The sequence below is a fragment of the Bufo gargarizans genome, chromosome 8 (assembly GCF_014858855.1).
Source record: "Bufo gargarizans isolate SCDJY-AF-19 chromosome 8, ASM1485885v1, whole genome shotgun sequence".
NCBI classification, from domain to species: Eukaryota; Metazoa; Chordata; class Amphibia; order Anura; family Bufonidae; genus Bufo; species Bufo gargarizans.
In genome coordinates this window covers 17888087-17949693 of record NC_058087.1, presented here as the reverse complement: position 1 = coordinate 17949693, position 61607 = coordinate 17888087, and the positions used below count along the sequence as shown (strand labels likewise).

Here is a 61607-nt window from a genome sequence, read left to right as displayed (position 1 = left end):
TGCTTTCTGCTTCCATCTTTGGCCACGATCAAGGTCTGGAACAGATAGAAACACTAGTGTCGGCCTACACTATGGTCATATTGGGAGCTTTAATAAAGAAATTCCCTTTTGCATTACATCTATTTGAGTGCTGTGATTACTTACTACTATTATGAGCTAAATGCAGGGCCTGGAGCCGTGGGATCTCCCTGCAATGGCCGAGTCACCACTGTAAGTCCAACCATCATACATTTATTGCCCCTAGCTTCGCCTGAACTAGCAAGCTATGAACCTATTGCTCAGGCATTTTACCCTAGGAGAAGGTACCTTAAAGAGCTATTGTGCTTTCACACAATAAATTATTTAATTTTATCGAGAATGGTGTAAATAGCAAATTTCTAAATCACTTCATTTAAAAAAATGCCTGCATCCACCTGAAAAAAGCTGTAAAGTCATGGCCACTAGAGGACTCACATCCACCTTAACTTGCAGTCTAGTAACAGAGACACAGAAGACGGTTCATAGGAAATGGTGGCATGTTAGAGCTTAGCCTGATAGAAGCACTGCCTTTACAATGCTTCTGAAGAGCAGAGAAGCTCCTGTGTGTCTGTGGGATGTCTTCTCCCTATCAGCTTTCTGAGTTCCTTAAAAGAAAGCAAACTGTGTGGGAAGTAAGGTAAGGGAGGTCACTGCATAGAGTACTGGCAGATTCCATAGAAGGGAGACACCCACTGTTTGTGAGAGAAATGCATCTAGCTGTGCAGCTGAAAACAGGGAATAATATAGCTAAGGAAGACATTAGGCAAGCCCAAAAAGATCCTGCTCTTTCATAGTTATTATAGCAGTAAAGGAAGATCGGCACTCGCTGTAAGTAATAATATTACCCTGTTTATTGCCACATATAAGTTACTCGTTTCGGCACGCTATGTGCCTTTCTCTAACTGTCTGAGAAAGGCACATTTGAGACAGTTTGAGAAAGGCACATAAACACGTCACTAACATGTGGCAATAAACAGGGTAATATTATTACTAACAGCGAGTGTCAATACTCCTTTACTGCTATTTTCACTGGGACGCCAGCCCTGGGATACGCGCACCTCCACTCTAAACTTACAGTTGTGCCAATCAATATATGGTGCAACTTTCATAGTTATTATTCTACAATGAAAAAATGTGGGGGTTCAGTCAGCACAACCCTATGCAGGTGCACATTGCTATGGCGAAATACAGATACAAACGCAAAAACACCAATACAATCGCACTCTGCAAACCAGCACTCTGTCCTGCCTCTATGCTGGATGTTGAATGAGGCATTGGTGTACATTTTGGCCAAATCATAATAAGCCACTCACCACTTCAAGGTCGCCTCCATGAGTGGTCCCTAACACTAGTTTCTACCTGTTATGGGCCATGACAGCCACACTGCGATCTCCATGCAGTCATGCACACCTGACCAGTTAGTCTGCCCTGGAGGCTGGTTTTAAAGTCAGTATAAAACTGAGTCTGCTTATATAGCACCTACCAGTAGCCATTTGGCTCCAGGAGAAGTATATAGTGGGCTCAGCATGCATGTTGGTACTTGCATCCCTGGATCCGATGAAAGCTGTAATGGCACCGGACGGGGTTAAAAGCAGAGTGTGCTTGGCGTGCATGCTGTACCTGCGCTCCCTGGACTTTGTGTGGCTGTCATGGCCCATAACAGGTAGGAAGTTGGAACTAGTGTTAGGAACCACTCATGGAGGCGACCTTGACGTGGTGAGTGGCTTATTACGCTTTGGCCAAAATGTACACTAATGCCTCATTCAACATCCAGCATAGAGGCAGGGCAGAGTGCTGGTTGCAGTGTGCGATTGCATTTAGTGTTTTTGCGTTATTCTACAATGACGCTTAGCCATTATGCAACCCTTTTTTTTTTTTTTTTACTCAGATACGTTTTAAGTACCCCACGGTTGCTAGCTATTGGCTGGTGAAGATTAGGCTGTCCATGATGAGGGTGCGCCAGCAACGGGGCCCACTGGGAAGAGGGCAGCAGGAGGCAGCTCCATTCCTCCAGGAAGGCAAGCCATGGGACCAGTAAGAATCAGTGGTGGCCATGGGCCATCGTTACTTTGCCATACTCTTTGCTAACACCGTGACCTACAAACAACAACACTGATATATATAGTCAATGATACAATAAAGTTATCTTCCCTTTCCCATAGATTTTTATAGCAAAGGTCACTTACCATCCTCACACAGGGGATCTCTTGTGAGCGGTGTATAAGCCATTATGATTCTAAGTTTAGGATCTAAACCAGCTCTGCTGCAAACATCATTGAGAACATGCTGAAATTAAAGCTGAAATTAAAGACACAAAATGATTCAGCTGCTTCGGAAATCAGATGGCGCATGTTACAAGGTTTAGCTCAACCAACCCAACCGGTTCTGCTTATTAGGTCAAACATAAGTCTCTTTCCCTGTTATAGTAAGGTTGTCAAACAAGTATTATTTGTCTCAGCAGGGTAAAACACCTCTACAGTATCAACTTCCTCTGGATCAACTTGCAGGATAACAGGCCGAACTGGATGGACAAATGTCTTTTTTCGGCCTTATAAACTATGTTACTATGTTACTATCTTCAGTTTATCGCTTGGGCTCCACTGCTTTATAATCAGTGATGAGAGGCAGGGGCAATATTCGAATTTGCGATATTTTGCGAATATTTGCATGAATATTCGTCCTATATTCGCAAATTCGAGAATTCGTGATCTCCAGTCATTATTTTCTTGATTGCAAAAATTGGCAATCGGAAAATTTGCGATAAAAATTCGTGATACAAAAATTCGCGAAGATGAAAAAATATCTAACATATTCGCGATTACGAAGATATAGCACTATATTCTAGATATTCGCAAATTCTCGAAGTGCCAATATTCGCGATAAAAATTCACGATTAGAATATTTGCGATCAACACTATTTATAACATGTTACATTATTGACACATAAAACCCCATGTATACACACGATCTCAGGCACTTTCCCAAAGATAACATTAGTGGCAATAACCTACAATATAGCACAACAATTTACTGTGATCATCCCGCGTGATAATAACCGTGCATATTATCACCGAGGAGCCCAGGCCTAGTAAGGCCTAGGAGATATATTCTCTAGAAGTAGTGCACAATGGCATGTACCTGTTGATGAATATGGCGCCCTCTTCTAACTCCAGGAAGAATTCTTGTGTTTGCTTATTGTCACAGAATTGAAAACTGTTAGGCTTGTCACAAATGCGTGTGACATCCCCATTCACTGACATGTAACCTCTGATTGGTTCCGTATCCTACCATATATGCTATTGGCAAATACCAGACAAAAATGTTCAATTTTTACAATTGTACTTGGACTGTCTTCTATGTTCTTTATTTTTTCCTGCTACAGCCTGACCAGTCTCATGGGCCTCATGCACATGACAATATTGTAGCTCCGTTTTGTACAGAGCTGTAATAGGGTTCCTATTCTTGTGCATCTTCTGTAGGTACATATGCCTGGTATTTTATACAGAAGCATAATGGGGGGCAATATTATCCATCAGATGCGCACATACAGCACCTGAAGTGCAGTCTCAGTACAGGCTCCATGCGCACGGCTCTCCTATCTTCATGGGGTCTTGCGCTGATGACCTCCTGCTGCTTTGTTCCCCCGCATCCTAATTCTTCTTGTATTCGCTCTTCTTATATAGGCTTGATTCACAAGCAGTAACAGGCTTATGCGAAAACTACAGATGGAGGACCACAGATTAGGCTTCATTCCTATCTGCATTGGAGTCTTCATTAGGTACCTCCATCACAAATTCTATAAAAAATGCTGGACAAAAGGTATAGCAAAATGATGGACACGATGACAAAAACGATGATCCAGGAGCTCATGAATATGGCCGGTATCCATGTTTTGCTGATCCGCCTTAGCCTTAGGAGGCCATAAAACTGGTGACAGATTCCCTTTAATAAATAAATGCCTTAGGTTCAGTCACTTTAGGCCTCATGCACACGACCGTTCAGTTTTTTGCGGTCCGCAAACCGCGGATCCGCAAAAAACGGAAGCAGCCCTTGTGCCTTCCGCAATTTATGGAACCGAATGGGCGGCCCATTGTAGACATGCCTATTCTTGTCCGCAAAATAGACAAGAATAGGACATGCTATATTTTTATTGCGGGGCCTCGGAACGGAGCAACGGATGCGGACAGCACACATAGCCATTGAGACTATGTCATCAGGAACATCCGGCTCCTGCTCTCTCTGCATCTTGCTGACTTTTCTAGGACTTGGAGACTTTGAAGGCTCATTAAGACCTGGCCCCCCTAAGTGTGAAGACTGGATGGTATTAATTGGCATACCGACAGTGAAATAATAAAGGCGTCCATCTTATTGGTATTGAGATACATATCTTAGTTTGTGGCTGATGCAGGAATAAATAAATGTAGGTATAAATAAAACGGATGCAGAATAAGTCTCCCTGTACTCTCCCTGCACTCTCCCTGTACTCTCCCTGCACTCTCCCTGTACTCTCCCTGCACTCTCCCTGCACTCTCCCTGCACTCTCCCTGTACTCTCCCTGTACTCTCCCTGCACAGTTCTGCACTCTCTCTGTACTCTCCCTGCACAGTTCTGTACTCTCCCTGTACTCTCCCTGCACTCTCCCTGCACTCTCCCTGCACTCTCCCTGTACTCTCCCTGTACTCTCCCTGCACAGTTCTGCACTCTCCCTGTACTCTCCCTGCACTCTCCCTGTACTCTCCCTGCACAGTTCTGCACTCTCCCTGCACTCTCCCTGTACTCTCCCTGCACAGTTCTGTACTCTCCCTGTACTCTCCCTGTACTCTCCCTGCACTCTCCCTGTACTCTCCCTGCACAGTTCTGCACTCTCCCTGTACTCTCCCTGTACTCTCCCTGCACAGTTCTGCACTCTCCCTGCACTCTCCCTGTACTCTCCCTGTACTCTCCCTGCACAGTTCTGTACTCTCCCTCTCCAATATCCTTCTATTAATGATTTTCAGCAACACTGTCCCTAGCCAATGAGCACTTTCCACATCTCTCCCTATGCTCAGTTCACAGGACAATGGCGGAGACCATGTGGGATGAGGGTTTTATAGGGCTGTGACATCACAGGGGATGGCCATCTGCGGATTGGCTGGCTGCACAACATTATGGGTGATCTTACATTCCTGGGCTTGTCTCTTCTACACTTAGTTTCGCTTTGTAACATGTGCAACTACCATGTTAGAAAACATGATTCATTACCACGTAGCATGTGAAAATTCGGATTCGATCTGAAGTTTTTGGACCGAATTCTGCTTTGAATGCTTTGCTCAACACTATTGGTGACCTATTCTCAGGATAGATAAAGAAGAAAATCCACAGCACTCCTCAGTTCTGGTGAATAAGCTGGTTACTTTATTGGTAACAGCAGCATTGGAATAGCTATTCCAATGCTGCTGTTACCAATAAAGTAACCAGCTTATTCACCAGAACTGAGGAGTGCTGTGGATTTTCTTCTTTATTTGTACACTTATGGGACCCCTAGCCAGGATCCTGATCCGCGAGCACCAACCTATCCAGGTTTCCATTGGCAACTGTCCCTATATTGGGACCTGGAGTGCTGCTTAACCCTCTTTTTTACTATTCTCAGGATAGGTCATTAAGATAAGACCAGTGGGGTCCGACTCCCCACACCTCCTCCAATCAGCTGTTTCAGAGTAGCTACTGCTCCAGAAGTCAGCTTGTAACTTCAACAGCTGATTGGCGGGGGAGCTGGACCTCCGTCGATCTAATATTGGTGGCCTATGATCATGAGAGGATATTAAAATCTTTTAAGATACGGTAAAATACAACATTTTAACTTAGCCTGCATAGTGGTATAGAAACATGTTGCTGAGTTTTTAGAAAACTGCAAATAAAAATGTGGTGTGAAAATTGTGGCAAAACCACAACTTTTCAATGTACCCTCAACTCAGCTCAACTACTACTGTGGGCTATAGTTGTAAGAGGGGGACCCGAGAGAGTCTGCTGAGATACAAAGAAACACACAAGAATGAACGCACGGACAGTGAGCTGTGTAAACCAAAATAACTTTTCTGACTCTAGAGGAGAAAACTATATACACTGTAATGTGGTGGTACAATCTCTCCAGGCTGCTAGAAACCCCAATATGTACAGTGGAACCCCAACTGGAAATTCCCTATTTAGGTACTGTACCTTTAAGGATTTGTATTTTGCCTAAATGCCGCCAAATGTGGCAGGATCTCCTAACCCAACACAGAGATCCGGAACCACTAGAAATAACCAAATTTGGTTTCTATGTACCTGGGATCTCGGCTGAGGGACACTGTGGCTCATAGAGACCAAACACAGGAAAAATCCTGCACTATTCCTCCTGGATCCCGGTAATGAGGACCAGCCCACCTCAACTAGACTCCTCTGAACTCCCACCTGGCTACTTGTAACTCCAGAGACAGGATGTGGAACCACTTACTGCCACAGTAAAGCTTTAACTGCTGCAGCGGTGCCAAAACTTGTCCTCACCCTGATTACTGGGAGGGACCTGAGTTCACGATTTAAGTCCTATTCAAAGTGTGCACTAACCAAGCAGAAAATGCTTTGGGCTGAGATCTCCGGCAGGCCTGAATTGCGGCTTGGTTCTCTTGATGGACGACTTGGTTCTCGCCTCTGATCTCCTCAGCTCCTGGTTATAAACGAAAGACTACGAATCCTCTTTAGCAGGCAGCAGCAGATCTTCAACAGTCTTCCCTTGCTCACTGGGGATGAAGCCCTGGATATCTGGTCAATCACAGCACACCTCAGGTAAACAACTTAGCAGACACGTCTGAATCCATTGCTCTTTAACTGGCGACTTTCTGCCCTCCTGCCACTTCCTCTCACCAGCCCCTCTAGCCTTTCCCCAGGAAGTCACATTTCCTCAGGAAATAGCAACCCTCAACCCGGTGCACAAAATAAATAAGAAGCTACTTTTAACAGTCCATTTCGATAAGAAAGTCCTGTACAGCTATAAGATTACTTTGCTTTTTATGTTACTTACCAACGTCTCGCTCCATTAGTCCTAGGGGGACTGCCAGAATAAGGGCCTCTAGTGGCCAGTCACACAAACTGCTTGTTATCTCACTCATAGCTTATTCAATGTAGTCACAGATGGGGTATCATATGTCTCATCCTAGGGGCCCTAGCTAGTGACCCCTTACACAGTAAATCTCTGTGCCAACACCAGCTGTAAATTTAGTCTACATTTCCAACAGGTTAGATGGGATTTTTAATTTTTTTTAAACAAAAATATGAAGTTTTTGGGTGTTTTTCACTCATTGTATTTTTGTTGTTATTTTCCTGCCATAGATCTCAAAACTGCACCACGACCTGCAACTGCAAGTTGTTGACTTACCACCTGCTGCAAAACACCAGACAAGACCTACTCTTTTCCGAAGGCCTGTTTCACACGGGCGTCATGGATTTGGGCCAGATAAGATGCGGGTGCGTCGCGGGAAAATGCACGATTTTTCCTCGCAAGTGCGAAACATTGTAATGCGTTTTGCACGCGCGTTAGAAAAATCGGCATGTTTGGTACCCAAACCCGAACTTCTTCACAGAAGTTCGGGTTTGGGTTAGGTGTTGTGTAGATTTTATTATTTTCCCTTATAACATGGTTATAAGGGAAAATAATAGCATTATTAATACAGAATGCTTAGTAAAATAAGGCTGGAGGGGTTAAAAAAAATTACTAATAATTTAACTCACATTAATCCACTTGTTCGTGCAGCCCGGCTTCTCTTCTGTCTTCTTCTTTGCTGTGCAGGAGGAAAAAGGACCTGTGGTGACCTCACTGCGTTCATCACATGGTCCGTCACATGATCCATCACCTCCATCCCTATCATCACCATCCCGATCATCTCCTAGCAACCATTTGTGAAAATCGCACCGCATCCGCACTTGCTTGTTGCCAGTACTCCACTTTAGTGTCATAAATATGCCACCCCAGCAAAGCTGCTGCCACCGATGGAAGCTCCATGGTGGCAATGGAGCCACCAAAGTGAGATATTGGCAATCAAGGGATGAATGGTGCAAGACAGCTGGGTTTAGGCTTAATGCAGTTGGGGAGAGAAGGATGGAAAGGTGAGCTCCCAACTCTATCCACTTATTCCACTCGACCTACCTGCGAGAGCTCAATAAGAGGTGACTTATATAGACACTATGATTCTAAATATAAACATATATAGTATGAGTTGGAATTACTATTGCATATTATTAATAAAAGATATACTAACTACTTGTTACACTAACGAGGAAAGTTTACTCCTGATTAGTACTTTTGTGTTCTTCAGAACACAGAGGCAATGATTATCATGAACCCTTTGTGGAAAGAATGTAACAATCATGAACAATCAGCATATGACCCCGAAAACTGAGCTTATAATGTTGGCAGCGTCTACAAATGTGTCCCTTGGGTGCCATGTGCTGTGGGGTAGACTATAAATGTTGTGTAGGGACAGGACAAAGAAAATAACTCGAGCAGTATCCTGATGGTCACTGCTGATAATATTTAGGATGAGAAATGTTCGCTTAATATTAAGTTATAAACAAATGTAATACTAAAGTGAATGTGTCATCAGAAAACGACCTATTGTTTAAATCACATTTTCATATTAAACATATATTTTTTTAATTGGTGAGTATTTTTACTTTATTTTTCCATGTCACTGCCTATATATTTTACAAAATCCTGCAATTTTCACACTGCCTACTAGACTATAAAATATATTAAGACTTTCTGTCTTTTGAGAGCAGTTACATGGGCCATAGACACAATGGTCCCGAGCTGACCCCATTGACTACTGCGGCAGAGTTTTCTAGGCATACTCTGTGACCTGAGCAGAGGTTTAGGAGGGAGAAGATAAGCTGTGATATCACCTACTGTAAATGGTGTATCCTATATAGAGGTGTTACTTATCATTGTAATTTTGCCTGTGAAGATAAGGAGATAGCTACTGAATAGTTACTCATACTGAACAGAAAGTCATGACCTCTTGTTAAACACCGGCCAGTGTGAAAATTGCAGGATTATATATGAATGTTTTAAATATAGATAGGGACATGGAAAATTTTAAAAAATAAAATAAAATCATTAAAAATTCTAAACATAAAAACATGATTTAAACAATAGGTCATTTTCTGATGACACATTCCCGTTAAAGTAGTTTTACCATCACATACAATGGGGGCATATCGCTAGGATGTGCCCCCATTGTCTGATAGGTGCGGGTCCCACCTCTGGGACCCACACCTACAATATGAACGGAGCGGGGAAATTAATGGAGGACGCACTGCGCATGCGCAGCCGCTCTCCATTCATTTCAATGGGGCCGTTGAAAATAGCCGAGCATTTTGTCTGCCCCATAGAAATGAATGGGAGCAGGGGCCGTGCGTGCGCTCCCATTCACTTGTATGGAAGCAGCAGGGAGGAGCGCTTGGAGGTGGATGGACCCAGGGAAACCCGGGGTTCTTCCAGCCACAGCTCTCCCTGCTCCGTTCTCCTTGTATGTGTGGGTCCCAGAGGTGGGACACGCAACTATTAGACAATGGGGGCATATCCTAGCGATATGCCCCCATTGTATGTGATGGGAATACCCCTTTAAGCTCTTAGATCTGTAACAGGGTCACCTACCTACCATGCACCATTTATAATACTGATGTCCCTCAGGCACCATGGTCTGGTTTGACAGCTGCCACTTCACCCCCTTGTGGAGAATGTAGAGAAATAAGCCATCAAAGAATCAGAAACAGAGAAATGAGGTTATCTGGTGCAGACTGATATTTGGGGGTAGTGGTCTATATTAAACATTTGGTGTCAATTCAGACAGGTATTATATGAATAAAGCGCTCAATAGTTGAGTGAAGGAATTGTAAGTCATTTTTATTGTAGTATCCTACAAACTTGCTCCACCTCTTTAATCCAGGCTATCAAATCCAGGTAGGAGGCCGATCAGAACATAAGCACTAGCTGTCATGTGGGTGCTAGCACATACTGTATATTTCCCTTGGAGAAGATTGGGAATACAGTAGGTAAAGGCCTCGTTACACGATCAGAGCAATTATCTGGAAGAAGTGATCCTAGAAATGCTTGTCCCAATAACCGCCCTTTATAAGTGAACGAGCATTAGGTGATTGGTGACCAGAATGATTCTCTATGGGGAAGAGCAATCACAGCAGCTGAAGAAGATGATTGCTACATGTGCATGCAGCTCTCACCGCCTCTGGAAAGCAGGCAAAATTTGGAAACGAATGGTTCATTCCAAATAATTGCTTGCTGAGGTGGTCCGTGTAAAGGTGTCTTGAAGAGTAACTTAAAGTGGTTGTCTAACTTTGAAATTCGCCTCCCTCCATGCTGGACCTGTACAGTCAAGCATGCATACCTGCTACCTGCCTTTTGGTTCTGCTGTTTTGGTCCACCACTCTCTTCACTGGGCTAGGGGCCCCAGCAGCAGTGACATGTCCCCCAAGTGGTACGTCACTGGGTCGCACCGCACATGTGCCCCCTCTGTGCTAGAAGCTTACATGTGGGGCCGGAGGCCTGCAAAGAGAGCAGTTGACCAAAAGAGCCTGAACCAGCAGTTAAAGATCCTGTAGTAGGATTTAGTGGTAGATACTGTACTTGCTAGGAGCTGCAGAGGGTATTTATATAAGAAAGAAGGAACCTAAAATCATGTCTAGTTTGATAGGGTGTGCTCTGCTTTCCCAGCATGTGGAGAATGGATCCAAAGAAAGTTTATAAGATCCACATGCTGGAAGAGCAGAGCCAATGCAAGTCAAAGCTGCAGATTGCTCCGAGAAATGCTGCTGCTCCTACCGTGCTTTCAGTAAAGGTTAAGGTCACCTTGGAAGGGAGTCTGTCAGCAGTTTTGTGCTTCTCATACCATTCATAGTGGCTGACAGGACTTGAATTGTCTGTTTAAACAATACCTTTGTTATGTTAAGTCGTTACTATGTTCAGTAGAGAAACTAGTTTGTTCAAATATGCTAAGGTCCAGTTCGGAGCACCAAGGGCAGGCACTAGTCCCTCAGTGCACCAGCAGTCCCTCCCAGTGTCCATGAAGCTCCTCCTTTCCTTAAGTGATTGAAAGGGCCAGAAGTTTGAATCCTGCTCCCACCTGCTCCTGTAATCGCACACCTGCGCCGTGCACCACAATTTCACTGTGCAGTGCATTTGTTCCCTCCTGGGCATAAATATGCACCGACATTGTGGTGCACAACCACATTCATATAATATATCATCCAAATTTAGGAGTGACTTTGCAATTTTGTTTCCTTTAGTATTCACCCTTGGCTTTGGCTAAAAAAAAAGCACCAAAAAATCCCTTTATGAAGCCTGCCTTGCAAAGTTGGTGCCTACACGATTCCAGGCTGTGGAAAGACTATTTCTATCTCTTTCCTTTTTTTTGCTCTTTAGGCCTCATGAACATGGAAGATCTGTCTCGGCAGTTCAGTGCCACACTGAGATACAATGATTGTATACTACAGAGCTGAAGACAGTGATATGGTGCCTCCATACAGCACTATATGACAGGAGTATTTCAGGGAACAAAGAGCAGATTTTTTAAACCCTGTGGATGGCAGAAACTTAGACAAGCTGTCTACACATGGCCCAAACCATAGTGGCTCATGCTGGATATCAATTATTGGTTGGCTGTGTTTGTGACAGGATTTCACGACAAAGTTGTGGCACAATTTTGGCGCAAAATGTTGCCTATTAGCCCACGCCCCTGTGCCCAATAAGCCTTGCCTCATTGCTGAGCCAAGGATTTTCCCAAATCTCAATGTGTCAAATTGCACCAAAAAAGGAACTAAAAGGCACCAATGTGCGTCAAATTTTGGAAAAATTCCTGATAAAGCGTGGGTGCGCTCACATTAGTAAATCTGGATCAATATGTTTGTAATATGGCAGCCAAAAAAAAGTTCTGCATGCCTCTGTATAAAATTGGAGGAACATGAAGTCCCATTTATCTAAAAGGGCCTTGCAGAATCCCATGGACGTGTTGCAGAAACAGCCCCATTCAGATATCCTGTTACAGGACAGACAATCAGTTGCAGAATTAACCCTTACTCTGTTGTGTGCATAAGGCCTTGGCGATTAATGACAATTGTGTTGGTTACAGATAAATTACAAATTAAATAACAATAAAAATGACGCTTGAAAAACTTTATTTAAGGCTGCTAGTTGCTATTTTGAAAGCTTACCACATCTGTAATAAACATTTCAAACAGGGTAACCCTTTTTGACATGATTGGAGTAAACTCTATGTACAGTTTATCTTCATAGAAAAATAAGTTATATCTTTTTTTTTTATTTAAACAAGTTATATTTTTTGTAGCTACATTTTTGGTTTTTTTCTTTTTTTTCTCTCTAAATAATTGGGTGAGAAAATGGCACTTCTGGATTTAAGCCCTCGTAGTTCTGGAAGGACAGCCAAAGCCTATGTGCTAAGAACAATACTAGTCCAGCCATTACCGAAAGCATGAAACCTTTTATGGTTGATGTGTATGTTAGTGTCATTCCTCGACAAGAAAACACTATCGTGAATTTCAATTACTTTGCATGCAAAGCTATACTGTATGGCTTTATGATACACCTGCTTGAATTTACACAACACAAAGTCATCATTTTCAAGTGACAGCCGGGTGGTTTCTTGGTGGAGATCTTCGGTTTTCTTATTGTTCTTCCAGCAAATCCCTTAATTGAAACAAAAATAGATTAATCACAATTTCCAATTCTATAAAATGTGTTTTTAATCCCTAATTTTCCATGATAAATGTCCATTCCAGATATGATTGATATTTGAATATGATGATTCACCACGATTCTGGACGATTATCTGCTGTAATATTGAGGCAAAAGTGTGAACCATACTCTTCTAAGTGCTGCAATCTCTAGAAAATTGACTTCTAATGTGTGAACGTATTAACTGGGAGGAGGCTGTATTATCTGATGGAGGAAACAGCTTCAGCTGCCATTTTGAAATCCGCCATATTAAATTCAGCTCAGATCTTTCCACTGGGAAGGGGTCATAGATACCTCATCGTGAAGAAGACAAAGAATGCTCAAAGCGGCACTGCAAGGGAGGAAGATCTTCCCAGATTTACCAGAAAATACTTTTATTAGGTGCACAGACAATACACTTCGGGGTTGTACCAACCTCTTCATCAGGTGAGTAACACCATGTACTGGGGGGGGGGGGGTCATGTGATAGGATATTCTTGGTTAGAATTTACTGGAAGATATTTTGTTGACCTATCTTTATCTGTTTCGGAGTTACGCAAGGTCGAACTTTCCTAAAGTCCTTTACATAACGTGTTCTATGTGTCCATCATTCTGCCAGAAGCACATGGTCTTGTGTGAACAGGATGAAGAACCTCAGGTGATACTTCTTCACAGCACTGAAAGATTCGTCATTTCAGGTGAGCCAAAACCTGAGCTGAATTCATTATAGTGGATTTCAAAATGGCTGCTGAAAATGTTTCCTCCATCAAACAATGCGGCCTCCCTCCATCCATCTTTCCTTTCCTCCCAATTAATACTTTCATACATTGGAAGTCAACTTTCTACAAATTACACCAGCTAAAAGTATGTGTCCAGACTTTTGCCTCACACTGAACATGAGTAGTACTGTACATATGGAGTCCAGATCTCGAAGCTGTGCTGATAAACGCAGTCTGGACTGCTCTGCCATGCCAACATAACGCAGAGGACTCCTGTACGCATGCACAGTAGTCCCAACAATGTATTTCAGCTTTAAACCCTGACAATGGGAGAACAGGGGGCAGTAAGGAAACAAAGAATAGCAATCATGACTCTTTATCTGGAGCACTGCTCTTATATTACTGCCGATAATAGCCCGAAATACTGGTGACGGGCTTCCTTTAAGCTGTGTACACCAGTTATCTGGCGTCCAAAAGGTTTCAAATTTTGGTGTTAACCCCACTTGTGCAAAAAAAATAAAATTATACTTTAGTGGGTGCAGGGAGCACATAAGGGACACCATTTTTAGTTACTATGCATGGTGCATGGGGTCAAACATTATAAGAGATCAAGACATGTTAAAGGGAACCTGTCATGTGGATATTTGATTATAATCTAACTAATTATATACAATCATTAACTACTAAAAAGTACCTTAGATGTATTCACTTACTGGTGTGACAGATGGTTACCTCATAATATACACACAAAGATGCCGCATGCTGATGTCATTGAGTCCAGCGTATATTTAATTCAGAGCTATAGCCACTCCCCTGCCCACCTGCTGCTGATTCATATGGAAACAAACTGTCATTCAGCAGCAGGTGGGCGGGGAGAGTCTGGAGCTCATAAATATTCAGGACTCATCATTATCAGCTGGAGCTTTTCAATACAAGATGTTGGCAGATTGACTGGGTGAATTAAAGAAAGTGACCCAGCATTTTGCTTAGAGATTCAGTCACTTATTTATGTTGCCCTTAGTTAGGACACCATAAAACTGGTGACAGGTTCCCTTTAAATAGGACCTATCACCTCTACGGAGATGTCTGCTTCAGCGAATACTTGAACTGTCAATGAAATAATAGGAGCATCTTTTCTCTGCATTGTATTGTTCCTCCTAGCAATGTATGAATAAATTGTCAACTAGACGCTACCATTCCCCTTGTGACATTCCCTGGGGCCTGTTATTACACAGTCTGATACTCTTAGCACTGATTGAACACGGTCCGTGAGATACCGGACTGGCATCCTGCTTAGTGCAGGAGCGCACGGCGTCATTGGTTGCTATGATGCCATGCGCTTTGTGCTGCCGCCGCATTACAGTGATACACTCGTATGATCTAAATGAGTGCATTACTGTACTGCGTCGGCACAAAACGCATGGCGTCATAGCAACCAATGACGCCGTGCACTCCTACACTAAGCAGGATGCCAGTTCGATATCTCACGGACCGTGTTCCATGGACGTGTGAATGAAGCCTTATACACACACCCAAACTGCAACACTTAGTTGTTAATTGAGGCATCTTTCACATCACAGTTTTTGTTTCAGGCACAGATTATTTTTTTTTTGGGAAAGAAACTGTATCCTTTCCAAAAACTACTGCAAATTTTGTATCAACTTCCATTGGTTTTTTAAAAAAAAGGGATCCAGTTTTAGAATGTTTACCTGGAAACAAGGTAAGTGGCCTGTAGTTGGTTGAATTTTTGGACAAGGGGTATTACAGTGTCAGGACAGTCATGTTTCTTCATAGTTTTTTTATTTTTTAATGGCTCTATTAAATTGATTGAAAAAAGGATGAAGTTTTGTGCAAGCAGAATAAGGCTCCATTCACACGTCCTGCAAAATGTGTCTGCATCCGTTCCGCAAAAATGGGTCCGGACCCCTTCATTTTCAATGGGGCCGGAATGTGCTGTCCGCATCCGCATTTGCGGATCCGCACTTCCGCATCCATGCTTCAGTTTCCGCAAAAAAAAAATAGAACATGTTATATTCTTGTCCGCAATTGCGGACAAGATTAGGCATTTTCTATTATAGTGCCGGCGATGTGCGGTCCGCATATTGTGGAATGCACATTGACGGTGTCCGTGTTCTGCGGATCCGCAAAACACTTACGGATCCTCCTAATTCAATTGATGTTTTTGATTTTTTGCAACTGAAAGCTCTGTATCATTTTTTTCTGGATGGAAAAGCTCAGACATCTGCACTTCTGACAGAAATGCAAAATACAGATTATTTTAAGGGCTCAAGCACACGACTGGATGTATTTTGCGGTCCGCAAAACACGGATCCGCCCCCAAAAAAATGGATGACATCCGTGTGACGTCTGTGTTGCATCCGTTTTATTTTTTTGCGGATCCATTGTAATAATCCCTGTCCTTTTCCACAAAACTGACAAAAATAGCATGTTCGATTTTTTTTTTTTTAGGAACGAACATGTGGACATATGAAAACAGAATGCACACAAAGTAATTTCAGGTTTTTTTTCAAGCCCCATTGAAGTAAATGGTTCCGTATATGGACCTGTAAAAAACGGAAGATACGTTTGTGTGCATGAGCCCTAGCTGAAACAAAATGTGGTGTGAAAGAGCCCTAAGGTCCTCTTCAAACAGTCCTGTAAGTGCAGGACTAATACAATCATATGACTCCTAAGAAGAAAGATTGTGCAAAACATCCCCTTGTTCCCTGTTGTTATGTATGTTCTTTGGAAATGACTTTGCCCTATGCTAGGTATAAAGTTCAGACAAGTTACAGTACATTGTGGTTATCACTGAAGGGGAACCGTAGCTGGATAGCTTAGAATTGCAAACTGTAGCAAAAATAGTGATAATGCATTTTTTTAATGCTATGCAAATCAGCTATTGTACAAAGCATTGTTGAATGAGCCCAAAGGACCCTGTCACATAAAGCAAGATTCAATGTCAGTAAAGGCTCCTCTTGTTAGAAAAATGATATATTGCATGTATAGCTTTGTGGATTAACAGAGGCAGAATGGGAACCAAAGAGTTCTGTTATCATGGGACTGGCCATGTTATCATGGGACTAAGGGTAGGCCATCAATATGAGATCAACTGGGGTCCAAATCCTGAAGCTGTTTGAGGTAGTCACGGCGCTCACCAGAGCTTCATTGAGAGCTGCAGTCTTGGTAGCGGCTGCGCTTGGTATCGTAGCTCAGCCCCATTCCTTTGAATATGAATAAGCAGCGCCCGATTCACCTACCGATGAATATGATGTCACTAGCCTTGGAAGAGGTTTAAGTGCTCATGGAGCGCTTAGACCTCTTCAAACAGCTGATCGGTAGGTGTGTCGGGAATTGGACTCTCGCTGATCTGATATTGATACCCTATCTAGAGGATAGGCCATCAATGTAAACATCTCAGAAAACCCCTTTAAATGTTAGGCACAACTAAGTGGGTCAGGTATAATTTATGAACTGAAAGGGGATTTTTTTCACAGGATATGTCATAAATATTAGATGGTTGGTTAATCTACTGTACTATATCTCTTGGACCCTAATGTATCAGGCATCCCCTATGCCAGGTCTATTCGTCAAGGTGGCTGGTGGGGCAGCACATCGAAACCAAATTGAGAAGTGGCAGGATGTATTCAAGGTGTGTATGTCAAACCAGTGTTATTTTCTGAAGGTTTGAGTAAAATATCTAGAATATGATCCATTGTCTCAATCAATTTTGATTTAAAATCGCAAGACTCAATTCTTTTTGACTTTGGATTGGTTAAATTAAAAATGACTCGATCTTTTAATTAAAAACAGAATATAGTATAATGTGTAGTCGGAATAGCTGTCTATATGACGTACCTTTCCTTAACTGGGGCGTTGATGATCCAGTCCAAAAATTCTTGGGCAGCCTTGATATCGAGGGCTTTGTTGAAGTCACTGGTAAAACTGCCATCAGCGTGTCTTCTGTCCATGTCATCTGCAGCGGAAACATCTGAGAAGCTTAAAATAGAAAGAAACATTATCAAAATGCTATTATATTGTTCAAAAACAGCAGAGTTATAGAACAAATGACCAAATAAACATTATTACAAACAGTAAGTGAACAAAAATACAAGTTTCTTGGGGGCTAATATATGTAAAGTTCTCTGTAAATAATAATAATTATAATAATTTTTTTTGGGTGGGTGTCCCTTAAATTTTTGTTCTATAGAACAAAACATTTCAACTGGATGCTAATGTATACACTACCAACTCCATGATCATTCAGATAGCAAACTAACTTTTTGAAATACAGGTTTTAATATATACATTGGAAATGACTATGAAAAGGTCCTTTGCTGTTACTTTTTCTACTGGGAAATCAGCTACATACACATACTCCAATACATTTGGAATATCATTACTTATTGTTGGTTTTCATGCTTTTGGATTTCACAATTGTACTTTTTATGAATCTTTTCTTGTAAACAGATAAAAACTAATTATATAATTTATATATAATAATCGATGTACTATTGAAAAAATATCAAATTCTTACTTTCTCTTTGGTCTTCCCTTAATTAACCAATCAACAAATTCTTTGGCTGCTTTTTCTTCCAAAAAGCTGGTCATATCACTAGTGAAAGTCCCCTCTGCGTGCCTTGAGAGTCTCCTAGACAATGAAAAAGGTCTTTAAATATAAAAATGATTGGAAAATATCAAACTGGAATTTTTAATTTTTTTTAAATTTGGTTTTGTTGCAAAGAGGGATATTTTTTTTAATCATTTTAGAAGTAGTTGTAAACCCTTATAAAATGGGGCAAGGTCTTATACATTTGTATAAGCTTCAGAAATATATTTTACTTAGTTTTTCAGTGAACAATAATCTAATTGATATAAACAGGAACATAAGGAAACTTGTATTTTAGGGTTCATATTATAAAACAAAATAAAGGCATATGTACAAATAAATAATTTTATGGATTATAATTAGTGATATTGGTATCACGGAAGGTGGTACTAAAATAAATACTAATGAGTCATGGATGCAGAATATCATCCTTACTGTTTCTTTGGTATTCCTTTTAACAACCAATCAATAAATTCTTTGGCTGCCTTTTCTTCCAAAAATTGGGTTACATCATTGGTATATGTTCCTTCAGCATGTCTTTCAAACTGAACATTACGTCTTGACATTCCTCTACAAGAACAAATGAAAAGTTATAGTTGTACGCCTAACCCATGATTAGCAACAAAAAAATCAATATACTCTAATAATGAAAGACTTCCCTATAAAGGGGTTTTCTGGGGTTTAATTGATGGCCTATCCTCAGGATAGGTCAACAATGTTAGATCACTGAGTATCTGACACCCCACACCTATCGCACCAATCAGCTATCCCAGGCAGCCACTGGTGCTGGAAACTATCTAGTAGACATAGCCTGAAGCAAAAGGCACTACATAGTGGCTGCTTCGGTGTAGCGCATCTCAGCGGTGATTCAAGTGAATGGAAGCTAAGCTGCAGTATGTCAGCATCAGAAACTAGACAATGGTTTGAGCTTTCCATCCTCTGTATAATTTCCGGCACTGGAGACTACCTGAAGTTGATTATTGGGGTTGCAGGCTGTTGGACCTTGATCCTGAGGATAGGTCATCAATATCTAAGTCCTGGAAAACCACTTTAAAGTTGTAATATTGAGAGCTTGGCTGTAGATCAAGGGTCTACATACTAGTGGGTGGCAAGAACTTTGTAAGTATTCCATGTCCACTGGTCATTTCAGTGTTAGCAAAGAACATTATTGAGTTCACCCTAGATTAAAGGAAACAAGATGGGGCCAAATCAGCTAGCACCAAATCCTCTGCTCTTGGGTTATGGGTATGGTAACCAGCACCAGGATGGGACCGCCATTTAATCTTAGTTACAGGACTGTAATCTCTATGTCTAAATCAGGTTTTATAGGCAGTTACTTAGAGAATTCACTACCTAAACTGAAAATTACATATTTACCCAGTCGGGCAAAATATCATTAGTATCCTTATTAAGGTTAATGAAAAAAAAATGGACAGCAGGCCAACTGGTGGGATGATTGATGGACCCATTGTCTATAACAGTCCTTATACAGTCCTTTCAGTACATGGGGTTGAGCTGCAATACCATACACTGCCCATGCATAAGACTGATGCTGTTATATTTTTTCTAACCTCAGACAACCCTTTTAATAAAATATATTCTCTTGTGAGCTGAGACAGTATTGGATATCATTGACCCATCAAATAGCTGCCTCTTCCCCACCTAGCTGACAGGTAAATTACTATGAATGGTTATGACATGTTTATGCTTGAGTTTCTCACAACTTTCATGAACTTTGCACATCTCATAAATATGAACATTCCCGTTGCTGTAAAACAATTTTATGAGCTAGTAATTGCACTAATTAAGATGTGACTTGTAATGATAACTAACCAAGAAATTAAAATGTTCAGAAGTGAATTGTGGGCTGTTAAAGAGCTCAGGCAATTCATGCAGAAATTTAAAACCTGTTGTTAGTATTTATTTCATTAGACATGTCATCCATAGCTGAGTTTTGGATATTTGTGGTCTGACAGTTCTATTAATTGAGTATTGGTTTAATGAGTTTGGCATCCATTATTTTAGAAATTATTTTTTTAAGAATAATGTCCACATTTTAATGGATTCTTCATGTCTTACAATAATGAGTATCTATAAGTGGAAAGTATACATCTCTCGCATAATGCATTGGACATTGTTGCAGGCACAATTCCTCCTTTAGGGTGTACTTAATTATAATAAAAGACAGTACCAATCATAATTATAACCTTGGTCCTAACAAACTGTGGGTACAAGTGTTCCGGAGGGAGAACATTTTAATTTCATTATTGAAACCACACAAATAGTCAAGCCTACCATTGCTTATAGACCAAATGACTCAACATGGTGTGTCCTTCCTAACCTTTCCTCTTGGTTCAGGATATCCTGAGATGAGTGGCATAAGATGCCCAACTGAGTAATACAAAAGGTTCCTTTTTCAAAGTTGTCTATCTCTCAACACTCATCTTGGGATACCTCAAGCCAACAGGAAAGGTAGGGAAAGTCACACCTGTAAATGCTAGCAAATCCCACCAATCAAGAATTCACCAATCAAATACATATCTCCAGTGTATCATGACATACACCACAACAAGTACTATTTTCAACAAAACAAATAATCAATCAGGAAGACACAAGTGGGGTTTCCACACATTGACGGTAAGGTTGAGTGGACAAACAAGATTGACGGAGAGTGGTAAAAACAAACAACGTTTACTCAAGGCAGGGTATGGACTTAGAGGGACCTAAGTTTGAATTATCTGAAACAAAAGGTAAGCTTTGTCGACTCCAGATATTCTTACCCGCTTCTTTTTGAGTTCATTAACCACTGGACAAAGTCTTGAGCCCGCCTGGAGTCTAGGTACTTGCTGTAATCACTAGTAAATGTGCCTTGTGAGTGACGTTTAACTTCATTGTGGTGATCTGAATCATCTAGTGCTTCAGTCCTTGCAGCTTTGACTGATCTGCGTATACAATTTTTTAATTTGTGATATAAGCATCTATCAAAAAGCTGAGGGAATGTTGCTCTGAGTTCTTCACCTATATGAATATTTAACACCTTGGTGATATTTCATGTACAAGATCAAATACATATATAGGAGTTAGATTATCTAGTGGGATCCCTTAAAATGACCTGAATTGCCTGTATGCTTGAGTAACTCTCTTTTAATAACAGAAAGTTGCTTGTAGATGTATTTAGATATTGTTTAACCATCAATAAACATTCTATTCCACCATTGACTTCTTGTAAATGACTGGTTCACAAACATCTGGAGGTCAATCTCAGTTACCTTTCTTTTAAGTAAAAGTTAAAGGAATATCTCTAGATATTGATGACATATTGACTTCCAGACCCAACTACTATGTTGTTTACAGCCCTGGTGGCTGCCAAAAGCAGCTGATTGGTGGAGTGATAGGTGTTAGACTCCCCCATTCTGACATTGATGACCTATCATGAGAAGTCATATATCTAGAGGGTGTAAAACTCCTTTGAAGGAAGGATGATGGCGCAACTGATCCCAATGTTTTCAAATGGATCAGTTGAGCTTCTTTTTTTGCCCAAAACGTGTTCATCACTAACATGGATGATCTTTTAATGTCAGCACTGTCTGAAGAAATGTTGAGTATTACATTCATTCAGGTGGGACTGCTATTGCTAAGGTGTGCCATAAAATTATGAATGTGAGAGTCTGGCATCCATCTTGTAGCACATCTACTACTTTAGTAATGTTTGCTTTTTTACCAAAAAGTTTTCATCATAAAAGGACTATTCCCTTCTAATGATATTTTACCAATCTCACTAGGATATTCCAAAACATTATGATTGTGTAGGTATGACCACTATATCTCCAGCCCTTCGTTAGATTAAAGTGAACAAGGAAATTTGTAAAGAAGCAGCAATGATGGAACTGCTGCTCCTTCATTCTGGGAAAAAGCATTAGTTCTAGCTGTCATACCTCCACCAATCAGTATGTGAAGGCACATCTTAACGATATGTCTTCATTTTGTTTTTTGTTGGTGAGGTTTTTTTTTACGTTTCTTCAGTTAAAAATGAAAGTTCTGTGACCTGTTACATGGGAAGCTATGGTGTACCTGATTTAGTAAAAATAATTTAGTTAAAAAAATAAAGCTTAATAAAGTTAAGGGCGTCTTAGGGCTTCTTAACAATATTACTGTATAATGGAAAAAAGTATAGTGCATTTCACACTTCATAAAGGAACTTTGCAGCAAAGAGTGGAAACTGTTGTAAGTTTTTAACACTCTACCATTGTGATTTAAGATTTGCTTCCAACATGTTGGTTTCATGGAAAAATTATTAGCATTCCAATATATTTTGGAATAGATTAAGTAGGTTGATGTTTTATTAATGTGTATGGTTATACTATTTACTTTTAAATCTAAAATACTTTGCATATAGCTAAGAAATGACATTTTCTAGAAAACTATAATCACATACCTTGATTTGTCTTCTGTTTCCTGAATTGGATTTTGGAAACTTCCTTGAAGTAGCATGCAAAGAAGTCCCAGCATATAGTAAATGCTTTTCATGATTTTCTGAAAAAGTTGCTGTAGAATTAAATATATATTTTTTGTACATTTTATGTTGTTTTAAAAGCTTATGTTTAGCAGTGTAATAGATAATAATTGTGAATACAAATAGAAAATATTTATGTGATGCTCTAAACTTGGATATGCCCTGAAATATTTGGAATAGCTTCTTTTCTCTGAAGATATAAGCTTGACTGAATGCAGAAACACATTTAGACATGTATTTTGTTCCTTAAAGATTGTCTAAATAATATACATTTTCTATTTCTTATTTAAAATCTTAAAACAGCTAAAAAAATATATAAATAATATTATATTATAAAATATTATATTAAATTATTATAATATTAATATATAATATTATATATATTATTATAAAATAATATTCCAAAAATATAATAAAAGTTAGTTGCCTTAATAGCAAAGAATACTGATCAGCAAGTAATATATTGGTGGGTAATGATTAAAAATAAGCATAAAAATCTTGAACTTTGCCATTTATAGTGTGTTTAAAGCTTGAGTACTGTATATTCCTTTTATGTGAAACTTTATAGGCTCCTTTATTCCAATATAACTTATGTTTATTCTAATGCTTTTTATGAAACACTATTTCTGGCATTACCCATTTTAAAAGTAGTATTAATGAAGCAAAATGCAAAAAATGGCCAAAGTAAAAATGGGTAAGTTATAAAATGAAGTAAAGATAAAACGTGCATTCTTTAAATCCTTATCACTGTATATTACAATTGTATCATTAATAGTTGTAAAATGCGTATTATATAGAAAAAGAATATAACAGCACCAGTAATAGTCAAAAGTAGAGCAATATGTAATAAAGTTAGAATGCAAAAATATATACATAACTAATTATGTAAATTAGTAACATTTTAATAAAACACATTTTATTATACTCTTTTCATCCATATAGTCCACTTTATGGCATAAAAAAGGAAGGTACTTACCGTGAAGTCTGCGTCTAGAAATGGACAAAATGATGCTCTCACCAAAGCAACTTTCAGATCTTTTCTGATGATGATTCCAACTGCTTATGCCACAAAGCATTTTATACTCTTTTCAGCTTCATTGAACATTGTGAGGATGCATTATGTGCATTAATTCTGACACAGATGATCATGTGATTGCCGCTGCTTTGAATGTTTCACATATGGCTGACTGCTTTTTGTTTAATTTACACATTAGAGACGGCTGGCGAATCACTGTGAAACAATTGCACATGTACAAGTGCTTCCTTTTCAGGTGTGCAAGTGCAGGTCTAATGCAATGTCCGATGAGAGGTTCTATGACCTCTTCTTGATTCAGCTATCCCCTGCCTGATACCGATCTTCGTTAATAGTACAGATGAAAATGCACTTTATTAATTGAGAGAGGGCGAGAATTTTGGAAATCTGCAAGCTGTTTTTAAAATGATTATATTTGGTTTACTTTAACACTTCAATTATTTTGAGGAGAACATTCAGAAAGAACATTTTATACATTGAAATTGTGGGTATTTTTGTTTCAAAATTTCACCTCTATGCAGTGATATGATTCTCTATAGGGGATGTCTCATGAAGACAAACAAAGTGTCTACAAACTCCAAAAGCGCATACAAAAAGTGTTTATCTCCAGACCCTACACCTAAAGTCGCCCCCTACTGATAATGTTTCCCTTGTAGAGATTCAAACTTACAAATACATTAATGAACCCACATATAGTCAAATATATATGTACCATTGAAGATTAGGGAGATGTAGATATTACTGTATTTGCTCACTAGTTGACCAAAGGTCTCTGGGACCACAATGCACAAGAAACCAGAAAGTAATCTTCGAAGATTCCTTGTAGGAGAGACACTCAGCACCCCAAAACAGATACATATAGGGAGGGGGGAGGCAGGAATTCATCATGAGGGTAATGTTTGAAATCAGTTTTGCATGGTGTTTGTTAAATTTGAAGCATCTTTAAACCTAAAGCTGGGTTTACACAGGGAGATGCGGCGGCAGATTGTCGGGAAGGTAGCGTTCCTTCCTGACATTTCGCTGCTTGTTCAGTGAAGGAGACCAAGCATTTACATGCAGCGATCTCCTTCACAGTATGAGGAATGGGGGATCCGATCCCTCATCCTCATACAGAATTGCGGCTTCTGAGCAGCAGATTGCTGTTTAGACAACACGATCTGCTGACCAGAAACCATGATCGGTGGTGCCTGCACAAGCAACAGGATCACCCGATGAACGAGCGTTTCTCTCGTTCATCAACTGATCGATGGTACATTCAGACTGGCAGATTGTCGGGAACAAGAATATTTGTCTTGTCATAAGACTGTGAAACCAATAGAGGGCGGTATTCATACCCCAATAGCGCCATCTATTGGTTTTCATACTCTTATGACAGCTGAAAAACAAGGTAGATTCTGCTAATTTGCATGTCTTTCCCATATACCCATGTTTATGCAAATAAGTTTTTACATGACAAAATGTTTAGAAAGGTTATTGAATATTATGTTAGGACAATCGGAAAACTTTTTGTCGCCCTAATGATATTGATCTAGGTGTGCATGTCCACCCAAGCCATCCAACAGATGCTAAATAACTTTGAGGCTTACTGAGATGAGAGCTGGTTTGGAATATCTCATAGTGCACAAGGCTGCTATTGTAAGGTATGCTGTCTGTTATCTGTCTCATGGATAGATTGATGGCTTGTACATACCTGGCTTTTGGCATAGCCTTTGTGTGGTTGTATATTGTATGTCGTACATAATAGGAGTCTAAGACGCATCCAGCTATCCTCTTAATGCTGTTACCAAACCATTTTGATGGGGTTTCCATCAATTTCTAACCTTTTTTTATGAACCAGATGCCCTTTTCTTTTCCGAGCAGGGGGTGCCTGGTTGTCTCCCATTGACTTACATTATATTAAATTGTATTCGAGTATCCGAGCACTCGGATCTGCCGAGCATAGTGATGCTCGCTTCCTCACTACCGCTTAGTATTCAAAGGGTCACTGGGAATGAACAATGTTATACACTATCCCCGAATTACAGTGTTTTAATTTGTCTTCAACTGTCTATCTATATCGCTCTATTATCTATCTATTCCATATATGTCTGTCTATCTATATATCTATATATACATATTTAGCTATCTAGCTATCTCATATAAGTGTATCTATCCAGTCAGCATGTGGTCTGTGTGTGAAAAGTGAATCTTCATCTTCTAATGCCATGTTGGTTGTAGTCTTATACAGGAACATCAATTATTTTAGGGGAGAATAGCTTTTAAAATCAATGGTGGAGATTTATCAAAACTGGTGTAAAGGAAAACTGGCTTTGTCGCCCATAGCAACCAATCAGATTCCACCTTTCATTTTTCAGAGCTCCAATGGAAAATGAAAGGTGGAATCTGATTGGTTGCTATGGGCACCCATTTGATAAATCTACCTCTATGTCACTAATACTAAAAAGAGACAGTGTGGACTCATGGAGCCAAAGCTACAGCCTAAAACGCTCTTTTTACACGCGGTCTTTGTTATACTCCCCTTTAGCATTAAAGTATGCGATTTCAATGGATAACGTCAATGTATTATAAAATGTTAATCTGCACTTCAGCTCAACAGGCTAAATATACTCTTTTAATTCATTATTTGCTTCATCAGAAGACTCAAAGAACATTGTCGCAATTACTGATATCTCCCTTTGTGAGCTCTGAACCCAGATCCTCATATGGTTTCACTTAAAATCCATAATTAGGTTACACGCTTTTGCATGAAATGATGAGGAGAAATGTTCACAGCTCCCCTGACTATAATCATTTAATACAATGCTTTATTTGTAAATGACCCAGAACATTCAACCGCTTTTCTCAATGGCTTCCTTTAGTGCGCAGTAATGCAGAATATGCAACAGGCCCCTACCTGAGGCAGTACCCCAGTATAGTGTACTTGCAAATTGTTTCTGGTTATTTAAATGTTATATAATATAATTTAATGCATTATACACACGCAGCATGGTTGTGTATGTATACATCGGAGTTAGAGGGGTTGGCCACTTTCTGGTTATTGTTGACCAATGTGTTTGTGAGATGATTATATGGCACTTACTAATACATCCTTTGATTAAATTGTGCACCATATTTTATAAGGTATACTCACTTGTTTACAAAGTCTTTTGTGCTCTCCACACAGAGGGTCTGTCCATAAGATGGCCACTATTGAAGGGTCATGTGAAAAGGGAAATCACCTCACCTCCATGTGATTCCTCCTCCATTCAAGTACACCTCACCTGCCATCTGTACTTGTTCTGTTGAGAGTTTATCTCAGGCTCAGTTTGTTTGAATGAAGGATACATCACATGGAGGTTATTTGCCTGATGGCCACATGACCCTCCATCGGCAGCCATTTTATGAACAGGATTAGTGTTGATCGAACATGCTCGGCCAAACACCAGTTCGGCTTGAGCATCTCGATGCTCGGCACATGTCGGTATTCGGCTGAATATCGCATGTGCTCGAGCGCAATGAGCCTCCTCCCCGCACGTTTTTTTGGCTGCTACGCAGCCAATAAATATGCAGGTAAGTACTGCCCTCACTGCAATGCCGTAGCCATGTTGGTTACTGGCATTACAGTGATTGGCTGGCCGGAATGCGTCATCAGGTGCTATATAGTAACCCGATGACGTGTGTTCGGCTCAGTCTTAGTCAGGGAGAGCTGTGCTGAGCAAGGGACAGACAGTGTAGGGAGTGATATAGGAATAATTTTATTAGAAAAACTTTTCAGAGACCCAAATGTTATTTTAAGGACTATTGTTGAGTGTGTCAGCAGCAATATATATGTTTAGCGCGACCTGGGCTAAATTGCTAAAACTTTACAGACCCAAAAGTCCTTTTAAGGACTGTTGTGTGTGGCAGCAATATCTATTTTTAGAGCATCCTGCGCTAAATAGCGTGCAATAGTTAGGCCGCTGCAGACAGAAAAATTATCTGTGCTACATCTCCTGTGTAACGTGTGCACATCCAAAAATATCAGTGACATCAAGTGTACTTTTTCCGTAGATGGTGTCCGCTGTGGACAGTGACATTACATTTTATATTAGCTGCTGATGACATCAGCGACCTTATCTGCGGTATATCTCCTGTATAACGTTTCCACATCCAAAATACCTGTGACATTCCCTGTAATTTTATATTAGCCGCTACTGACATCAGCAATAGTTAGGCGGCTGCAGACAGTGACATTAGCTGTGCTACATCTCCTCTGTAACGTGTGCACATCCCAAAAATATCTGTGACATCCGGTGTACTTTTTTCGTAGACGGTGTCCACTGCGGAAAGTGACATTACCTGGGGTACATCTCCTGTGTAACGTTTCCACATCCAAAATACCTGTGACATTCCCTGTAATTTTATATTAGCCGCTGCTGACATCAGCAATAGTTAGGCCACTGCAGACAGCGACATTATCTGCGCTACATCTCCTGTGTAACGTGTGCGCATCCAAAAAATATCAGTGACATCCAGTGTACTTTTTCCGTAGACGGTGTCCACTGTGGACAATGACATTACCTGGGGTACATCTCATGTGTAACGTTTCCACATCCCAAATATCTATGACATCAGCGACATTATCTGCGGTATTTCTCCTGTGTAACATTTCCACATCCAAAATACCCGCAATATTCCCTGTAATTTTATATTAGCAACTGCTGACATCAGCAATAGTTAGGCCGCTGCAGACAGCGACACTATCTGCGCTACATCTCGTGTGTAACGTGTGCGCATCCAAAAAATATCTGTGACATCCAGTGTACTTTTTCCGTAGACGGTGTCCACTATGGACAGTGACATTAGCTCTGCTCCATTTCCTGTGTAATGTATGCACATCCAAAAAATATCAATAACATCCAGTATACTTTTATCATAGACGGTGTCTGCTGCGGACAGTGACATTACCTGGGGTACATCTCCTGTGTAACGTTTCCACATCCCAAATACCTGTGACATTCCCTGTAATTTTATATTAGCTGCTGCTGACAGCGTCATTATCTGCGCTAGAACTCCTATGTAACGTGTGCGCATACCAAAAATATCTGTGACATCCAGTGTACTTTTTCCGTAGACGTTATCCACTGCGGACAGTGACATTACCTGGGGTACATCTCCTGTGTAAAGTTTCCACATCCCAAACACCTGTGACATTCCCTGTAATATTATATTAGCTGTTGCTGACATCAGCGACATTATTTATATCTTTTTTTTTTTTTATGCGCATACACTTACAAATCCTACACTACTGTACGTGTGACATACAGTGGATATAAAAAGTCTACACACCCCTCTTAAAATGTCAGGTTTCTGTGATGTAAAAAAATTAGACAAAGATAAATCATTTCAGAACTTTTTCCACCTTTAATGTGACCTATAAACTGTACCACTCAATTGAAAAACAAACTGAAATATTTTAGGTAGAGGGAAGAAAAAATATAAAAATAAATAATATGGTTGCATAAGTGTGTACACCCTTTAACTAATACTTTGTTGAAACACCTTTTGATTTTATTACAGCACTCAGTCTTTTTAGGTATGAGTCTATCAGCATAGGCACATTTTGACTTGGTAAAATTTGCCCACTCTTCTTTGCAAAAACACTCCAAATCTGTCAGATTGCGAGGGCATCTCCTGTGCACAGCCCTCTTCAGATCACCCCACAGATTTTCAATCAGATTCAGGTCTGGGTTTTGGCTGGGCCATTCCAAAACATCTTCTGGTGAAGCCATTCTTTTGTTGATTTGGATGTATGCTTTGGGTCGTTGTTATGCTGAAAGATGAAGTTTCTCTTCATATTCAGCTTTCTAGCAGAAGCCTGAAGGTTTTGTGCCAATATTGACTGGTATTTGGAACTGTTCATAATTCCCTCTAGCTTAACTAAGGCCCCAGTTCCAGCTGAAGAAAAACAGCCCCAAAGCATGATGCTGCCACCACCATTCTTCACTGTGGGGATGGTGTTCTTTTGGTGATGTGCAGTGTTGTTTTTGCGCCAAACATATCTTTTGGAATTATGGCCAAAATGTTCAACCTTGGTTTCATCAGACCATAACACCTTTTCCCACATGCTTTTGGGAGACTTCAGATGTGTTTTTGCAAAATGTAGCCTGGCTTGGATGTTTTTCTTCGTAAGAAAGGGCTTTCGTCTTGCCACTCTACCCCATAGCCCAGACACATGAAGAATACGGGAGATTGTTGTCAAATCTACCACACAGCCAGTACTTGCTAGATATTCCTGCAGCTCCTTTAATGTTGCTGTAGGCCTCTTGGTAGCTTCCCAGACCAGTTTTCTTCTCGTCTTTTCATCAATTTTGGAGGGACATCCAGTTCTTGGTAATATCACTGTTGTGCCATATTTTCTCCACTTGATGATGACTGTCTTCACTGTGTTCCATGGTATATCTAATGCTTTGGAAACTCTTTTGTACCCTTCTCCTGACTGATACCTTCTAACAATGAGATCCCTCTGATGCTTTGGAATCTCTCTGTGGACCATGGCTTTTGCTGTGGGATGCGACTAAGAAAATTTCAGGAAAGACAAATTAGAGCAGCTGAACTTTATTTGGGGTTAATCAGAGGCACTTTAAATGACAGCAGCTGTATGCTGACTCCTATTTAACATGATTTCGAATGTGATTGCTTAATTCTGAACACAGCTACATCCCCAGTTATAAGAAGGTGTGCACACTTATGCAACCACATTATTTAAGTTTTTTTTTTTCTTCCCTCCACCTAAAAGATTTCAGTTTGTTTTTCAATTGAGTTGTACAGTTTATAGGTCACATTAAAGGAGGAAAAAGTTCTGAAATGATTTATCTTTGTCTAATTTTTTTTACAGCACAGAAACCTGACATTTTAACAGGGGTGTGTAGACTTTTTATATCCACTGTACTTTCAAGCATATATAACATTTAATATAAAGAAGGAGAGCAGTAGAAGGCAGGGAAGTGGCCGTGCACGCAAAGGCCGTGGTTCTGGGTGCGTTGAAACTGTGCCTGCTGCCAGAGCACAAGAAAAACAATTATCCACGATATCTGGCTTCATGTCCCAGTTTGCAGGGCGGCGCAAGATAATGCTCTCGAAGTCAGACCAGTGCGACCAGGTGGTTGGTTGGATTGCAGCAGATAGTTCGGTTAAGCACCACCCTGTCTTCCACCAAGTCCAGTCTCAGTAGCCAAGAGTCTGGTCAACACAATCCTCACCCTGATCCTCCTTCCTCCCACCATGGAGAGTCTTGCCAAACAAGTGATCCCACACTAGGATATTCCGAGGAGCTCTTTTCATCGCCATTCCTTCATTTGGGCCTCTCGACAAGCCCGCTTGAAGAGGGACATGAGATCTTGTGCCCTGATTCCCAAACTTTTGAGCATTTACACGCCACATTGCAGCAAAGCACCGTAATAGGTGGGCCAAATGCCTGGGTCCACAATCTGTGTCTGCGGGTCACACTACTGCCTCCTCTTCCCCTGTGTTACGTGCTGGCCAATCCCCTGTTGAAGGCGCAGGCCTGGATGCCCCCCGCCCTGCACCTGATCCTATGCAAGCACCATCAGTGACCACATCCACTTCCATGTCCCAGAGCAGCGTACAAATGTCCTTACCCCAGGCATTTGAACGCAAGCGCAAATACCCAGCCACCCACCCAAAGGCCATAATACTAAATGCACAACTTTCCAAATTAATGGCCCTGGAAATGTCATTTAGGCTTTTGGATACTGAGGCCTTCCGCAGCCTGATGTCGCCGGCCGTCCCTCGTTACGCAGTCCCCAGCCGCCACTATTTTTCACGGTGTGCCGTGCCCGCCTTATACCAACATGTGTCCTGTAACATCACCCGTGCCATGACCAATGCAGTTACTGGGAAGGTCCACTTAACCACTGACACATGGACAAGTGAAGGTCCACTTAAGCACTGACACATGGACAAGTGCTTTCAGCCAGGGACGCTACATTTCCCTAATGGCCCACTGGTTGAACGTTATGGAGGCTGGGAGCAAGTTGTACCCTGGGATGGCACAGGTGCTACCCACGCCAAGGATTGCGGGCCCAAATTTCATCAGGGTTTCCGCCTCCACCTACATTAGTGGCTCCAACCCCCACTTCTCCTCCTCCGCTTCCTCCTCCACTTCCACCTCAGAATTATCCTCTTGCAGCACGAGTCAGCCATCAGTCGGTAGCTGGAAGCAGTGTAGCAATGCAGTGGGGAAGCGTCAACAGGCCGTGCTTAAGTTGATTTGCTTGGGTGCCAAACAGTACACCGCCGCAGAGCTGTGACAGGGGATAAGAGACCAGACTGAGCTGTGGCTCTCGCCACTCAACCTAGAACCAGGTTGTGTCTGATAATGGCCGTAACTTGGTGGCGGCTTTGGAGCTCAGCAAGCTCACACACATCCCATGCCTAGCCCACGTCTTCAACTTAGTGGTTCAGTGGTTTCTCAAAACCTATCCCAATTTGCCTGAGCTACTGGTAAAGGTGCGCCGCGTGTGTGCTCATTTCCGCAAGTCAACGACAGCTTCCGCCAGTCTGTCAATGCTGCAGAAACACTTACAATTGCCAGCTCACCGACTTTTGTGCAATGTGAGCACACGCTGGAACTCGACGATCCATGAATTAGCCAGGCTTTGTGAGCAGCAGAGGGCAGTAGTGAAATACCAGCTGCAACATGGTCATCGCCTTTCCAGTCAGCTTTCGCTCTTCACAACCGATGAGTGGGAATGGATGTCTGACCTCTGTGAGGTTTTAAGAAATTTAGAGGAATCAACACAGATGGTGAGTGGCGATAACGCTATTATCAGCGTCACCATCCTACTTCTGTGTCTACTCAAACGCTCGCTGCTCATAATTAAGGCCGACACTTTGCATGTGGAAGAGGTGGAAATGGGGGAAGAAATTACACAGGGTGATAGCCAGACCACCCTCAGTTCGTCTTCTCAGCGCAAATTGGATGATGATGAGGAGGAAGGGGAGGAGGAGCAGGAGATGGTTGCCTCCGCGACAGAGGGTAGTACCCATGGAAATTTAATTCCATCTGTTCAGCGTCGATGGGCAGAAGAGGAAGAAGAGGATGAGGAGATTGAGAGTTGTATAGGGTCAGCTCACCTGCAGGCCCTCACCTACAATCCTTTAGATGGTCAGCTCACCTGCAGGCCGTCGCATATAATGTTTTAGAGTGTCAGCTCACCAGCAGGCCCTCACCTACAATCTTTTAGAGGATCAGCTCACCTGCAGGCCCTCACATATAATGTTTTAGAGGGTCAGGTCACCAGCAGGTCCTCACCTACAATCTTTTAGAGGGTCAGCTAACCTACAGGCCCTCGCATATAATGTTTTAGAGGGTCAGCTCACCAGCAGGCCCTCACCAACAATCTTGTAAAGGGTCAGCTCACCTGCAGACCCTCACCTACAATCTTTTAGAGGGTCAGCTCACCAGCAGGGCCTCGCATATAATGTTTTTAAGGGTCAGCTCACCAGCAGGCCCTCAACCATTATGTTTTACAGGGTGAGCTCACCAGCAGGCCCTCACCTACAATCTTTTAGAGGGTCATCTCATCAGCAGGCTCTCACCTACAATCTTTTAGAGGGTCAGCTCACCTGCAGGCCCTTGCATATAATGTTTTAGAGGGCAGCTCGCCATCAGGCCCTTACCTACAATCTTTTAAAGGGCCAGTTCACCTGCAGGCCCTCGCATGTAATGTTTTAGAGGGCCAGTTCACCAGCAGACCCTCACCTACAATGTGTTAGAGGGTTAACTCACCTGCAGGCTCTCATCTACAATCTTTTGGAGGGTCAGCTCACCTGCAGGCCCTTGCATATAATGTTTTAGAGGGCAGCTCGCCAGCAGGCTCTCACCTATAATCTTTTAAAGGGCCAGTTCACCTGCAGGCCCTCGCATGTTTTAGAGGGCCAGTTCACCAGCAGACCCTCACCTACAATCTTTTAGAGGGTCAGCTCACCAGCAGGCCCTCGCATATAATGTTTTTAAGGGTCTGCTCACCAGCAGGCCCTCAACCATTATGTTTTACAGGGTCAGCAAAATATGTTTTTTATAATGTACTGAATACACTGTATTCCCATACACCCCTTCCACCACAAAAAAAGGGTATATCCTCTTCCATCATATTAACATGCTTATTAGTCTGCCCTCTCTCCTAATGTTGTATAGGGTCAGCTCACCTGCAGGCCCTCACCTACAATCTTTTAGATGGTCAGCTCACCTGCAGGCCCTCGCATATAATGTTTTAGAGGGTCAGCTCACCTACAATCTTTTAGAGGGTCAGCTCACCTGCAGGCCCTCGCATATAATGTTTTTGAGGGTCAGCTCACCAGCAGGCCCTCAACCATAATGTTTTACAGGGTCAGCTCACCAGCAGGCCCTCGCCCATAATGTTTTCAATGGTTAGCTCAGCAGCAGACACTTGCCCCTAATGTTTTAGAGAGTCAGCTATGCAGCAGACCCTCACCCCTAATGTTTTAGATGGTCAGCTCAGCAGCAGGCCCTCACCCGTAATGTTTTAGAGAGTCACCAGCAGGCTCTTGCTCCTAATGTTTTTGAGGGTCACCAGCAGGCCATCAATCATAATTTTTTAAGGGTGTATGATGCCCTCCTTTATGTGTAATAAAGGGTGTATTAGAGTGCCGTGTCCTTGTAATTTTTGGAAACCCTTTCACTTAGTGCATAGGCTTTAAGAGTGTAAAGGTCCTACTACCTGAACAATTGTACCACAATGTGAATGAGGCCCTCACATTATGTGATATACAGGTTGTATCGGAGTGCCTCTTCCTTGTAATTTTTGGCAGCACTTGCTTTATATACAAGTAAATATACAGGAAATAATTTTTCCTAACAATTTTTCCTCTAAAATCGATTTTATCTTCGTTTTTTTGCGTATTATTGTTAGTCTGTAAAAGTGGCGTACTACTCCAACAAGATCGTTCCCAGCAGCGACCTGGGAATCCGAGATGCATCCAGACATCCTCCCCATGCTGTTCTCGAACCATTTTTAAGGTGTTTCCATCAATTTATAACCTTTTCCTATGAGCCAGACACCCTCCCCTCTTCAGAGCAGGGGGTGCCTGGTTTAATGCTCGGGTTCTCAATTGACTTCCATTGTCCTCGGGTGCTCGGTAGACCACCTGAGCATCCTAAAGTGTTCAACCCGAGCACCCGAACACCTGAGCACTTTAGTCCTCGATCAACACTAGACAGGATCTGTGTATGGACAGCACTTTTTAAACAAGGGGGTACACCCTATCAATAATGGAAATGGTGCAGAATTTCAACAAAGGCTATATTAGTAAGTGTCATCTAATAATCTCACAAACAAATTGGTCAACAGTAACCAGAAAGTGACCAACCTCTTTAAGAATCCAACTTTGTCCCTGTAGGAAGCTAGGTGACGAAATTAGGTCTGCCCCTAGTTTGTTCTAGAGTTATCTGAGGAAGTGAGAGAAGCTACATGTACTTACTCCACAGAGGACTAGGCCTACATTCCTGAGAATCACTATCTCTCAGAGATCCACAGAGAGAAAGCCATTCTACTTCACAGTACTCCAAAAAGAGAAAAAGTAACTAGAAAGACCAAAATCTGCATGTCTGAGTACTAGAGTCAGTCAGTAAGGTATTTGCTGTTTAAGACTGATGGAGACTTTACTGCAGTAAAAGGGACATTGCTAAGGCACCTTTCACGCTTGGACACTGCCCTGGCCAGACATACCTTAATCCTGTACCCCTCAGCTGGGAATTACAGAAACATTTTGAATGAACCTTACTGACAACCTTAGATTCTGCAGAGAGAAACTTTGGAAAGATAGAGAAAAGGAGTACTACAACCCCCAACTTTTAACTTTCTTATCTACAAACCGGATTCCAAAAAAGTTGGGACACTATACCAATTGTGAATAAATACTGAATGCAATGATGTGGAGATGCCAACTTCTAATATTTTATTCAGAATAGAACATAAATCACGGAACAAAAGTTTAAACTGAGAAAATGTACCATTTTAAGGGAAAAATATGTTGAATCAGAATTTCATGGTGTCAACAAATCCCAAAAAGTTGGGACAAGGCCATTTTCACCACTGTGTGGCATCTCCCCTTCTTCTTACAGCACTCAACAGACGTCTGGGGACCGAGGAGACCAGTTTCTCAAGTTTAGGAATAGGAATGCTCTCCCATTCTTGTCTAATACAGGCCTCTAACTGTTCAATCGTCTTGGGCCTTCTTTGTTGCACCTTCCTCTTTATGATGCGCCAAATGTTCTCTATAGGTGAAAGATCTGGACGGCAGACTGGCCATTTCAGTTCCCGGATCCTTCTCCTACGCAGCCATGATGTTGTGATTGATGCAGAATGTGGTCTGGCATTATCTTGTTGAAAAATGCAGGGTCTTCCCTGAAAGAGATGACGTCTGGATGGGAGCAGATGTTGTTCTAGAACCTGAATATATTTTTCTGCATTGATGGTGCCTTTCCAGACATGCAAGCTGCCCATGCCACACGCACTCATGCAACCCCAGACCATCAGAGATGCAGGCCTCTGAACTGAGCGTTGATAACAACTTGGGTTGTCCTTGTCCTCTTTGGTCCGGATGACATGGCGTCCCAGATTTCCAAAAAGAACTTTGAATCGTGACTCGTCTGACCACAGAACAGTCTTCCATTTTGCCACACTCCATTGTAAATGATCCCTGGCCCAGTGAAAACGCCTGAGCTTGTGGATCTTGCTTAGAAATGGCTTCTTCTTTGCACTGTAGAGTTTCAGCTGGCAACGGCGGATGGCACGGTGGATTGTGGTCACTGACAATGGTTTCTGGAAGTATTCCTGAGCCCATTCTGTGATTTCCTATACAGTAGCATTCCTGTTTGTGGCGCAGTGTCGTTTAAGGGCCCGGAGATCACGGGCATCCAGTATGGTTTTACGGCCTTGACCCTTACGCACAGAGATTGTTCCAGATTCTCAGAATCTTCGGATGATGTTATGCACAGTTGATGATGAGAGATGCAAAGTCTTTGCAATTTTTCGCTGGGTAACACCTTTCTGATATTGCTCCACTATCTTTCTGCGCAACATTGTGGGAATTGGTGATCCTCTACCCATCTTGGCTTCTGAGAGACACTGCCGCTCTGAGAAGCTCTTTTTATACCCAATCATGTTGCCAATTGACCTAATTAGTGTTAATTGGTCTTCCAGCTCTTCGTTATGCTCAAATTTACTTTTTCCAGCCTCTTATTGCTACTTGTCCCAACTTTTTGGGGATTTGTTGACACCGTGAAAATTTGAATCAACGTATTTTTCCTTTAAAATGATACATTTACTCGGATTAAACGTTTGATCTGTCATCTACGTTCTATTACAAATAAAATATTGACATTTGCCATCTCCACATCATTGCATTCAGTTTTTATTCACAATTTGTTTAGTGTCCCAACTTTTTTGGAATCCGGTTTGTAGTGTTGAGCGAACCAAAGTGAAACAAATTCACTTTGACACAATTTTCAGGAAAAATTCTAATTTCCTCACACTATATGGTAATTAATAGATTAAAGTAAGAAGCACGGGAACTTGATATGACCCATAATGCCATGCAGCCAACCAATCAGCAGATAGCCATCCCTTGTGATGTCAAAGCAATATAAAAGCCTAATCCCCAGTGCTCATCGCCATTCCACTGTGAACTGAGCATAGGGATAGATGTGGCAAGTGCTAGAGACAGTGTTTTAGAAAGCCTTTAATTGTAGAATTTTGGATAGGGACAGTGCAGAGACAATGTAGGGAGATCATAGGGAGAGTTTTTAGACATTGTAGGGAGAGTTTTTAGACATTGTAGGGAGAGTATAGGTAGACTGCAGGGATAGTGCATGGATCGTGCAGGCTCAGTGTAATCGCCTTGTTCATCTTGTTTACCTGTTGTGCTATTCATTCTTAATCTGTTCTGTTATACATAGACTTACCATGCATCAGACTCATTGTCAACAGGAGGTCTAAAATATAGGCATGTTTATCTAGTTCATCTGCTGTGCCATTTAAACTTAATTTCTTCTGCTATACGCCTTATTTTGTTCCACTAAAAGTCATTGGGAGACCTGCAGGGGAGGGCAGCATTTTTATTTTATTTTTTGCTTTACTGAAGGCTGCTGTATGCTTTTCTTTTGGTTTATCTAGGTGTTAGCTAGAAATGTTGGTTGCCTGCACAATGATGCACACGTCCATACTGTAAATGTGACCTGCATGTAATTCTGATGCACAGTAACTGTTTTGCTACCAGATAGGAATAGGTATCCATGTTGCTGCAATGCACAGTGATGTACACAGAGATACACTTCCCCTAAAGTTTAACTTTGGGCCGGGATAGACCTGATTTAACGCGCTTTGTGACAAATTAGTTTGCAACAAAGCAAATTTTTGGGGAGAAATTCTGCAAAAGCGACCAAATTTTTTAAAACTTCACTTATCTCTACTTATATCCATACATCGCTATTTGCACTATGAGTTGTTTGGAACTATGTTTTGATACCATCGAATGTACTGCAATTCTGATTCTACACTTTAGTAAAGAGAGACTGTTTATTTTCTGCAACTGGCCTGGTCACTGACTCCAGCACCATTGGCAGGCCATAGCACCTGCACCTCCTGCCTTGCACCCATACAGCACTAGCAACACCAAGGGCACCCCAACTACCACCAGAAAGGAGCCCCAACATCTGGGTGTGCCCCAAGGAAAGAAAGGGTGCACTCTCCTGTTACAACTTGGTCAGAGGGAACATCCGTGTGAGGATTACTACTGTGAATAACTGCTGCAGCCACAACCTCCACCACTCCACTCATTATTATGCTTGCACCACTGGCATGTGCTGTGGTGGCAGAGTGGCCCCACAGACATTAGGGACCCTGTGTGTCTACAATATTGCCCTTATCTTGGGTCATAATCTCTAATGAATATATGACATCACTGTTCTCTGCCTCAGGCTTGAGTAACTTAGCAAGATTTTGTTGGCACCACATGAAGTTCCAAAGTTGCAGACCTTTAGGCACCCCACAGTCTGTGGTATGATACATTCCAGGAGCCACTGTATTCTCCTTTAGAATTGCTTCTTATAGTAGAGAATAGTTCTATAAATTGACATGTATTAGACCACGAGACAAACCTCTGTGTCCATCTCAACAACAAAGAAGTTATTGGGCAGGAGTGTATTGAGCCTATTAGGGTTTGCAGGACCTGATGGATTCCCACCTATCTCTTAGTTGAATTTGATGGACTTATGTATTTTTTCAACTGTATTACTGTAAAAGAAATCATCCTGTTAAACCACCGTTGTACACAGGACATATCAGCAATAATATTGCATAGGTTTTTTTTTGTAAAGCAACCCACAAGAAAGTGATTGTTTTAAAAGTTAGGATTGTCTTGAGGCTCTGTTAAAAACATCCAGTCTTGTGTCAGAATCTGGGCCCACTGGTAGATCTTCAGGTACTTTTGCAAGACAGGGTGCAGGAGCAGTGTTTTCATTTGGCCCAAGCTATGGATCTACCATGCTGCATTTGCATAAAACAGGAGAAAATACTGTAAAACAACTACATTTTGCTACTGTATATAGTAAACTGCATTTTTCACAATTATTCATTATTTATCTGTGTCTCGGTTTTATATGCCTTTAATGTACACAGAAATGCTTCATTGATTTAACATGAGCAAAGTACAAATTTGTTATTGGGTCATATTGGTATCTTCAGCACATAAAGTAAGAAATTGTTACTTTGATTATTATGTGCATTGACAGGACTCAAGGTGTATGTTGTGAGCTTGTCTCAAATGAACTGAAATAAGATGCATCTGATGACGCACAGTACTACGGGTACATCCAAACAGCCAGGCAGTGTTATGCCATTATTCATGCCGCTGTCACTATGAGTAATTGATGATACAAGTAAACATAATGAACCATCTATACTTTATCACAGTCTACAGCATAAGCTAAGACCTTGTGTGATACAATAAATTCCATACTGATAATATACTGTACATCCACTCGGTCCACATTTCTTCTATCAGCGATGATAATCATACCCTTTTTTATGAAAATAATTGCTTATCACAGTCCAACTCCCCATATAGATGAACCAGTAGATGCTCCTGTTGTATTGGCATTTATATTAGGGGTTCTCCAACCATTTAACTTAATTAGTAGTTTGCAATCACCTGTGGAGGGATGCTCTTTTACATAGTACTTACCCAAGGGAGAGCATCGGAGCATAAAATGCCCTGATGCTAATATCAGAGGGCTGTCTGGGTGAAAATATGGGTATGTCCGGGTTCAGCTCTGAACCTGGACAACCCCTTGAAAGGGGTTTTCCAAGGCTTTACAACTGATGACCTATCCTCAGAACAGGTCATCAGTTTGTGATCATTTGGGGTCCAAACCCGGCACCCCCGCCGATCAGCTGTTTGAGAAGGCAGCAGCGCTCTCAGTAGCGGTGCGGCCATCTCTCAGGCCAATGATAACACGTTCATCGGTCACTTGGCCTAGGTGCAGCTCAGCCCCATAGAAGTGAATGAGGCTGAGAGAGATACCAAGAACAGCCACTATACAATGTACGGTGCTCACAGGAACACTGGGGCCTTTTAAAACAGCTGATCGGCGGTGGTTTGGGTCCTATACCCCCACCGATCGGATACTAATGACCTATCCAGAGGTCAAGTTAAATGGCTGGAGAACCGCTTTAAAGGGATTGGCACATGAACAACATTATTTCAACTTAAGACATTGTTTCTGGCATTGGGTGGAAATAAATGTTAAAGGGGCTGTCCACTACTTTTATATTAATACCCCACCCCATTCACTTTAGCAGGAGCACTGAAGTTACCAGTTCTTTCTATAATACAATAATGGCGCTTTGTATTTCTGGTGCCTACTTCCTTTACAATAGGCGATCTACGTTGTCTTCAAAGCACTGCCATGGATGTCATGTTGAGGTTGATTCAGGAGTTTGTGTATGAGCCAGAGAGCCTGTATAGTTTTGACCCCATCCATATCACATCCGGATCGAAGCAGGAGTTTCAGTAGAGTGTCAGGAATGACTGGGTTCTGAAGCGGCAAATCCATTCAACTTCGGGACAGTATTTGTATTACAAATTTTCTTCTACAGGCAAGTTATGCATAATTAAGATGGGTTTGCAGGACCACCTGGGAACCCATAACAGCCCTTTTATTACTGCTGAGAGGGGTACAATGAGACAGTGGAGTGCCCCATGAATACAATCCACAGCATTGTTTTTTTGGCTTCTATTAGCCAACCAACACAATATTTTTGTAGTACAGCTCACCTGTCCCCATACTCTTCTAACATTAAAGAGGACCTGTCATGCGTTTACAAATCAAAAACTATGCACTTTACATAATTTCCGATGGCCCCTTGAGTATTCCAGTATTTTTTGTTGATGTTGCCCCTAGTTTTTATGAAGCTTTATATGCAAATTGAAGCCCTATATGCAAATTGACACTGGTTTGCCATGGGAGTGGTTTGCCACAAGAGACACATTGTCACTGAAGCCAATGGTTGGTTGAGCTGGAGAGGGAGACTATGCCTATTCCTGGGAGGAAGTAAACAAGCTAGGGACCGTATGGACATACAGGAGCCAATGCACAGGGCCAGGGCAGCGGGGAGCAGGTAAGTATGAATCATTCCTAGGTAATCCTAGAAAAGCCCTCTAAGTGAACAAATCAGTGCTCACCAGGAGAATGTCAACTGAATTTTATAAAGACTGATAGTTAGTGATCTATGTCAATGATTTTTTATGGACATTTATCGATTAAAAATCTCGGAGAGTCTTTGGGATTACTCCTGAAATTTTTTTTTTACCAGGTAACACTTTGCAGACATCAATATTAGGAGATTTCTGTACAGTTGTTGTATAGAAGTAGAAGCTTATCTGCAAGGCCACGTTTGGATGTAGCAGATTTTGGGTGCAGATTATGCACTAAAAAGCTGAAGCAAACTACAGTACAAAACCCTATCAAGATGCAGCAGACATGCTGTAGATTCTTTGTAGTATATTTACTATGACATATTTTCACTGTGGGTTTTGCCCTTTGCTACCCTTTTGCCATTGGTTCATTGCAGATCTGCACTGGATTTGAAGCAATATCTGTAGAGCATTTTCTCCCTCTTCATGTGAAATCACTTCTTTGACAAGTCACATTTCCTTCAGAGGTTACCTTTGAAATTTAGATTCTTTGCTTTCTAAACTTCCGAAATACATTAGGTTGCACTTTTTCTACACTTTGCACAATGTTAGAAGTGTTCATACTGTCAACGATACTTTCTGTCCCCAAAAAGAGCCACTTACAACAAATGTTCTATGGTATTCTTAAGTCCTAATGACTGGGCTGGAAAATTGCTTGGCACTTATGATAAATAACACATGCTGGTTCCTAGTTGTTGACAGATGGTTTCCAGAAGTCAATGGTGCCTAACAGGTAGGCAGATTTGCTTTTTAAGAAACAGTTTTTGAAGAAGTTCTACTGAGGTCGTAAAAGGATAAGTCTCAGCACTGCCAGGGCAGCAAACAGATGTAAACCTGTGATGGGTGCTTTTCAACTGTATTAATGATGACATCGCCCATCATTTCACAATACAGTTTCTATAGTTTATTTAGCAGAAATAGTTGTTTTTTGACTATATACATGATGGTAATAACTGAGGTCTATGGTGTAAGACAATTGGAAAAGCCATACATAACAAACAAATTTGACGCAGTGAATCCGTCCTGAAGATTGGTTCATACAGTGAATTTTCATTTATCAAAATTAATTAAATTCAAAAATATAATATACTGGGAGGTCAATGACTATGTCTCATGATAGAGAAAAGCATTTCTTAAGAAAGTGAGTCATGTGATTGTATAGATGCTTCCTTCCCGATCCAGCGATTGAATGATCCTTGTCGGTGTACCACTGGAAATAAATAAAATAAAAAACGTTAAATAAAGAAATATATTACAAATATTTCACTCAGATATGAAACACAGATGATAACACAGGAAAGTAAGGGCAGATTATCAGGCCAGAACATTTGTGCAAGTGTTCGCTCCCACTAACTGTCCTGTATAAATGTGTTGCCAACGCTCGTTTGTCAGGGAATGTGAACATGAAATAAACATAAAATCAGCGTCTGTCGGCAGCACATTGCTTTGTGTAAACAGTGATATGCTGGAGACATACAATGAAACCATACGGGTATAAATGATCGTAGTAATGATCATTTGTCCTTATACAGAGGAGATGATTGCTTTATGTAAATACACGCAATGAGTGGACAAATGGTCTCTTTCCCAATCACTGCCGCTTGTTTCGGCCCATGTACTGCTTGTAATGTGTAGTATATCTAGATCTGTGTTTGACACAATGAAGTTTAGGTTTGGTAAGAGAAACAAACCCGTTCCTACTGTCTAGAATTCCAGTGCTGGAGGCCCTAACCCTGTAAAACACATACATATGTATACTGATTGGATCCCATGGTTTGGGAACTTCCCTGGTGCCATGATTAACTTTAAAATGTCACTGCTATACAAAAAGGTCTATAATATGACATAAATATGTGGAACTCATTTAGCAAGCATGTAACTTATTACTTCATATAATTTTTGATCATAAATGTATACTGTAACTTCCGTCTGCTCGGTACTGAGCATATGGTTTATATTTGAGTAAATGTTTTGTGGCTGCCTCATCATGTTTGATGGCAGAGGTTGGACCTTATAGTATATAATTTCCTATGTGTTGACTGTGATGTAATTTATACATGTCTGGTATACCTAGAAGATTAGGAATTTTCCAGGACCAGCTCTTGGACAGCTATGTCCTGGTTCTTAGGCTGGGCCTACACAGCAATCTTAGGTTCGTAGTGTAGCAGTGCATCCATAGAAATCAATGAGTTTGCACTGTGACTTGCAATTTTGCTGCAGCCGTGACCTCAGAAATGGCAAAAATCCAAACTTGTTGGATTTTTTACAATTCTGGGGTCAAACTTGTGAGTCGTGCTGTGGCACCATTCATTTCTATGACTGCATAGCCTGTGGAAAATTATGCAAAAGACAAAGTCAGCAGCCTCCTGGAAAATTTATTAATTTCAATTTGTTAAGAAATGATAACTTCTTCGCTTGAGGCAGTGTCTACCTCTATTTTGGCTGTGCCCTCCTCCTGCCTGTTCAAGGGTGTTTTTATTCAGTATAGAATAAAGTTGGTTCCTTCCAACCTATCCGGAGTTCATTTTGTAGGCCTCGGCACAAGCAGGAGCATAGCTATAGGCAGGCTCTGACTGGCCCACCGGGGAGCCGGTGAAATCCTCGGTGGGCCCCTTGCCTGTCTGCCTTTACTAGTCAGCAGCAACCCCAGCTGCCAGCATTTACTATAGGCACAGTGTGTATGTAGCAAGCAGCCAGATGATCATGCCCTGTCATCCAGCTGCTTGTCCTCTTGTATAGCTGGCACAGTGCTGCAGAGCCGATCTTACTCATCTGTGGGCCCCCGCCTCCTGACCTCTGCTCTCACTACGTGCATCCGTCATCCAGCTGACACTGCACGGTAGAGAGAGCTCTCCTGGCACCTGCCCGTGTTCCAGAGACTGAGCAGAGAGCGGGATTTCAGTGTGGGAGAATGTGATGACAGGGCAGGAGAAGAGAAGCAGGAGGCTGTGTGTCCAGCCAGGCCAGTCCCCAAGTCCCTAAAGTAATGGAAGAAAAAGTATTTACTGATAAAAAAAAATGCTCATGTTTTTACTGTTCCCCTCTCTGAAAATTACAACTCCCAGCATGCCCTGTCAGATGCAGACCTTCAGGACCTGCTGAGAGTTGTAGTTTTACTCACTACTAAATGCCAAACTCCTAGGCCTATTCACACCATGTATAACATAATAGAAACTGCTGTGGCTTCTGCTGCTATATATGCTGCATTAAATGGAGCTAGGCCATGAAAGGACACTGCTGTCTGTTTTGGGACAGTTGTGGGCTTAACCCCATCAGGACAGGGCCATTTTCCATTTTTTTCATAGTTTTTTTTACTCCTAGCCCTCCCAGAGCCATAACTTTTATTTTTCCGTTCACATAGCTGTATGACAGCTTTTTTTTTTTTTGCGGGATTAGTTGTACCTTTCAACGGCACCATTTATGGTTGCATGCAATGTAGTGGGAAATGGATTTTTTTTTAAATGACGTAGAATTAATAAAGAAAAAAAAAAAGTTCCTCTACAGTTTTATGAGTTTTGTTTGTGGTAAAACTGACTTGTTACTTTCATTCTCTGGATCAGTATGATTACATCTATACCACATATGCTTAGAATTAATAATAAAAAACTTTGAAAAAACAATTTTTTTTCTTTGCATTGCCATGTTAGCATCAATAACCTTTTGGTTTTTATGTCTATGGAGCTGTGTTAGAGCTCATTTTTTGCCGGACAATCTACCGTAGTTTTTATTGATACCGTGTTTGAGTGTGTACGACTGTTTTCTGACTTTTTATTCAATTCTCTTTAAACTTTTTTTTTTTTTTTTTACACTTTTTAATAATTCCCCTAGGGAATTTGAACAAGAAATTATTAGATTTCTTCTGACATAGACTCCAATTCAATATCATTAGACTGGGTATACTTGGATCATTCAAAAAAACCGAGCACCATCTAGGTATCCCGATCCCCACTAGGTTTTTAAGCTCCCAGATGTTGTAGTCACATTTCACCATGGCATATGAGGAGTTAAAAGTGTGTGACTGACGTTATTGTAAATTGCATACATTAGCCCTCGGTGTCAAGCACTTAGCGCCTATAGCACCTGCTGCGCTTGCGAGTGGGCGCCATCTTTAAATATCCAACTCACAATGTACCATATATATTTGAAGGGTTCTTCTGAGATATTATAACTGATGACCTATCCTGTAGATAGGTCATTAGTATCTGATCGGTGGGGGTCTGACACCCGGGACACTCGCCAATCAGCTGTTTGAGAAGGCACCGGTGCCCTGTGAGCCCTGTGCCCTTCTCTGTGCTTTTCCTAGGCCATGTGACGTCACATTCATTGACCAAGTGGCCTAGGCGCAGCTCAGCCCTATAGCAGTGAATGGGGCTAAGCATGATACCAAGCACAGCCGCTATACAATGTACGGCAGCTGTGCTTGGTGAGCTGTGAGGAGGCTGTGGCGCTACTGCGATCACTTCAATAAACTTATCCTTTTAAATATGCCAGGAAACATTTCCTTCACTTTGGATATTGTTTAGGCAGGCTGGGGGACTGGGTGGTTCATCTAGGACATGGAATGTCCACGTGTGACGGCTGTCCAAACTACTGACTGTAAATAACAGACACAGTTACTAAATGAGTTGCTTAATGAGAAACAATTTGATATAGTGCAGTGCACAATACTGTTCTGTTTAGCTTACTGTATTGTGTGATAAAATGCATACATTCATGTGCATGACACTGAAAAATGAGCAAGTAATATCTCCAGCTCTAGGGTGAGCCCCCAAAATCATTTCCACTAGTGGACCCTAGGCACCCCAGTCTGACACTGGCTATAGGAGGTGCAGAGGTAGCAGGGGCCTGAGGGGGCCCAAAGACCCTTGTAGAGAAGGCATTGGTATTATAGAAAGTGAATGCTGGTCAAGTTACACCTTTGGCTGGAGATTAGGTCAAGAATTTGGCATTGGGGGTGTCATTTCAATTTTTGTCTCAGGCAGCACGAAGGCAAAGTGTTTCACTGCCCCTAGTTACAAAGCACTAAGGGAAGGGGGGCCCAAGCTGAACTCTTGCACCAGGGTCCATGGGCCTTTAGCTATGCCTCTGGGCACAAGAGAAAGGTAAGTCTCCTGTTGTACAGGTACACTGATTAATGTAGCCACCCTACAATAAGGTTCTTAGCACAGATTTTGATCAAATTTTGTGAGCCTACCTGCCATGACAGGTAGGCTCACAAAATTTGATCAAAATCTGTGCTAAGAACCTTATTAAGTAAAGCAACAATGCATTGAGAAATGTTCAAAATATAACATGTTTGCATGTATCTTAGTGCCTACGAGGTGATGTGCATTAAAATAAGGGATGCGGACAGCTTTGGCTAGGCCCATAGAGGCCCCATCGTAGATGCATTGGCCGCCTCTTATTTAGATGAATGGATACCACCTACTATTGGGGCTGTCAATTGCGCTAGATGGCTCATAACTGATCTCCTGTCTAAATTAGGCATCCGATACAATATATGATCAGTTGCTAGCACGCAATACATTAAAAACATTGTTATCAAATACTATGAAATATAGAAATTTACCATTGCTTCAAAATCCACTTGGGCATCAACTAAAGCTTTGGAAATCTGAGCGGCTTGCTGGAAGTGTACATTATCTAAGAGGAAACACACAATCAAATACATTTGACCATATCTGAAAAATGGAAAAATATTTGAAAGTTTAGCCATGATGCATTAGGGTGAGATGATGGTCTTCACTTCCTATTGATAAAATGATAGCATCATCTCAGCTTGAGAACCGGTATAAGACAAACACTTTTATGTCACCGTTGTCTATCAGAAACTAAGTAGTGTGCTTATAGCTAATCAAACAAAGTTATTCTCTGATTCTACCTTGCTGTTTACCCTGCAGATTGGCCCTTGATGGCACCTACCATCTGCTGTTCCGTGAATGAGTAAGTAATCCACTTTCCTGAAATTCTCTGCCCTGGACATCACAGTTGAATTCTGAAAAGGAAGGAGAAGTAATTCATTAGACGTGATTTCTGATGCACAACTAATATAAAAAGGCTTGTGTTTGGCGATGGCATTATCTCTTATGCAAGTCTATAAAATTACCTTTCTGTCTACAGTTTAATTTGCCTTTGGAAACTTTAGAACTTTCCAATTTTTCCACAGACAAAGCCAATTCATTGATTTTGGACAACTATTTTGCATGCAGCAAGATTAAAAATGGAATACAGCTGTGACCAGATAAAGCTAAAAGGAAACAGTTACTGAGATATCTAAATCCAGATGTCTAATTTTCCTGTCAAAATTATAGAGTTAAAGGGACATTCCAGTAATATTTTTTTTTCCTAAGCACTGGATAGCTGATAATGGTTAGATCAGTAGGGTTCCAGCCGTTGGGGCCCCTTTGGTTCACCAAAATTGAGGTCTTGTTTCCTCTATTTGAATAGCGTGGCAGCTGAGCATATGCACTGCCACTCAATTCAAAGTATATGGGACTGACGAAGATGGCTGAGCACAGCACTCTGAATGAAGGAGCAGGGCACACGCTCAACCTCCAATCTATTCAAATGGGGGGCACAGAACCCCTGCTCTGAAGATTGTGGGGTTTCTAGCACTGGGACCCCTATTGATCTAGCATATCACCTGCTATTATCAGAATACTCCTTTACGTTATATTTAAAATTCAACAAACCTATCTTCCATTATTTTTATGCAGAACGTGTGACCCTAGTGCTTGGCTGACATCTATGGAGCACTGTTGTCACCACCTCTGTTCATATTGCAAAACAAATAGCTTCTCTGAAACAAGCTTTAAATGGGTTCTAAGACCTCTTGGAAGACTCCCGTAAAAGCTCCATATGGTAAGAAATAAAAGATAGACACAAACCCATCTCAGTGGCCATAGTGGTGAGGTTCAACATCGCTTCAGAGGTGGCTGGGTACCATGGTCACATATCAAGTGTGACCACGGAGCCGTCTGTGGAGGAGTGGCAGGAGGTTTGAAAAGTATGCATCTACTTATTGGCCACGTGCAGCTTATACATTCGTCCAAAAGATCAAAACTCCAATTAAAAAGTAGAGTAAGTAGTGTAGTAGTCCCATCCCTGTTCTCACTACTGATCCCTGTGGTCTCTACGTTCAGTGATCTCTTTCTTTAGCATACCATCAATCTTTTTTAAAGATGTACTATGCATATATGTTATTTTGAACATCTCTGTCATCTATCTTTTATTTCACTTTCACAATTCCGCTGGTCAAGCCATCAGGAAGTTACAAAAGCTGTTGACCACTGGTACGTACGTATGATACATGAAGCAGAACATGCAGGCATAATATAGACAATATTTTAATTAATTTAGGATGACACAAGCTCATAACCTAAGCCTTGTGTTCAGTGATACCTGATAATTTTGAAGGTTGTCTGAATTTGTTGGAAGCCCCATGTATCTCTCTGTATAGATGGATGCTGTAATAAATCAGCAGTTAGCAGTGAGAAGAACTTAGAAAACCTTACATTTCTGAATACAGAGTAGGTATAATTGCATGATAAATCCAGCCATATGCATAAGATTGTGATCAGACAGAATGTGGCTAAACAAATCTTCTGTTGGATCATCCATACGAACAACCCAACCATCAGCATGCCAGACTAAACTGGCGGATAATGGAGAAGGTGTAGAAAATATAAAAAGACTTGAACAAAGTGGCAAATGATAGCTGAAAAATCCAACCTGACAGATCACATTTTTAGTAGACAATAGGCCAACAAAACTGTCAAACAATAGTTGGTCAAAATGTTCCACATTGCCATTTGGTTCCCCTAAAGGGTTATTCAGTTTCAGCAATGTATCCCCTATCTACTAAATAGGGGATAACTGCTAGATGAAAAGAGGGTAATTTGTCCCCCTAATTTGAATGGAGTGGTGGTCAAGCATTCACCCTGCCTTTCTACTTAATCTCTATGGGACTGTGAGATATATCTGAGTGCCATACTCAGCTATCTCCAGAAGCCTCACAGAGATGAATGGGAGGGCATCAGTGCATGCTTGACCACCACTCCATTCATGTGGATTAATATGGACCCTCCTTCTCATGATCAGTGGGGAGCCCAGTGGTCAGACTCCTATCTATCTAAAAGTTATTCCCTATTCAGCGAATAGGAGATAACTTGTTACTGTTATATCCCTTTAAGGTAAGTTGCCATTATCAAACCTACATACCTAATACATAGTAATATAGTAACATAGTATATAAGGCCGAAAAAAAGACATTTGTCCATCCAGTTCGGCCTGTTATCCTGCAAGTTGATCCAGAGGAAGGCAAAAAAAAAACTCTGTGAGGTACAAGCAATTTTCCCCACTTAAGGGGGAAAAAATTCCTTCCCGACTCCAATCAGGCAATCAGAATAAATGACTTACAACACTAATAAATAACAAATAATATATATAAGAAGATATAAGAAGATTAATAGACATAAACTAAGCAGTGTCCATACATGGGTTCAGTAGTTGCCAACAGAACCTCGACTGGGAAGTAAAGTTGGAAACTACTTATTTTTACATGAACATTTATTTTTTCCTATCCCACATATTAAATCCTATAAAGATGTCAGATATGAGCAGCTGTCCGGTACATTCAGAGTTGCCAATCTAGAACAAGCTAGGGGAAAAAACAACCCAAAAAATGTATTCACCCAAAAACAGACAAGCTCAACCGCTAGTAATTTTGGACCATACCAGGTGACAACAACACACTCCAGATGCTATGGTTTTCAGTGGATGCTCGTCTACTGTCTCCTTCCCACCATCAGGGCAAAAAAGTACAAACACCTGAAAGATGAGACAGCTTCACACCGGCATTAGACACGTGCACCAGAGTAGAGCTTGAAAAAGTGCTTTTTATCTTCTGTGGCCCCAAACATTGCTGCTATATGTTATGGCTACATAATACACTGCTCCACTTGGTTGGATGAATAAATTAACTTACCGCAAAGTTGGAGTGCTTTCTCGCTTTTGGAGTATTTGCACTGATTTTAAACTGTCATGTGGCATTACTGTATATAGTGCAGGTAGAGATGCAGTTTTTCTGCTCTATCAAAGAAGTTAAGTCAACTAACAGAGGTTTTGACTCCATTTGGCCTACAGCCAAGTTTACAGGAAACCATGAAAACAAGTGGTATAAGATGCTTAAAAACCCTTTAGAAATGACCTATATGGTTTAGACCCCTAAGTATACACTTTATGAGAATATTCTGACTTAATTTGTTGTTAACTTTAAACCTTTGTCAATTTGCTAAAGTGGAGAACATCTACAAAGAGCATCTCTCACTCGAGAGCATATGGTACCGATACCTCCTTGATGTCACGTAAGAACTTTCCTGCAGATCACTGCTGATTGCTGGGTCCAGTAGCAGAACACTATCTGATTAGCTAATATTTAAAAGACTATATAGGCATTCTCTAAAGTCAATTAGCCCTTTAAGAATAAAAGTCCTTTTAACTAACAACTCCAAAAACATTGTAGCAACGGCCAAAACTGCTGTCTACTTTACTTAAGGTGGTAGGATGAATACCTGTACGATATAAGTACATGCATGGTGCTGCATTCATGACAAAGCCTCTTAGAATGACATGATACATACAAGAGATAAATGGATTTTATAGGTGATTTGTATATCGCATAATGTGTAACTTACCATAATATTCCCAATTAGAAACAGGAGCAACAGCCATCCCACATTTAAAAATGCCTGTACCTTGGCCAAGGACCATGGATGTTACATAACCACCATATGACTGAGGATTAAAAGAATAACAGAACAGTTAGTAACAATGATGGAATGTCCTGTATGAAATGGAAAAGTTTGTGAAGCAAATAAAGTTTTTTATTAGAAGGAATGTCAGAAAAAGACTTCTTTCAGGTGAATTTGAAGGATGATTCATATGATATACACTCACCTAAAGAATTATTAGGAACACCTGTTCTATTTCTCATTAATGCGATTATCTAGTCAACCAATCACATGGCAGTTGCTTCAATGCATGTAGGGTTGTGGTCCTGGTCAAGACAATCTCCTGAACTCCAAACTGAATGTCAGAATGGGAAAGAAAGGTGGGCTACAACAGCAGAAGACCCCACCGGGTACCACTCATCTCCACTACAAATAGGAAAAAGAGGCTACAATTTGCACGAGCTCACCAAAATTGGACTGTTGAAGACTGGAAAAATGTTGCCTGGTCTGATGAGTCTCGATTTCTGTTGAGACATTCAAATGGTAGAGTCCGAATTTGGCGTAAACAGAATGAGAACATGTATCCATCATGCCTTGTTACCACTGTGCAGGCTGGTGGTGGTGGTGTAATGGTGTGGGGGATGTTTTCTGGGCACACTTTAGGCCCCTTAGTGCCAATTGGCCATCGTTTAAATGCCACGGGCTACCTGAGCATTGTTTCTGACCATGTCCATCCCTTCATGACCACCATGTACCCATCCTCTGATGGCTACTTCCAGCAGGATAATGCACCATGTCACAAAGCTCGAATCATTTCAAATTGGTTTCTTGAACATGACAATGAGTTCACTGTACTAAAATGGCCCCCACAGTCACCAGATCTCAACCCAATAGAGCATCTTTGGGATGTGGTGGAACGGGAGCTTCATGCCCTGGATGTGCATCCCTCAAATCTCCATCATTTGCAAGATGCTATCCTATCAATATGGGCCAACATGTCTAAAGAATGCTATCAGGCAGTTCTGAAGGCAAAAGGGGGTCCAACACCATATTAGTATGATGTTCCTAATAATTCTTTAGGTGAGTGTATGTTGCCCCTAAGAAGTAATGTCTGCTTCAGTTGTGCATGGGTCCAATCTATCATTGACATCTGTATTTATGAAAAGTTCCACATACATTTTCAAGAGAAATTAAATGTTTTTGTCTTCACAGATAACAACTTTAAAAATCTATCCATCAGGGTTTGTCCCAACATCTTAGTACCGCCACAATCTGCAACTTCTCCCAGCTTACGACAGGTCTAAAATTGTGGGCATGGCGTGGGCAGGGAAGGAGACAGGCTGGTAGGCCCGTCTCATTTACCATTTTCTACACCTGTTTCAGGCAGGTCTTAATAAATGTGCCCCTACGTTCTAATTTATATAGGGGGGTTTCCAAATGTGGAACCCACCCTCAATGATGTCCATATATACTTACAGGACAGCGTTTGTCTTCTCAAAGAAGCACTCCCACAAAAATGTTTATTCTCTGACCTGTTACAAAGTTACATGATGTAACCTGTAGTGAGGCTAGTCTTCTCAACAGAGACTGTATTTATGAGTTATAACCTCGCTTCTGGTCCTCTGCTTTCCAAATAACACAGCATCTTATATGTTGACAGGAAGCCAGTTTTTCGATGTATTCCTATGGGAGCCTCAATGTCAGTCTCATAGGAATGAATAGAGAAGTAACTGTTTTGTGTCAGTGGGAGAGGCGGAGTGTTGGTCACATGGCTGAGGATTAGAAGGGAGATTATAACTCACAAACACAGTCACTGGTAAAAAAATAAAATAAAATTACCTTTACTACAATTTACATCATGGATCTTTCTAACAGGAAGAGAATAAAACATTTTGTGGGAGAGCTACTTTAAATCATTAGTTCCACACCTACTGGTATCAAAAAGAATGTTATGCCTGGTATACTACCTGATCTTTTACTCTTCCACTCAAATGTGGAACAGTTGACACAGAGAAACATGATTTAGCTTCACCTCTAGACACTGAAAATTGATGCTTCAACTATTGACTTCCCTTAGTTTTTTCGCTGGATATAATTCCAGTGGGGAACTCCAAATGGAAATTGGAAAAGAGCCATAAAAGATAGTTAATGAGGTTTCTGACAGAACTGGCAAGACTGATAGGGAAGACTGTTACAAGTAGAGTTGAGCGAACACCTGGATGTTCGGGTTCGAGAAGTTCGGCCGAACATCCCGGAAATGTTCGGGTTCGGGATCCGAACCCGATCCGAACTTCGTCCCGAACCCGAACCCCATTGAAGTCAATGGGGACCCGAACTTTTCGGCACTAAAAAGGCTGTAAAACAGCCCAGGAAAGAGCTAGAGGGCTGCAAAAGGCAGCAACATGTAGGTAAATCCCCTGCAAACAAATGTGGATAGGGAAATGAATTAAAATAAAAATTAAATAAATAAAAATTAACCAAAATCAATTGGAGAGAGGTTCCATAGCAGAGAATCTGGCTTCCCGTCACCCACCACTGGAACAGTCCATTCTCAGATATTTAGGCCCCGGCACCCAGGCAGAGGAGAGAGGTCCCGTAACAGAGAATCTGTCTTCATGTCAGCAGAGAATCAGTCTGCATGTCATAGCAGAGAATGAGGCTTCACGTCAGCCACCACTGCAACAGTCCATTGGCATATATTTAGGCCCAGCACCCAGGCAGAGGAGGGAGGTCCCGTAACAGAGAATCTGTCTTCATGTCAGCAGAGAATTAGTCTGCATGTCATAGCAGAGAATGAGGCTTCACGTCAGCCACCACTGCAACAGTCCATTGGCATATATTTAGGCCCAGCACCCAGGCAGAGGAGGGAGGTCCCGTAACAGAGAATCTGTCTTCATGTCAGCAGAGAATTAGTCTGCATGTCATAGCAGAGAATGAGGCTTCACGTCAGCCACCACTGCAACAGTCCATTGGCATATATTTAGGCCCAGCACCCAGGCAGAGGAGGGAGGTCCCGTAACAGAGAATCTGTCTTCATGTCAGCAGAGAATTAGTCTGCATGTCATAGCAGAGAATGAGGCTTCACGTCAGCCACCACTGCAACAGTCCATTGGCATATATTTAGGCCCAGCACCCAGGCAGAGGAGGGAGGTCCCGTAACAGAGAATCTGGCTTCATGTCAGCAGAGAATCAGTCTTCATATCATAGCAGAGAATCAGGCTTCACGTCACCCACCACTGTAAGAGTCAATTTTCATAAATTTAGGCCCAGAACCCAGGCAGAGGAGAAAGGTCCCGTAACAGACAATCTGGCTTCATGTCAGCAGAGAATCAGTCTTCATATCATAGCAGAGAATCAGGCTTCACGTCACCCACCACTGTAAGAGTCAATTTTCATAAATTTAGGCCCAGAACCCAGGCAGAGGAGAAAGGTCCCGTAACAGACAATCTGGCTTCATGTCAGCAGAGAATCAGTCTTCATATCATAGCAGAGAATCAGGCTTCACGTCACCCACCACTGTAAGAGTCAATTTTCATAAATTTAGGCCCAGAACCCAGGCAGAGGAGAAAGGTCCCGTAACAGACAATCTGGCTTCATGTCAGCAGAGAATCAGTCTTCATATCATAGCAGAGAATCAGGCTTCACGTCACCCACCACTGTAAGAGTCAATTTTCATAAATTTAGGCCCAGAACCCAGGCAGAGGAGAAAGGTCCCGTAACAGACAATCTGGCTTCATGTCAGCAGAGAATCAGTCTTCATATCATAGCAGAGAATCAGGCTTCACGTCACCCACCACTGTAAGAGTCAATTTTCATAAATTTAGGCCCAGAACCCAGGCAGAGGAGAAAGGTCCCGTAACAGACAATCTGGCTTCATGTCAGCAGAGAATCAGTCTTCATATCATAGCAGAGAATCAGGCTTCACGTCACCCACCACTGTAAGAGTCAATTTTCATAAATTTAGGCCCAGAACCCAGGCAGAGGAGAAAGGTCCCGTAACAGACAATCTGGCTTCATGTCAGCAGAGAATCAGTCTTCATATCATAGCAGAGAATCAGGCTTCACGTCACCCACCACTGCAACAGTCCATTGGCATATATTTAGGCCTAGCACACAGGCAGAGCAGAGAGGTCCCGTAACAGACAATCTGGCTTCATGACAGCAGAGAATCAGTCTGCATGTCATAGCAGAGAATCAGGCTTCACGTCAGCCACCACTGCAACAGTCCATTGTCATAAATTTAGGCCCAGCACCCAGGCAGAGGAGAGAGGTCCCGTAACAGAGGATCTGGCTTCATGTCAGCAGAGAATCAGTCTGCATGTCATAGCAGAGAATCAGGCTTCACGTCAGCCACCACTGCAACAGTCCATTGTCATAAATTTAGGCCCAGCACCCAGGCAGAGGAGAGAGGTCCCGTAACAGACAATCTGGCTTCATGTCAGCAGAGAATTAGTCTGCATGTCATAGCAGAGAATCAGGCTTCATGTCAGCCACCACTGCAACAGTCCATTGGCATATATTTAGGCCTAGCACACAGGCAGAGGAGAGGTTCATTCAACTTTGGGTAGCATCGCAATATAATGGTAAAATGAAAATAAAAATAGGATTGAATGAGGAAGTGCCCTGGAGTCCAATAATATATGGTTATGGGGAGGTAGTTAATGTCTAATCTGGACAAGGGACGGACAGGTCCTGTGGGATCCATGCCTGGTTCATTTTTATGAACGTCAGCTTGTCCACATTGGCTGTAGACAGGCGGCTGCGTTTGTCTGTAATGACGCCCCCTGCCGTGCTGAATACACGTTCAGACAAAACGCTGGCTGCCGGGCAGGCCAGCACCTCCAAGGCATAAAAGGCTAGCTCTGGCCACGTGGACAATTTAGAGACCCAGAAGTTGAATGGGGCCGAACCATCAGTCAGTACGTGGAGGGGTGTGCACACGTACTGTTCCACCATGTTAGTGAAATGTTGCCTCCTGCTAACACGTTGCGTATCAGGTGGTGGTGCAGTTAGCTGTGGCGTGTTGACAAAAGTTTTCCACATCTCTGCCATGCTAACCCTGCCCTCAGAGGAGCTGGCCGTGACACAGCTGCCTTGGCGACCTCTTGCTCCTCCTCTGCCTTGGCCTTGGGCTTCCACTTGTTCCCCTGTGACATTTGGGAATGCTCTCAGTAGCGCGTCTACCAACGTGCGCTTGTACTCGCGCATCTTCCTATCACGCTCCAGTGCAGGAAGTAAGGTGGGCACATTGTCTTTGTAGCGTGGATCCAGCAGGGTGGCAACCCAGTAGTCCGCACAGGTTAAAATGTGGGCAACTCTGCTGTCGTTGCGCAGGCACTGCAGCATGTAGTCGCTCATGTGTGCCAGGCTGCCCAGGGATAAGGACAAGCTGTCCTCTGTGGGAGGCGTATCGTCATCGTCCTGCCTTTCCCCCCAGCCACGCACCAGTGATGGACCCGAGCTGCGTTGGGTGCCACCCCGCTGTGACCATGCTTCATCCTCATCCTCCTCCACCTCCTCCTCATCCTCGTCCTCCTCGTCCTCCAGTAGTGGGCCCTGGCTGGCCACATTTGTACCTGGCCTCTGCTGTTGCCAAAAACCTCCCTCTGAGTCACTTCGAAGAGACTGGCCTGAAAGTGCTAAAAATGACCCCTCTTCCTCCTCCTCCTCCTCCTCCTCCTGGGCCACCTCCTCTTCCATCATCGCCCTAAGTGTTTTCTCAAGGAGACATAGAAGTGGTATTGTAACGCTGATAACGGTGTCATCGCCACTGGCCATGTTGGTGGAGTACTCGAAACAGCGCAACAGGGCACACAGGTCTCGCATGGAGGCCCAGTCATTGGTGGTGAAGTGGTGCTGTTCTGTAGTGCGACTGACCCGTGCGTGCTGCAGCTGAAACTCCACTATGGCCTGCTGCTGCTCGCACAGTCTGTCCAGCATGTGCAAGGTGGAGTTCCACCTGGTGGGCACGTCGCATATGAGGCGGTGAGCGGGAAGGCCGAAGTTACGCTGTAGCGCAGACAGGCGAGCAGCAGCAGGATGTGAACGCCGGAAGCGCGAACAGACGGCCCGCACTTTATGCAGCAGCTCTGACATGTCGGGGTAGTTGTGAATGAACTTCTGCACCACCAAATTCAGCACATGCGCCAAGCAAGGGATGTGCGTCAAATTGGCTAGTCCCAGAGCTGCAACGAGATTTCGCCCATTATCACACACCACCAGGCCGGGCTTGAGGCTCACCGGCAGCAACCACTCGTCGGTCTGTTGTTCAATACCCCGCCACAACTCCTGTGCGGTGTGGGGCCTGTCCCCCAAACATATGAGTTTCAGAATGGCCTGCTGACGTTTACCCCGGGCTGTGCTGAAGTTGGTGGTGAAGGTGTGTGGCTGACTGGATGAGCAGGTGGAAGAAGAGGAGGAGGAAGCCGAGAAGGAGGAGGTGGCAACAGGAGGCAAAGAATGTTGCCCTGCGATCCTTGGCGGCGGAAGGACGTGCGCCAAACAGCTCTCCGCCTGGGGCCCAGCTGCCACTACATTTACCCAGTGTGCAGTTAGGGAGATATAGCGTCCCTGGCCGTGCTTACTGGTCCACGTATCTGTGGTTAGGTGGACCTTGCCACAGATGGCGTTGCGCAGTGCACACTTGATTTTATGGGATACTTGGTTGTGCAGGGAAGGCACGGCTCTCTTGGAGAAGTAGTGCCGGCTGGGAACAACATACTGTGGGACAGCAAGCGACATGAGCTGTTTGAAGCTGTCTGTGTCCACCAGCCTAAATGACAGCATTTCATAGGCCAGTAGTTTAGAAATGCTGGCATTCAGGGCCAGGGATCGAGGGTGGCTAGGTGGGAATTTACGCTTTCTATCAAATGTTTGTGAGATGGAGAGCTGAACGCTGGCGTGTGACATGGTTGAGACGCTTGGTGACGGAGGTGGTGGTGGTGGTGTTGGTGGTACATCCCCTGTTTGCTGGGCGGCAGGTGCCAACGTTCCTCCAGAGGCGGAGGAAGAGGCCGAGGCGGCAGCAGCAGAATAGGCCGAGGCGGCAGCAGCAGAAGAGGTAGCAGGGGGAGCCTGAGTGACTTCCTTGGTTTTAAGGTGTTTACTCCACTGCAGTTCATGCTTTGCATGCAGGTGCCTGGTCATGCAGGTTGTGCTCAGGTTCAGAACGTTAATGCCTCGCTTCAGGCTCTGATGGCACAGCGTGCAAACCACTCGGGTCTTGTCGTCAGCACATTGTTTGAAGAAGTGCCATGCCAGGGAACTCCTTGAAGCTGCCTTTGGGGTGCTCGGTCCCAGATGGCGGCGGTCAGTAGCAGGCGGAGTCTCTTGGCGGCGGGTGTTCTGCTTTTGCCCACTGCTCCCTCTTTTGCTACGCTGTTGGCTCGGTCTCACCACTGCCTCTTCCTCCGAACTGTGAAAGTCAGTGGCACGACCTTCATTCCATGTGGGGTCTAGGACCTCATCGTCCCCTGCATCGTCTTCCACCCAGTCTTGATCCCTGACCTCCTGTTCAGTCTGCACACTGCAGAAAGACGCAGCAGTTGGCACCTGTGTTTCGTCATCATCAGAGACATGCTGAGGTGGTATTCCCATGTCCTCATCATCAGGAAACATAAGTGGTTGTGCGTCAGTGCATTCTATGTCTTTCACCGCTGGGGAAGGGCTAGGTGGATGCCCTTGGGAAACCCTGCCAGCGGAGTCTTCAAACAGCATAAGAGACTGCTGCATAACTTGAGGCTGAGACAGTTTCCCTGGTATGCATGGGGGTGATGTGACAGACTGATGGGGTTGGTTTTCAGGCGCCATCTGTGCGCTTTCTGCAGAAGACTGGGTGGGAGATAATGTGAACGTGCTGGATCCACTGTCGGCCACCCAATTGACTAATGCCTGTACCTGCTCAGGCCTTACCATCCTTAGAACGGCATTGGGCCCCACCATATATCGCTGTAAATTCTGGCGGCTACTGGGACCTGAGGTAGTTGGTACACTAGGACGTGTGGATGTGGCAGAACGGCCACGTCCTCTCCCAGCACCAGAGGGTCCACTAACACCACCACGACCATGTCCACGTCCGCGTCCCTTACTAGATGTTTTTCTCATTGTTATGGTTCACCACAACAACAAATATATTATTTGGCCCAATGTATTGTATTCAAATTCAGCGGGATATAAATTTGAGGCCTAGTATTTAGGCGCTGGGTGACCGGTATGGATTTAGTGACAGAATTAGACTTGGAAATGCACAGAAGCGTGTGTGTGAAGTTATTCTGAATGACCCTATGTGCACCTTCAATATTATATACCCTTTTAGGGATAGATTTCAAATAGCTCTGATATAGCAGAAACCACTAAATTATGAAATTGCTAAATTGGGAATTGTACTTCAACCCAGAACAAAAAATGTGCTTTGACGGACACTAAATATCTTGCCCAGCAACAACAGTACAGCGGTGGGTAACGAGAGATTTAGAGGGATTTAAATTTGAGGCCTAGTATTTAGGCGCTGGGTCACCGGTATGGATTTAGTGACAGAATTAGACTTGGAAATGCACAGAAGCGTGTGTGTGAAGTTATTCTGAATGACCCTATGTGCACCTTCAATATTATATACCCTTTTAGGGATAGATTTCAAATAGCTCTGATATAGCAGAAACCACTAAATTATGAAATTGCTAAATTGGGAATTGTACTTCAACCCAGAACAAAAAATGTGCTTTGACGGACACTAAATATCTTGCCCAGCAACAACAGTACAGCGGTGGGTAACGAGAGATTTAGAGGGATTTAAATTTGAGGCCTAGTATTTAGGCGCTGGGTCACCGGTATGGATTTAGTGACAGAATTAGACTTGGAAATGCACAGAAGCGTGTGTGTGAAGTTATTCTGAATGACCCTATGTGCACCTTCAATATTATATACCCTTTTAGGGATAGATTTCAAATAGCTCTGATATAGCAGAAACCACTAAATTATGAAATTGCTAAATTGGGAATTGTACTTCAACCCAGAACAAAAAATGTGCTTTGACGGACACTAAATATCTTGCCCAGCAACAACAGTACAGCGGTGGGTAACGAGAGATTTAGAGGGATTTAAATTTGAGGCCTAGTATTTAGGCGCTGGGTCACCGGTATGGATTTAGTGACAGAATTAGACTTGGAAATGCACAGAAGCGTGTGTGTGAAGTTATTCTGAATGACCCTATGTGCACCTTCAATATTATATACCCTTTTAGGGATAGATTTCAAATAGCTCTGATATAGCAGAAACCACTAAATTATGAAATTGCTAAATTGGGAATTGTACTTCAACCCAGAACAAAAAATGTGCTTTGACGGACACTAAATATCTTGCCCAGCAACAACAGTACAGCGGTGGGTAACGAGAGATTTAGAGGGATTTAAATTTGAGGCCTAGTATTTAGGCGCTGGGTCACCGGTATGGATTTAGTGACAGAATTAGACTTGGAAATACACAGTAGCGGGTGTGTGTGAAGTTATTCTGAATGACCCTATGTGCACCTTCAATATTATATACCCTTTTAGGGATAGATTTCAAATAGCTCTGATATAGCAGAAACCACTAAATTATGAAATTGCTAAATTGGGAATTGTACTTCAACCCAGAACAAAAAATGTGCTTTGACGGACACTAAATATCTTGCCCAGCAACAACAGTACAGCGGTGGGTAACGAGAGATTTAGAGGGATTTAAATTTGAGGCCTAGTATTTAGGCGCTGGGTCACCGGTATGGATTTAGTGACAGAATTAGACTTGGAAATGCACAGAAGCGTGTGTGTGAAGTTATTCTGAATGACCCTATGTGCACCTTCAATATTATATACCCTTTTAGGGATAGATTTCAAATAGCTCTGATATAGCAGAAACCACTAAATTATGAAATTGCTAAATTGGGAATTGTACTTCAACCCAGAACAAAAAATGTGCTTTGACGGACACTAAATATCTTGCCCAGCAACAACAGTACAGCGGTGGGTAACGAGAGATTTAGAGGGATTTAAATTTGAGGCCTAGTATTTAGGCGCTGGGTCACCGGTATGGATTTAGTGACAGAATTAGACTTGGAAATGCACAGAAGCGTGTGTGTGAAGTTATTCTGAATGACCCTATGTGCACCTTCAATATTATATACCCTTTTAGGGATAGATTTCAAATAGCTCTGATATAGCAGAAACCACTAAATTATGAAATTGCTAAATTGGGAATTGTACTTCAACCCAGAACAAAAAATGTGCTTTGACGGACACTAAATATCTTGCCCAGCAACAACAGTACAGCGGTGGGTAACGAGAGATTTAGAGGGATTTAAATTTGAGGCCTAGTATTTAGGCGCTGGGTCACCGGTATGGATTTAGTGACAGAATTAGACTTGGAAATACACAGTAGCGGGTGTGTGTGAAGTTATTCTGAATGACCCTATGTGCACCTTCAATATTATATACC

At 42.2% G+C, this 61607-nt stretch overlaps 2 protein-coding genes across 2 annotated transcripts in view; both read right to left on the bottom strand.

Moving 5' to 3' along the window:
* Positions 1 to 12726: 12726 nt before the first annotated feature.
* GCG (glucagon) lies at positions 12727 to 22630 on the bottom strand. The gene is made up of 6 exons (XM_044305056.1): positions 22539 to 22630; positions 20884 to 21045; positions 18539 to 18673; positions 18032 to 18145; positions 17353 to 17493; positions 12727 to 12748 (listed from the first exon to the last, which is right to left on the bottom strand). The coding sequence occupies exons 1-6, from the start codon at positions 22628 to 22630 to the stop codon at positions 12727 to 12729; spliced, it is 666 nt and encodes a 221-aa protein (XP_044160991.1).
* A 19660-nt stretch (positions 22631 to 42290) lies between these two features.
* Positions 42291 to 61607, bottom strand: part of LOC122944747 (prolyl endopeptidase FAP-like) — a 160225-nt gene continuing 140908 nt past the window's right edge. Inside the window, exons 22-26 of the mRNA XM_044303335.1 lie at positions 51105 to 51204; positions 48811 to 48875; positions 47332 to 47404; positions 46979 to 47052; positions 42291 to 42619 (exon numbers count right to left, since the gene is read on the bottom strand). Coding sequence (XP_044159270.1) covers positions 42521 to 42619; positions 46979 to 47052; positions 47332 to 47404; positions 48811 to 48875; positions 51105 to 51204 — 411 coding nt within the window. The 3' untranslated portion in view covers positions 42291 to 42520. The remainder of the gene's footprint in view (positions 42620 to 46978; positions 47053 to 47331; positions 47405 to 48810; positions 48876 to 51104; positions 51205 to 61607) is intronic.

Bases quoted from the DNA above. Each gene is read 5' to 3' on its own strand.
- GCG (XM_044305056.1), bottom strand. From the start codon at position 22,630: ATGAAAAGCATTTACTATATGCTGGGACTTCTTTGCATGCTACTTCAA. The intron at 21,046-22,538 runs GTATGTGATTAT...TTGTATACGCAG, and splicing joins GAAACAGAAGACAAATCAAG to ATCAGTCAAAGCTGCAAGGA. The intron at 18,146-18,538 runs GTAAGGATGATA...TTCATTGTCTAG, and splicing joins AAAGGAATACCAAAGAAACA to GAGACTCTCAAGGCACGCAG.